The sequence below is a fragment of the Bufo bufo genome, chromosome 8 (genome assembly GCF_905171765.1).
Source record: "Bufo bufo chromosome 8, aBufBuf1.1, whole genome shotgun sequence".
Taxonomy (NCBI): domain Eukaryota; kingdom Metazoa; phylum Chordata; class Amphibia; order Anura; family Bufonidae; genus Bufo; species Bufo bufo.
Window position 1 is genome coordinate 198,985,983 of NC_053396.1, and position 72,089 is coordinate 199,058,071.

General features: G+C 43.7%; 1 protein-coding gene and 1 long non-coding RNA gene across 2 annotated transcripts; both read left to right on the top strand.

Moving 5' to 3' along the window:
- The first annotated feature begins 10,036 nt into the window (after positions 1–10,036).
- LOC120977772 lies at positions 10,037–14,689 on the top strand. Its single transcript, XM_040405872.1, has 3 exons — positions 10,037–10,615; positions 11,980–12,057; positions 14,416–14,689. The coding sequence occupies exons 1-2, from the start codon at positions 10,039–10,041 to the stop codon at positions 12,033–12,035; spliced, it is 633 nt and encodes a 210-aa protein (XP_040261806.1). The 5' UTR covers positions 10,037–10,038; the 3' UTR covers positions 12,036–12,057; positions 14,416–14,689.
- A 14,020-nt stretch (positions 14,690–28,709) lies between these two features.
- Positions 28,710–33,338, top strand: LOC120977637. Its single transcript, XR_005773939.1, has 3 exons — positions 28,710–28,941; positions 30,626–30,710; positions 33,259–33,338. It is a non-coding gene; the product is annotated as an uncharacterized LOC120977637 (long non-coding RNA).
- The last annotated feature ends 38,751 nt before the right edge of the window (positions 33,339–72,089 follow it).

Here is a 72,089-nt window from a genome sequence, read left to right on the forward strand (position 1 = left end):
GGTACCGAGATGAGATCCTCAGACCCCTTGTGAGACCATATGCTGGTGCGGTTGGCCCTGGGTTCCTCCTAATGCAAGACAATGCTAGACCTCATGTGGCTGGAGTGTGTCAGCAGTTCCTGCAAGATGAAGGCATTGATGCTATGGACTGGCCCGCCCGTTCCCCAGACCTGAATCCAATTGAGCACATCTGGGACATCATGTCTCGCTCTATCCACCAACGTCACGTTGCACCACAGACTGTCCAGTAGTTGGCAGATGCTTTAGTCCAGGTCTGGGAGGAGATCCCTCAGGAGACCGTCCGCCTCCTCATCAGGAGCATGCACAGGCGTTGTAGGGAGGTCATACAGGCACGTGGAGGCCACACACACTACTGAGCCTCATTTTGACTTGTTTTAAGGACATTACATCAAAGTTGGATCAGCCTGTTGTGTGTTTTTCCACTTTAATTTTGAGTGTGACTCCAAATCCAGACCTCCATGGGTTGAAAAATTTGATTTCCATTTTTTTATTTTTGTGTGATTTTGTTGTCAGCGCATTCAACTATGTAAAGAACAAAGTATTTCAGAAGAATATTTAATTAACTCAGATCTAGGATGTGTTATTTTTGTGTTCCCTTTATTTTTTTGAGCAGTGTATATAATTTAAGAAAATTTAGATTAGCACATACAAAGTCGCAGGTGCACATCCATGAAGCTAACATGCAGACAGCAAACAGAATATGTATGGAACTAGGGATTAGAGATTATTTGGGATTACAGTGGTACTGTACCTACTATACATGAAAAATGGAAGAGTATAACTATCGCTGGTTCCTACACCGCCCTGAACATTGTAGGCTTAGGTTAGGCCCAGGAGAGGCAGTTCTGTTAGTGTTAGGTACTGCAGAAGCCACCTTGACGTTGGTAGATGGGCCCGACACATGTTTGATTAAAAATCTGCACTAAGAGCTTCCATTTTTCATGTATAATAGGTACAGTACCACTGTAATTCAGAATAATCCCTAATCCCTAGTTCTATTGTTTGCATGTGTAACAGAGTGCTGCCATATGTTTTTTGTTTGAGATATATATATATAGAGAGAGAGAGAGAGAGAGAGAGAGAGAGAGAGAAAGAAGGAATTCGGCGTCACCAGTAAACGGGCTCAGGTGCAAAGTCCAAGGGAATTAGCTTCTCACCCTTAATATACGCATGAAATCGGACAGCACTCCAAGACTTGAATAAACGTGATGTCTTTATTCACCCATGTGGAACAATTGCAACGTTTCAGCTCACAACTGAGCCTTTCTCAAGCCGGCTTGAGAAAGGCTCAGTTGTGAGCTGAAAAGTTGCAATTGTTCCACATGGGTAAATAAAGACATCATGTTTTTTCAAGTCTTGGAGTGCTGTCCGATTTAATGCGTATATATATATATATATATATATATATATATATATAATTGCTATAAGTTTAAACTAAGTTAAGTGAAGCAGTCCCGCTTTCGGAATGTCCATCAATAAACCAGAATGTCTTAAAATGCAACAACACAAGTGCGACTCTTTGAGTGCACATACCAAATTGTACCGTAATGTAATATTATAGATGGAATCCACTCTGTCATCACTGTCTACTGACCATCACCCATTTAACTCCTCTCCAGGTCCATATATGACACAGACTGTACGTTCATTTCAATGCCATGTAATGACACATTTCCCCTGTGATGGCGCTGCAGGGGTATTGAGCAGTTACCAAAAAGGTTCCTTTAGGCTACTTTCACACTAGCGTTTTTGCTGGACCCGGCAGGGTTCAGCACGTTTTGTCCTCATTTGTCCTCACCCTATGACGGATCTCAATACCGGAAAATATTAACGCTAGTGTGAAAGTAGGCTTTTTTTGTCTGGGATTCGGTCATAAGGAAAATGCCAGAAGCCAGCACACAGACTTGGAAATTGTAGAAATGTAAAAGGAGAAATAATAAGCTACTTGGGGTTACGATGAGATTTCCCCATTCTCACATCCCATCTGTATGAGATCTGTATAAGACCTTACAGAGCATTAAAGAGGCTGTCTCAATCAGCAAGTGGCATTTATCATGCAGAGAAAGTTAATACAAGGCACTTACTAATGTATTGTGATTCTCCATATTGCCTCCATTGCTGGCTGGATTCATTTTTCCAGCACATTATACACTGCTCATTTCCAGGGGTTACGACCACCCTGCAATCCATCAGGGGTGGTCGTGCTTGCACACTACAGGAAAAAGCGCCAGGCTCTGGTGGCTGAAACCATGGGAGTGCACATAGACTAGTGCATTTTCCTATAGTGTGCAAGCACGACCACAGCTGCTGGGTTGCAGGGTGGTCATAACCATGGAAACAAGAAGAATATCATGTGATGGAAAAATTAATCCAGCCAGCAAAGGAAGCAATACGAATAATGACAATACATTAGCAAGTGGCTGATCAGCTAATCGGTGGAGGTGCTGGCACTCAAACCTCCTCAATCTGATATTAATGACCTATCCAGAGTATGAATTATCAATATCTGTAGCCTGGAGAAGCCATTTAAGATTACATATATAGAAGTGATTAGCCATTATGACCTTAACTTGCTGTATCTATATGACTAGATGGCGACATGTTAGGCTACTTTCACTCTCGCGTTTTGGGCGGATCCGTCATGGATCTGCCAAAACTGATCCGTTACAATAATACAACCGCATGCATCCATCATGACCGGATCGTTTGTATTATCTGTAACAGCCAAGACGGATCCGTCATGAACTTCATTGAAAGTCAATAGAGGACGGATCCGTTTTCTATTGTGCCAGATTGTGTCAGAGAAAACGGATCCGTCCCCGCTGACTTACATTGTGTGCCAGGACCGATCCGATCCGTTTGGCTCAGTTTCGTCAAGCGGACAGCAAAACGCTGCAGAATGCATTAGGGCAAAACTGATCCGTTTTGGACCGCTTGTGAGAGCCCTGAAACGGATCTGACAAACGGAAAGCCAAAACGCCAGTGTGAAAGTAGCCTTATGTTACCATTTGCCATATTGTGGCAGAAAATTCTTCTGCATTATTTCTAATGGTCGATTCACTAATGTAAGATTTCTTTGTTGTAAGTCATTATAATTGTTACAAGGAAACAGAACAAGGGCTAAAAACAGGAACCGTGCTCGTCTGGCTTAGTTGTGTTGTGTCAATAGACGCAACCAAATATCAAGCTTATTACATAAATACAGCACCAAAACCAACCCCAGTTTATAAATACAGCACCAAAACCAACCCCAGTTTATAAACACAGCACCAGAACCAATTACAATACATAAATACAGCACCAGAACAAAGCTCAAAAACGGCTCAGTATACTGTAGATACCATTTCTATACTCAGTTTAGCCCTTGCCATATAAGTTTGCACAGTTCGAAACTACAGAGCTGTAAAGGTATGCTGGGAGTTGTTGTTTTGCAAAAGAGAATGGTACCACCCATCATTGCTCTGTAGGCTATATGAGGGGCTACAATACCGAACAATACTAAACATTTTCTTTTAATGACTTACAGGTTCTTCTCCATCTGGTTCAGACCACCATGATGACTTCTCCCAGGCACAACTTGTCTCTGCATAGTCTGCCAGCCAGATGTCTTCAACTTCTCGCTTTTCCAATACATCCATACCCTACATAATAACGCAAACTCCTCTTACTGCCACAATGCCACATGCTATGGCCTGAATATAACAGCAGAATACACTGTGTCCCTGAACATAATCATGTCACATACTATATCCCCTGAAAATAGCACTCCTAATAATAGTGCCCCCTATACATAGTGCCCCATGCACTGTGCCCCTATTTGTAGTGCCAGGTTCTGTGCCTCTTGCTCTGTGCTCCCCTTATATTATGTTTCTTGTCCTGTGCCCCATAGTGCTTCTTTCTCTGTGCCCCCAAATTGTATCTTGCTCTTTTCCCCCATAGTGCCGCTTGCTCTGTGCCCCCATACTGTGCTTCTTCTCTGTCCCCTATATTGTGCCTTTTCTCCTTGCACCCATTATGTGCCTCTTGCTCTGTGCGCCCAAAATGTCTGTCTTCTCTGTGTCCCCATACTTTATCTCTTCTCTGTGCCCCCATACTGTGCCTCATCTCTGTGCCCCCTATAGTGCCTCTAGGTCTGTGTCCCTATAGTGCCTCTTGCTCCATGCTACCATACTGTGCCTCATCTCTGTGCCCCCATACTGTGCCTCTTCTTCATGTCCCATACTATTCCTTTTCCCTGTGCCCCCATACTGTCCTTTATATATATATATATACTGTAATAATATGTATGGCAGGCCTATCTATGTATATATATTATAATGTGTTTGTCAGCCTGTTAACTCTGATAGGCTGCCATGTGCATTATAATATGTATAATATTATACTCATAATTCACTACTTGTGTCCCCCAAACTCACTGGCTAAGCAACACAGTGACAACAGGCTCAGACGACACCATAGCAGGCGCTCCAGTCCTGCCACTCCTCCGGTCACTAATGGAGGCACTGGCAGGTCAGTAGTGGCACATTTTCCCTAAAGTGGGGAAAATTGGCTTCTACATCACAGTTTTTTTTTTTGCCTTCCTCTGGATCAACTTGCAGGATAACAGGCAGAACTGGATGGACAAATGTCTTTTTTCGGCCTTATGTACTATGTTACATTAGTGATGGCAGTCGAAACAGGGATAATGGCCAGCACTCTTGACTCCGAAAGACAATGGGGCAGGTGCTGCTCCCCCCCCCACCCCAAGTGTAGCACTTCAGGTTAAGCTGTAGTAGCAATGGCAAAGCGGCAGCACACACTTTATTATGGTGGGGTGATGCACACAATGGCTGTCCCTGGTTATCACAAGTATGTCTCTGAAGAATTTATGACATACAGTCAGGTCCATAAATATTGGGACAGACAATTCTAACATTTTTGGCTCTGCACACCACCACAATGGGTTTGAAATGAAACGAACAAGATGTGCTTTTACTGCAGACTGTCAGCTTTAATTTGAGGGTATTTACATCCAAATCAGGTGAACGGTGTAGGAATTACAACAGTTTGCATATGTGCCTCCTACTTGTTAAGGGACCAAAAGTAATGGGACAATTGGCTTCTCAGCTGTTCCATGGCCAGGTGTGTGTTATTCCCTCATTATCCCAGTTACAATGAGCAGATAAAAGGTCCAGAGTTCATTTCAAGTGTGCTATTTGTATTTGGAATCTGTTGCTGTCAATTCTCAAGATGAGATCCAAAGAGCTGTCACTATCAGTGAAGCAAGTCATCATCAGGCTGAAAAAACACAACAAACCCATCAGAGAGATAGCAAAAACATTAGGCGTGGCCAAAACAACTGTTTGGAACATTCTTAAAAAGAAGGAACGCACCGGTGAGCTCAGCAACACCAAAAGACCCGGAAGACCACGGAAAACAACTGTGGTGGATGACCGAAGAATTCTTACCCTAGTGAAAAAAAAAACCTTCACAACAGTTGGCCAGATCAAGAACACTCTCCAGGAGGTAGGTGTATGTGTGTCAAAGTCAACAATCAAGAGAAGACTTCACCAGAGTGAATACAGAGGGTTCACCACAAGATGTAAACCATTGGTGAGCCTCAAAAACAGGAAGGCCAGATTAGAGTTTGCCAAACGACATCTAAAAAAGCCTTCACACTTCTGGAACAACATCCTATGGACAGATGAGACCAAGATCAACTTGTACCAGAGTGATGGGAAGAGAAGAGTATGGAGGACGAAAGGAACTGCTCATGATCCTAAGCATACCACCTCATCAGTGAAGCATGGTGGTGGTAGTGTCATGGCGTGGGCATGTATGGCTGCCAATGGAACTGGTCCTCTTGTATTTATTCATGATGTGACTGCTGACAAAAGCAGCAGGATGAGTTCTGAAGTGTTTCGGGCAATATTATCTGCTCATATTCAGCCAAATGCTTCATTGGACGGCGCTTCACAGTGCAGATGGACAATGACCCAAAGCATACTACAAAAGCAACCAAAGAGTTTTTTAAGGGAAAGAAGTGGAATGTTATGCAATGGCCAAGTCAATCACCGGACCTGAATCCGATTGAGCTGCATTTCACTTGCTGGAGACAAAACTGAAGGGAAAATGCCCCAAGAACAAGCAGGAACTGAAGACAGTTGCAGTAGAGGCCTGGCAGAGCATCACCAGGGATGAAACCCAGCGTCTGGTGATGTCTATGCGTTCCAGACTTCAGGCTGTAATTGACTGCAAAGTATTTGCAACCAAGTATTAAAAAGTGAAAGTTTGATTTATGATTATTATTCTGTCCCATTACTTTTGGTCTCTTAACAAGTGGGAGGCACATATGCAAACTGTTGTAATTCCTGCACCGTTCACCTGATTTGGATGTAAATACCCTCAAATTAAAGCTTACAGTCTGCAGTTAAGGCCTCATGCACATGACCGTTGTTTGGGTCCGCATCCGAGCCGCAGTTTTGGCAGCTCGGATGCGGACCCATTCACTTCAATGGGGCCGCAAAAGATGCGGACAGCACTCCTTGTGCTGTCCGCATCTGTGGCTCCGTTCCGCGGCCTTGCTAAAAAAAATATAGAGTGTCCTATTCTTGTCCGCGCTTTGCGGACAAGAATAGGCATTTATATTGCCGACGCCCATTCTGTTCCGCAAATTGCGGAAGGCAACACGGGCGGCTTCCGTTTTTTGCTGATCCGCAGTTTGCGGACCGCAAAAAAACGGCACGGTCGTGTGCATGAGGCCTAAAGCACATCTTGTTCGTTTCATTTCAAATCCATTGTGGTGGTGTATAGAGCCAAAAATGTTAGAATTGTGTCGATGTCCCAATATTTATGGACCTGACTGTATTATAGCAATATGCCATAAATGTCACAGATGGGACAACCCACCTAAGCTAGTGCATCAAAGTTCCTGTTTTTACCAGCTTGTGTGTCCGTTGTGTGCCATAACAACTAACACCCTATGCACCTTCCACTCCCTGCCACATTTACTACTATCTGGCTCCATGCTCATGAGGCCTAAGGTTGTGTGAAATCTTAAAAAAAAAAAAACATCCAAACTGAATGTCAAATCAGTACAGAAATGTTTTATTTTTTTTTGCTGCAGTTTCCTGAACAAACAATATGTCTGCAAACAGAACTTATTATCAAGTATACATGTAGTTTGCAATGATAAGACTGTTCCATGACAAGGTCATTGATATAAAATTGTGGAAAGACCCAAAGCAGATTTCATTTACATCAGTCTTGCTGTTCTGCAAGAAGCAATCTTCGACAAAAGGCAAAATAATGAGTCGTAGACTGAATGGCTTCATGGTGCTGGCCCTCTGTGCACTTGGTAAGATGCAAGGTTTTGTAAATTGGTGTGGTTGAAGGTTAAATGTGGAGATTAGATCAATGGAACTTCTCAGGCCATTGGTTTTGGTAGCATCATGTTTTTTATACTTGGCCCTACTCCATAAGTCAAGGATTTGTAAATCATCATGATGTTGATGAGTTGAGATGCTCCACCAGGCAATGAAATTGGTCAGTTGGTTGGTGGATCTTGAATGTGTATGTAGACACTTGTATTGCATGCAAAGATGTCAAGTCTGATCCTCTAAAAAAAATAGGTCCAGTGACCACCATATTGTAGTAGAAGGCAGCCACCTGCAAAAAGGTTACATAGGATGAGATTGTTGTGCACATCTCTCGCCACTTCTGTTTATAGGCCATACAGAAGCAGATAAGAATACCAAAAAGATCAGAGACACACATGCTGGGCATGACAACAGGGGTTCCCTGTCCTCCATCTAAATGAAGCGGTGGTCACACATAGATCCTGTGGGTCCATTCAACGTTTATAGGACTGATGACAATAGCCTAATTCTCCATCAGCTCCATAGAGTTGCAGTGATTGTAGTTTAGCCTTTTCGTGATTGGTGGCGGACGGGTCCCTCTATGGTGGAAATCTCAATGATTAGGCACAGATTGCCAATCCTGTGGAAAGATGATAAGTTAGGATTCTGGCCATATGCATCCTTCGACCTCCCCACGAGCATGCACTCACAGTTATTAGACTGCATGAGTAATTGCCACTCTATTTCAAAGAGGAGACAAGACCTCCATTTTTGTGATTGGTGGGGGTCTTGCCAGGATGGAAATCCCACAGGTTACACTTATCATCTGTGGATAGACGATACGTTAGGATTCTGCACATATCCATCCTTCGACCTCTCCGTGAGCGTGCATTCCAATTTGGTCAAGCATGTCTAATTATTAAATAGAGAAAAACAAAGAATCAGACCTGTTGAAATAAAAAAAGAAAAGCCAAGAAGCCGATCTGACAAATCCAATGTGTATGGGCAACTAAAGTCTATATCTTGTGTTAGGGCATTGGACAGATGAGCAGTGGATACATCTTGAAAAGTGCGAAGAAGTTTTCGAAGCATTTTTTTTAACTTTTTTTTTAAGAGGTAGCATTCCTTATATTGTGGACAATCATCTCTATAGAATATATCCACAGTATGAGGATGAGTGATCACTATTGCTATTTCTCATCCCCATACAGAATCATTGTGTCTGGGCGGCAAACCGCTGTTTAGACCACACGATCTGCTGCCCGGAAACGATGATTGGTGTGCCTGTATGAATGACAGGATCACCCGATGAATGAACGTTTCGCTCATTCATCGGGTGATTGACTGCACACTTACACATGCAGATTGTCGGAAACGAGCATTCACAGCAACGGTCGTTCCCGATAATCTGCCCGATAACTGACTTGTGCAAATCCACTTTAAGTGTATCTCATAAGTGATTTACTTGTAGACAGTTAATGAATAACTACATAAATCTCTCTATTGTGCAGTTTTGGGCTTTTCTGGTGGTAGGAGGTGGTAGGAAGCCAAATTGCAAGAAGCTGTTTCCTCTTACAAGACTAGACTAAATGGAGTTTCAATGATATGCCACATTGGCGCCATGTTGGAAGCGTCAGTAGCACCACTAGGGGGAGCTCGGAAGCTTACTGCAGACTGTTTAGATGTTGAACACAATAACAAAACAGTATACAAGAAGCTTTTGAGCTCCCCCTAGTGGTGGCTTCAGGCATACAGAATGTTATTGAAATGTATGTCTCTGTAGAAGATTTGAAGTTCTGTATCAGAAAAACAGTTTCCCAACTGGTAGCTGCTGGCATCCAGATATATATAATCTGTCTCTGTATCCATGGCACAGAGGTTTGGAGTTCTGCACTAGAATAACATAGGGTCCGGTCACAAAAAAGACATAGTAAATCAGATCAGAATGTTGGACCTAAAATAGTGTTTAAGGGTAGATATGAATATTTAGAATGGAGATTAGAATGCGGAGCCTCTTCTGATGAAGATTCAAGCCATTGCTGGAGAGAACATCCATTTTATGTCTATGTGGTGTCTTTGTTAATTGACTAGTTTCACAAGTTCCAAGAGCCATAGCCTCTTCTCTATAGGGGCTGCCCCTATGGTCCATAACTCTTCATGTAATACTATATAAAGATGACAATGATCCTTTAGGCTACTTTCACACTGGCGTTTTGGCTTTCCATCTCTGAGCTCCGTTCAGGGCTCTCACAAGCGGTCCAAAACGGATCAGTTTTGCCCTAATGCATTCTGAATGGAAAATGATCCGCTCAGAATGCATCAGTTTGCCTCCGTTCAGACACCAAAATGCTGCCTGCAGCGGGTTTCTGTCTGCGATGTGGTGCGGAGCAAGACAGATCCGTCCTGGCACACAATGTAAGTCAATGGGGACGGATCCGTTTTCTCTGACACAATAGAAAACGGATCCGTCCCCCATTGACTTTCAATGGTGTTCATGACGGATCCGTCATGGCTATAGAAGACATAATACAACCGGATTCGTTCATGATGGATATATATGGTTGTATTATAGTAGCAGAAGCGTTTTTGCAGATCCATGACGGATCTGCAAAAAACGCTAATGTGAAAGTAGCCTTATTAAACCACAAATCTGTTAAATTTTTTCCCCACAGCTCAATCTATGTCCAGTAAGCTGGTCAAAAATGACCTGTTAGATCTAAACTCTCCAGATGAAGCCGGAGGGCGCGAGCTGTCTGCTATCAAGGAAGCCATTGATGTCAAGGTGACTGTTCTAGTCTCCATACCTCCATCTGAGAACGGGAGTGCACAGATAGTGTCCTCAGAGCTGACCATGTTTGGAGAGAACCCATGCCTCTTCGTCATTAGAGCTGAAGAGATATGTAACAAACCTTCCAACACCAGTGACCCCGACACATTACTGAACAAGGAGCCAGAACTGATGGTGAAGCTGGCTGGTACAGTAAACTATGGAACACCTCACATCTATAGAACCAGTGTAACCGGCGGAGCGCTAGTGCTGACGATAGACATGAAAGAAGACCTTGTCGTTACGCACAACTATTATCCTGAGCTGAAAAACACAACAATTTATCTCAATTTCATGTTTGAAAGCTATCAAAGCATAGAGAAAAATGCCAACTCTACTGATGTTTTTGTTAATGTACAGACTTTGTTCACTCCTGTCACTCCTACATTACCTCCAACCACCACCTTGCACAGTGAACAGTCTGGTCTAAGTAAGTATGAAAGATCTTCCCAAATCTTATATGTGAGAGTTGGCCTACATACGTAATTGGATATAACATACGTCATTAGAAATTGTAGCATTGTTAAAGGGAGAATAAAAATTTGCCAATGATTACAAGAACATTTCCTTATTTTCACTTCCCATTTGTATATGATCTCCAGAGAATTCAATAAAACATTTCCCTAATTTATAAGAGGAAGTACTAAGGTTCATAGAGTATTAACTGGCTGTCCTTTTCCTTGCAGCTTGGCTAGTGGAGACTCCTGTTCATCCGCGTCTGGGATGAACAGGTCGTCTCCTGCTCTTAACCTTATTTCAGGGATCCTCAGGGCTACTCAGGGTCCCAGGTTCCTGTGTATGATCCCACTGACCATCTGGGTCTGCTCATACGGTTAAGAGTCAGGGCCAGGATTAGGGCGGTTTAGGAGGTGAGTTGCTCCCTTTTCCTGATGTCCAGGCATGGTTGCTTCCCGTTTACCCACGCTATACGGTGGGGAGTTTTCCCCCACTCCAGGGGCTGAGCGCATTACCAAGCACAGCCACTTTACAATGTACGAAGCTGTGTTTGGAAAGCCGTGAGGAGCACAGCTACCTTCTCATAACAGCTGATCGGCGGAGGTCCGAGGTGTCCGACCCCCACCAATCAGATACTGATGACCTATGCTGAGGATAGTGTCAATAACATTTGTAGAGCAGCACTTACGGACCTCGTGACCACACTGGAATGCAATAGCCAAGCCACGACCGCAGATCCTCAGCAGTCCAACGAATAATGTACAAAAAGAGGCAACGGCAACATCTTCAGTGAATTCTTTATTGGACGAGCTTCATAGAAAGTGTGCCATAAAACCAGACAGCAAGGTTTCGGCTATGTGGTAGCCTCTATCAAGCCTGATAAAGGCTACCACGTAGCCGAAACCTTGCTGTCTGGTTTTATGGCACACTTTCTATGACGCTCGTCCAATAAAGAATTCACTGAAGATGCTGCTGTTGCCTCCTTTTGTACACTATGCTGAGGATAGGTCATCAGTATCAAAATCCTGGAAAACCCCTTTACGTTTCTGCATCCACTGTATATGACTAGATGGCGACATGCGATGATACCATGTACCATAAGGTGGCAGGGAATTCTCCTGCATTATTTCTAATGTCTTGACTGGAAGGTGAGCTGTAAACTGACAACTGGATCAGTTTGCCCTGCAGGCAGAGCAAATATGATAACCCCACCAGGAAGACCCCCATGTAAAGCTGGGAGCGAGAACACAGCAGTAATATGAGCGTGCATGAGGCCAACCTGAAACGATAGGAGTAGTTGGTGCAAACTGTAGAATATAATATTATTTTTCTCCCCAGGTCCCCTGTATGGAACCACATTGTTGCTGCTTCTCGTAGTTTTTCTCTTCAACTGAATCACAAACAGAAGATTTCTCTGTAAGTTATGATTTAATACTCCTATCACTGAGAGCAAGTATCTAAAACATAACTTTTATTTATATATTTATATTAATAAAATAATAACACCCATGGATCCAAAGGATATTTTTGAGAAATATAACGAGCTATCAACTACAAAAGGGCTGAAAAAGTGATAATACAGCTTATATCACGATACAAGGGCATTAATACAAGAGGACTGAAGGCAATTGACATACCGGGCTGCCGTAGTCAGTGACAATATACTCACATGACCGGCGTATTGTCGAGTCGCTTACCTCTTAAACTCCACTCCCCCCCCCCCCCCCAATAATGACAGACTCAGCAAGTGGATTATATGGCCACAGCAGCCTTTTATAATAACATAAATACAAATAAATATCATAAATACATAACTTAACCCTTGGCCTTCCCACCTGAAGGCCCCGCCCTTAAACCTTACCAAGAACCCATGAATGCCAACACGGGGAGGGTCCTTGGAGCCCCATAAATGACGGATAACTGGCCTCGCCCTGAGTTAAATTACCTCTAGCCGATAAACGCCAGCTCAGAGGCAGGAACCGGTAACCAAGGGCAACCAACTTGGGCCGCTACCCGCCATATCACACCTTAAACCAGTACCTGGGGAGTCCAGAGCCTCCTTTGGCTCCCTCCCCACCACGCCAGAGCCACCATAACCACCAACTTCAAGGACCCACCACCGCCCCAGACCGCTATGACAAAGCTTACCCTCCAATCACTGCCGGACCACCCGCAATCCACTCACAACCCCCCGGCCTAACACCAACACTAAGAAACACTCGAGGACCCCCACCTAACCCAGGCAAACAGCAGCCAAAATAAAAAACAAAAGGGTGGGTGGCCGGGGGCTGCTGCCACACTGCTGTCCTCACAAAATGGCCCCTTTTCCCGCCCTTGCTATCCCTTTTATGCCCTTAGCCACACCTCCATCCCTTCCGTCACTAGCCTTCCTCCTTAACCCTTCGTAACCCCGAATCCTCTCCCTCCAAGCCCCAGTCATGCCAGGCCTCCATCCAGCCTTGCAGCCCTGATTCCGGCCTGCACTAGACCAGCACTATGAATGATGACTGGAGCAGATGGTAGCTGTCCATCTGCTCCAGTCTGCAGCGGACATCATTCATAGTGCTGGTCTTGTGAGTATAGTGTCACTGACTACGGCAGCCCGGTATGTAAATTGCCTTCAGTCCTCTTGTATTAATGCCCTTGTATCGTGATGGGATACTGGTACAACTTGCTTTTATATATATAAGCTGTATTATGTCTTGAGACCTGCATTATCATTGTTTTTTGGCTCTCTATATATACTTGGCATCATTTGGTTCCGCTTGCAATTGTTCTGTACGGTGCATATTGTTGCACGTACACTAATACTGTTTATAGTATATTGGTCCCCTGAGGAACCCCAACAATTATCCTCCAATAATAAAGGGGGGGGGGAGTCGGGATATACCACAGTTAGCTTTTTCTTAGTTAGGTTAAGGACAGTTTAAGGACAGTATAGTCCTAGGTACGAGAACAGGGAACACCTACCATCAAGGTGTGTCCCTGGGTTGAGAAGTGTAAGGGATCAGTGAAGGGATAGTCCAAATTTCCCGTATCTCGTCTGGTTGCTGCCCTGGCACCTCACTTTTTCAGCCCTTTTGTAGTTGATAGCTCGTTATATTTGTCAAAAGGATCCTTTGGATCCATGGGTGTTATTTTTTTATTAATATAAATATATAAATAAAAGTTATGTTTTAGATACCTGCTCTCAGTGATAGTTGTTTTGACCTCTTGCAAGTTTTCTCAATAATTAAAATCAGTGACTCTATGATTTAATAATCCATTCATATTCCAAAATACTAGAGGCAGAGACTGTTTGGTATAAAGCGTCCATTAATATCAACATCCTATAATAGTATAAGACAGAGCTAAAAAATGAACAGCACCATGAAATGGCTAAATAATACAGACACACAGTATCACATACAGGGACCTTAAAATAGTGCAGTACAGACCTTAAATACCAGAACTGTGGAGCGGCTAAGTACAGTAATATCATTACCCAGTATCAGATAACGGTACAGTGTCTTCAAATTAATGCAATGCAGAGCCCAAGTAGTAACCACATACAGTGCCTAAATAATACCGTAGCTAGAAATGTAGTTTCAGCCTGCAATGAGCCTCTAGGGATATTATGGTTGGGGCTTGGTGGTGAAGGCCAGAGATATTGCCACTTTTGCCACTGCTGTACTCTAGCACTCCACTGAAATAGCGAGCATGTTCATTACGTCTCAACAAATGCATATTTCACTGGGTTATCTGACGCTTATCTTATGTTTTTTCTCTGTATAGATGAATAATTCTCAGCTCTGCGGGTGCAGCCCTGTGGTCACCTCTGTACATCATGGCACAGGAACTGTGTGCAGTTTATCCGAGGACCGTCCGAGTGCACTTTCTTTGAACCGCCTTAATGGGGTTAAGGATCAGTCAGTGAAAGTCCATGTGTATTCCCGACTCATGGGGATGTTCCCTGAATGTAGGTCAATATAGTTCATAATAAACTTGATAAAAGTAAAAGGATCTCTGCTGCCTTATCTAAAATACCTTTGCTTTTTATTTATCAAGGATTTGCTCTAGGAAAAATATTCTATATGTTCCAATCCAGCACCTGAATCTGAATATTTTTGTAACTTGATGTAATTAAAAATGTTATATCGCCACCGAGTTATTCAATAAAATCTACTTGTATAGTGCCACCTGCTGGTTGTTCTTTCCCTTACTTCTCTGTCCCCTTCAGTAATATTGCATTATCAGTTCCATCCTTCAACTGTTATTGTATTATCCACCGGTAAGTCCTCCAGCGCCGTTCTCCCTCCCTGTTCCCCTCTTTTCTTATCCTCTTGTATTACACCACTTCATGCCTTTCACCCTCAGCTCTCACTTTAACCACTTAACCTTATATGCTTTTCGTTTTTTCTGCAATCATGTGAATCACTACCCGTCTAGGTCCATTCACCCCACTTGACCAACCGCTTAAATTTATACAAGTGACGCTGTAGTGGTAATGCACCTTTTGATCCTGCGTCTTTTCGGACCAATCGAGTTTGCACAATTTAACCATTAATTAAGTATTTAACTACATATAAATTTGTATTGCACATCAATATTTATTTTTACACGCGCCCTACAAAATAGCCATTTATCACCAGCTATTTATTATCAGCCACGGAATCATTTGATTATAAAATCCTGCTTTTATCTCAATTGGCGCCTTTCTTATAGCTTATATATATATATTTTTACAATTTATATTTATTTACTATTCATTATTTATTTATTTCATTGTATTTACGTATTTCTGTACTCTTTTATCCATTCATATCTACATCAAAATCTAAGTTTGAATGACCCTCCTCGTGACGGTCATACAGTCCTGATCAAAAGTTTAAGACCACTTGAAAAATGGCAAAAAATCATATTTAACATGGCTGGATCTTAACAAGGTTCCAAGTAGAGCTTCAACATGCAGCAAGAAGAAATGAGAGTGAGACAAAACATTTTTTTGAGCATTCAAATTAATGAAAACAACGAATAAACTGAAACAGGCTGTTTTTCAGCTGATCAAAAGTTTAGGACCACATGCCTTTAAAAGGCCAAATCTGTGCAAAGATGTGGGTTCATTGTCATTTTCTGTCAGGTAGTCACACGTTGTGATGGCAAAGGCAAAAAACTCTTCCTTTTTGAACGTGGTCGGGTTGTTGAACTGCATAAGCAGGGTCTCTCACAGCGCGCCATCGCTGCTGAGGTGGGACGCAGTAAGACAGTCATTTGGAATTTCTTAAATTCTTAAATGATCCTGAGGGTTATGGAACAAAAAAGTCAAGTGGAAGACCCAAAAAATGTCATCAGTACTGAGCCGGAGGATCCAATTGGCTGTCCGTCAAGACACTGAACGATCCTCGACCCAAATTAAGGTCCTTACTGGTGCTGACTGCAGCCTCATAACCATCAGACGGCATCTGAGACTGAAGGGCTTCAAAAACAAAAAACTTCTTCAAAGACCTCGTCTCCTTGAACACCACAGAACTGCTCGTTTGGACTTTGCAAGAGAGCACCAAACATGGGACATTCAAAGGTGGAAGAAAGTTTTATTCTCTGATGAGAAAAAATGTAACCTTGATGGTCCTGATGGTTTCCAACGTTACTGGCATGACAAGCAGATCCCACTTGAGATGTTTTCTACGCGCCACAGTGGAGGGGGTGCCATAATGGTCTGGGTGCTTTTTCCTTCAGTGGAACAATGGAGCTTCAGGAAGTGCAGGGGCGTCAAACGGCCGCTGGCTATGTCCAGATGTTGCAGAGAGCATTCCTCATGACTGAGGGCCCTCGTCTGTGTGGTAACGACTGGGTTTTCAACAGAACAACGCTACAGTACACAATGCCTGCAGGACAAGGGACTTCTTCCAGGAGAATAACATCACTCTTTTGGCCCATCCTGCGTGTTCCCCTGATCTTAATCCAATTGAGAACCTTTGGGGATGGATGGCAAGGGAAGTTTACAAAAATGGACAACAGTTCCAGACAGTAGATGGCCTTCGTGCAGCCGTCTTCACCACTTGGAGAAATGTTCCCACTCACCTCATGGAAACGCTTGCATCAAGCATGCCGAAACAATTTTTTTAAGTGATAAACTACAAACCGGATTCCAAAAAAGTTGGGACACTAAACAAATTGTGAATAAAAACTGAATGCAATGATGTGGAGATGGCAAATGTCAATATTTTATTTGTAATAGAACGTAGATGACAGATCAAACGTTTAATCCGAAAAAATGTATCATTTTAAAGGATAAATACGTTGATTCAAAATTTCACGGTTTCAACAAATCCCAAAAAAGTTGGGACAAGTAGCAATAAGAGGCTGGAAAAAGTAAATTTGAGCATAACGAAGAGCTGGAAGACCAATTAACACTAATTAGGTCAATTGGCAACATGATTGGGTATAAAAAGAGCTTCTCAGAGTGGCAGTGTCTCTCAGAAGCCAAGATGGGTAGAGGATCACCAATTCCCACAATGTTGCGCAGAAAGATAGTGGAGCAATATCAGAAAGGTGTTACCCAGCGAAAAATTGCAAAGACTTTGCATCTATCATCATCAACTGTGCATAACATCATCCGAAGATTCAGAGAATCTGGAACAATCTCTGTACGTAAGGGTCAAGGCCGTAAAACCATACTGGATGCCCGTGATCTCCGGGCCCTTAAACGACACTGCACCACAAACAGGAATGCTACTGTAAAGGAAATCACAGAATGGGCTCAGGAATACTTCCAGAAACCATTGTCAGTGAACACAATCCACTGTGCCATCCGCCGTTGGCAGCTGAAACTCTACAGTGCAAAGAAGAAGCCATTTCTAAGCAAGATCCACAAGCTCAGGCGTTTTCACTGGGCCAGGGATCATTTAAAATGGAGTGTGGCAAAATGGAAGACTGTTCTGTGGTCAGACGAGTCACGATTCGAAGTTCTTTTTGGAAATCTGTGACGCCATGTCATCCGGACCAAAGAGGACAAGGACAACCCAAGTTGTTATCAACGCTCAGCCTGCATCTCTGATGGTATGGGGTTGCATGAGTGCGTGTGGCATGGGCAGCTTGCATGCCTGGAAAGGCACCATCAATGCAGAAAAATATATTCAGGTTCTAGAACAACATATGCTCCCATCCTTACGTCATCTCTTTCAGGGAAGACCCTGCATTTTTCAACAAGATAATGCCAGACCACATTCTGCATCAATCACAACATCATGGCTGCGTAGGAGAAGGATGCGGGTACTGAAATGGCCAGTCTGCAGTCCAGATCTTTCACCTATAGAGAACATTTGGCGCATCATAAAGAGTAAGGTGCAACAAAGAAGGCCCAAGACGATTGAACAGTTAGAGGCCTGTATTAGACAAGAATGGGAGAGCATTCCTATTTCTAAACTTGAGAAACTAGTCTCCTCGGTCCCCAGACGTCTGTTGAGTGTTGTAAGAAGAAGGGGAGATGCCACACAGTGGTGAAAATGGCCTTGTCCCAACTTTTTTGGAATTTGTTGACACCATGAAATTCTGATTCAACATATTTTTCCCTTAAAATGGTACATTTTCTCAGTTTAAACTTTTGTTCCGTGATTTATGTTCTATTCTGAATAAAATATTTAAAGTTGGCACCTCCACATCATTGCATTCAGTTTTTATTCACGATTTGTATAGTGTCCCAACTTTTTTGGAATCCGGTTTGTATAATGGCGGAGCTACTCATTACTGAGTTCATGTTTGGGAGTTGGATTTCTGTTTTGGGGGGGTTTAGGTTGCATGTTGAAGCTCTACTTGGAACCTTGTTAAGATCCAGCCATGCTAAATATGATTTTTTGCCATTTTTCAAGTGGTCTTAAACTTTTGATCAGGACTGTATTATTACTATTATTACTATTATTATCCCTTTTATCATACATTTTGTAACCTTACGCCCATCAGTGTGTTCTTAATTTGTGTGATTGTATGTATATGTTTTTTAGACTTGAAAAAGGGGTCCGCAGAACCCCGAAACGCGTTGTCAAGATAACAATAAAAAAAACTATTGGTTTGTAAAAACTTTGGTTGCGTTTTGCACCTATGGTCCACCCCTCCACTCGACCCCCGAGTCCAGTGGAAACATACCTCATTCACTGACCCAGACGGCGGCTTGGCCCCCGCCAAAGGTGAATGCGGACGAAATCGGCAGCACCAACCAGCGATACTTAATCACTCTTATTCGCCTTTATTTCAGTTGCACAGAACAACAGGTGAGCAGTACCACTCTTCTTGTATTTGGAGGCTTGTTTTGAACTTACTTACCCTATGAGCGCCTTTTTCCTCCTGTGGCCACATTTTACCATCCTTCAACTGTTGCAAGCTCTGTAGATCTACTTGTAGTATCTCACATATGTGTGTAAGGGCCACTCCAAAATGTTTATATGCCATTCTATGTAATTTTTTTTACTGTTGAATGTATTTTTCCTTCGTCACAGCTGCTAAGTTCCTATTACAGACTGGTGGATGCTCTACACACATCCAACACCATATATATAGGTTAGCAGACAGGAAGAGACAGGAGATTAGAAATGGGAGTTTAGGAGTAAGGAGTTAGGAGTAGATGAGCCAGGCTTGGCTCTGTCCTCTGGGCCTTGCCCCAGAAACTGGTAGTGTCTGATAGAGCAAAATGAGAGGGTCAAGAAAGTATGGGAAGTAGGGAAAAGGAGAAAGGGAAGGAAGAACAATAATCAACAATTTAACTCTTGTGTGGTAACTGAGTTAGAAACTAGTGCTACACCATATGTGGAAGTCAGAATGGTAAATATACACTTCCCGGTGTTAAGCTAGAGACTCTTTTTTCTGCCAGCGATAGCTCTAATCTGCAGGCACTGAGACATTTTCGCATATCACAACCCCCATAACTTTACACTGATTATAAGAACAAAGAACTTATGAAATACCCCCGTAAACTAGCTTAAAGAGGACCTTTCACTTGTAAAAACTATGTGAACTAAGTATGCTGACATATAGAGCGGCGCCCAGGGATAATAGTAAGTGCAGTGAGATCCCCGGGCGCCGCTCTATATGTCAGCATACTTAGTTCACATTGTTTTTACAAGAGAAAGGTCCTCTTTAAGGCACATGAAAGTCCTGGGCTGCGGAGGTCTCACTGTGCAGGACTTCAGGTGAGTTAGAGTTACAATCATCCTTCTATGGGGTCTGATGGTTAGCACCTATCCATATCTTCCCAGCGACTGTGGGGTCAGTCACCTGATGCTTCTTGATCTCCCTGCCGATCGTCTTTCTGAGCGATCTCTGTGCTAGCGTCCGGTTTTCTTTCCTTGCGAATGTCCGTATAAACGTGGCGAAGAGGATACAGGAGTAGAGGCATTCCTGGAGATGATGGGGTCCAAGGCTGTCTCCACTTCCGCAGAGGACTCATAGGTAAGAACCTCTTCCTGATGAAAGACCTTTAAAGTAGACGGGTACAGGAGATGGAACCAAATATTTTCACGGTATAGCTTGGTACAGATGGGGCTGAAAGCTTTGCGCTTTTTTGCTACCTCAGCTGAAAAATCTTCGAACAACATGACTGTGTGTCCTCGGATAGATATCGGGCGATGTCTCCTCCGGAAGGCCCGCATCATGGCTGTTTTGTCATTAAAGTCCAACAGGCGCATTATAAGGCTACTTTCACACCTGCGTTAGGTGCGGATCCGTCTGGTATCGGCACAGACGGATCCGCACCTATAATGCAAACGCTTAGATCCGTTCAGAATGGATCCGTTTGCATTACCATGAACAAAAAAAAATAAATTTTTTTTTTTTTTTTGTTCATGATAATGCAAACGGATCCGTTTTGACTTTACATTGAAAGTCAATGGGGGACGGATCCGTTTGAAAATTGAGCCATATTGTGTCAACTTCAAACGGATCCGTCCCCATTGACTTACATTGTAAGTCTGGACGGATCCGTTTGCCTCCGCACGGCCAGGCGGACACCCGAATGCTGCAAGCTGCGTTCAGGGGTCCGCCTGCTGAGTGGAGCGGAGGACAAACGGTGCCAAACTGATGCATTCTGAGCGGATCCGCATCCACTCAGAATGCATTAGGGCTGGACGGATCCGTTCGGGGCCGCTTGTGAGAGCCTTCAAACGGAACTCACAAGCGGAGCCCCGAACGCTAGTGTGAAAGTGGCCTAACTTGGCGAGGTCTCTCTCGGAGGGGGGAGGGGCAGAGCAGGAATTGTGCCTCGTCGCGGTATCTGGCCCCACTCTGTGTGCTCTTTCCACCTGACAGAAAAAGTTGAGGCCCAAAGCCTTCGGCAGCTCCTTCTCGCATATATCTAGCAGTTCTGGAGGCCGAATACTCTCTGGCAATCCCACCATCCGCAGGTTGTTGCGGCGGGACCTGTTTTCAAGGTCCTCCATTCTGTTGCGCATTTGATTAATGACCCGCTGCTGGGTTCGAATAGTGGTCGCTACTTCGGCCGAGGTGGTGTGGAGCGAATATACCTCTTGTTCAAGTTCCCCCACCTTGTGGCTAGTTTGACCTACCTCCTCCTGCAATGCGTTCAGGGAGGACTGGATGGTGATTTCCAGGGTCTTTTTAATGTTCGGGGTTTTGCGCAGCGCCACTTCAATGGCCAATCGTTTGTAGTCCAGCACATCTGGGTCCCCCCGTTAAAAGGTACAGGATCCTGAGAGCAGTCCTCCTGGAGCAAAAGGGGTGAAGTCGCCGCCATATTGGTAGGCTGTGAGGTGAGTGGGAAAGCAGAGCTTTGGGATCCCGCCGATTTCTGGCCGCTGCGTAGCAAGTATCGATCCATGTGCAGTGAGTGAGATCTCCCGTTGTTGCGTCCCGATGTCGGGGGAGAGAATGCTATGCAGGCTCACGTTAAAGTCGCTTGTCAGATCAGTGCCGCAGAGGAGCTCTTGCCGATGCGTTCACACATGGCAGCGCCGGGACCGGAAGTCTTAAATGTTGTTTTGAGGTTGTGTTCTTTTTTATGTTCATACTGTACATTGGAGACACAGTGATGGGAGGAAAGGGTCGCTTATAACGTTAGTGCACGGGGTCCACCATTGTGGTACAACTTTATGCATTCAGAACTGAATAGGAAATTGCTCTTGTGTGATCACTTCCAATAAATGTGCTCAGATTTCTTGTCCTACTGGTATCAATGTTTCTCAATATCATCCCCTGATGTACCTATACACTGTGGGGAGGAGCAGACAAAAGTATGCAAATACTGTGAGGAGGAAGGACTCTGGGCAACAGATTTATAAGGACTAGAGATCACGTAGTCATCATTAGACTACATCCGGACATCAAGGTAATGCTCTGTGTGTGAGAGGTAGTCACTGAATATCTCATAGATGTCACTTATTGCTCTTCATAGCACTGAGGCTGTACTTGTCTCCATCTCTTATGGACAGACTTGTACAGCGTTTATCCAAAATTTGATAATTTAAATATAAATGTTGAACTACTTTAAGGCAGACATTTATGGAATATCCGCAGGTAACGGTACAAATGTCTAGTAAGCCAGCAGTTATATATAAAGTATAGTCTCTTCTGCTCTAGGTGTTCTCATAACATATGGAAATATGATATGATATAGTGCATTATAATGAGTAGAGATGAGCAAATTTCATATTTTGAAATTCGTTCGCACTTCGTTTGGGTGTAAAAGGTGAATTGCGTTATGGATTCCGTTACCACGGACCATAACGCAATTCTATGACTGAATGCATAACGGAATGCCTTTAGAGGCATTCCGTTATTCATTCCGTCATAATAGAAGTCTATGGACTGCATAACGGATCCGTTCCGTTTCCGTTATGCAGGGGAGTCCTCCCTTGGTCCAGACCTTGGTCTTTTCAATGCAACATCTTTCAAGTGCAACTCTTTAAGTGCACATACCAAATTATACCAGAATGTAATATTATGGATATGGGATCCACTTTGTCATCACTGCCTACTGACTATCACTGACTATCACCTAATTCTCTCCTCTCCAGGTATGTCTACATTGAAGCTCACTGCTGCACCCAGCTTTTCCACAGTCTGATATTGTCCACACCTCTCATCTTTCCTTCTCATCCCTGGTATGTCTACATTGAAGCTAACTGCTGCACCCATCTTTTCCAGAGTCTGTTATTGTCCACACCTCTCATCTTTCCTTCTCATCCCTGGTATGTCTACATTGAACTTTAATGTCTCTTTCCCTGCTGGATTTATTGAGTATTTGTTTACATTGACTATTTCACCCTGTATCTGGTCCTCCCTTGATTAGGCCATATGTAGTCCCCTCCCCTCTTGGTCACACCTGATTGAACACTGAGTGGTATAAATCTAAGTCCTTAGGTATTTTCAGACCTTGGTCTTTTGTATGCAACAACTTTCAAGTACAACTGTTTAAGTGCACATACCGAATTATACCAGAATTGAACCAGAAGGAGACCACAGGTAATTACAGAAATAGTTAATGCAAACAATGTTTCACTTTTTCATCTTACTCTTCTCACTTTTCCAAAATCTCCTGAAATACCACCACATCCATTCACCCAGCAAGGAACTATTCATCTCTTCATCCATCTTACCTTCTCATCTGACCGCTTGCACAAACCTGTTTGGCAACGTAAAACACTTTCTTCCCAAACACACATAGATACCTCCTGCCCTCTCTTATTCTAATCTTTTAACACTTTCTCTGCTTCTCCTTACTGCTGGTGATATCTCTCCAAATCCAGGCCCCCCTCAGCAAATCCCCACTATCACCTGCATGTCCCAGTACAAATTTCCTTCTACAAATTTCTGCAACCCCTTAAACCTAATAACCATTCCTCTGACCCCTGCTCCTTTGGTTCCTCTTGCAGGAGCATTACAGAATGCACGCTCTGTCTGTAACAAACTGCCCTACATTCATGATCTTTTCATCTCTCAAAACGTTCCTTTCTGGGTCTCACAGAAACATGGCTGACACCCTCTGACACCTCCTCCCCTGCTGCACTCTCATATAGTGGATTTAATTTCACTCACACCCCCCCGCCCCGGCTGCAAACATAGTGGAGCAGTTGGTCTTCTCCTATCAGACATCTGCTCCTACAGCCCAACTCCATTACCACCCTCCATTACGCTCACCTCATTTGAAGTACACTCTGTTCGCATCTAGTCTCCCTCCAACCTTCAAGTAGCTGTCATTTACCGTCCCCCAGTCCCAGCCACCATCTTTCTTGGCCACTTTAACACCTGGCTACTACACTTTCTTTCTGCCGACATCCCCACTATCATCATGGGTGACTTCAACATCCCTATTGACACCTGTCACTCAGCTGCCTCTAAACTCCTATCACTCTCTTCCTCCTTCGGCCTCTCACAGTGATCTTCAGCTCCCACCCACAGAGATGGTCACACTCTTATCTTTACCCACCCCTGCTTCCTATCTAACCTTTCTAATTCGCCTCTCCCCCTATCCGACCACAACCTACTCACCTTCTCTTCATTGGTCTCTTCTGCTGCTCCCCCGGTCCATACACTAGCACACCCCCGCAGGAACCGGTACGTCATGGGTTCAGAACGCGATTGCGGCGCGGCGGGGGTTAATCGGAACAGGATGCCCGCTGAAATCATTCAGCGGGCATCCTGTCACAACGTCGGGGTGGGTCATGTGACCCCCCCGTATTGGCGATCGCCGCAAACCGCAGGTCAATTCAGACCTGCGGTTTGCGGCTTTACCTGCTGTTGCGGCAGCCGTTCGGCGGTGCCATCGGGTCCCCATGCGACTGTAGGGGGGACCCGATGTCATGGAAGGCAGCACGATGTCTAAGGAAGGCATCGCGCTGCCTTTCCGGTGAAGAGCCTGTGAGATCCAGCCCCCTGGATCTCACAGGCCCCGGAAGCTGTATGAGTAATTCACTTTTATGGAGTTTCTACTCTAGGGTTGCATCAGGGGGGCTTCAAATGGGACATGGTGTAAAAAAAAACTGTCTAGCAAAACCTGCCTTCCAAAAACCGTATGGCAATCCTTTCCTTCTGCGCCCTGCCGTGTGCCCGTACAGCGGTTTACGACCACATATGGGGTGTTTCTGTAAACTACAGAATCAGGGCCATAAAAATTGAGTTTGGTTTGGCTGTTAACCCTTGATTTGTAACTGGAAAAAAATTATTAAAATGAAAAATCTGCCAAAAAAGTGAAATTTTTAAATTGTATTTTCCATTAATTCTTGTGGAACACCTAAAGGGTTAACAAAGTTTGTAAAATCAGTTTTGAATACCTTGAGGGGTGTAGTTTATAGCATGGGGTCATTTTTGGGTGGTTTCTATTATGTAAGCCTCGCAAAGTGACTTCAGACCTGAACTGGTCCCTAAAAATTGGGTTTTTGAAAATTTCTGAAAAATTTACAGATTTTCTTAAACTTCTAAGCCTTGTAACATCCCCAAAAAATAAAATATAATTCCCAAAATGATCCAAACATAAAGTAGACATATGGGGAATGTAAAGTAATAACTATTTTCGTAGGTATTACTATGTATTATAGAAGTAGAGAAATTGAAACTTGGAAATTTGCAATTTTTAAAAATTTTGGTATTTTTTTATAAATAAAAATGTTTTTTTTTTTACTTCATTTTACCAGTGTCATGAAGTACAATATGTGACGAAAAAACAATCTCAGAATGGCCTGGATAAGTCAAAGCATTTTGAAGTTATCAGTACTTAAAGTGACACTGGTCAGATTTGCAAAAAATGGCCTGGTCCTTAAGGTGAAATAGGGCTGAGTCCTTAAGGGGTTAACTTTGAATCTGCGAAAATGCTTGTACATGCCCTCATCATCTCCCGCCTAGACTACTGCAACACTCTCCTATGTGATCTTCCATCTAGCACTCTCGCACCCCTCCAATCTATCCTTAACTCTGCTGCCCAACTAATCCACCTCTCACCCTGTTACTCCTCTGCCTCTCCCCTCTGCCAATCCCTTCACTGCCCAGCGAATTCAATGCCCAGCTAATTCAGTTCAAAATACTAACAAATACATACAACCCCTTTTCATATGTACAGCGCTATGGAATGAATGGCGCTTTAATAATGAATAATAATAATAATGAGCCAATGTATCTAAGCAAGGACACGTAGAGCCACAACACTACATGAAGGGGGCAGAGCTGGAATGAGTAGTGATGAGCGGCATAGGCAATGTTGGAATTTGCGATATTTCGCGAATTTTTGGCCGAATATTCATCATAAATGCGCAAATTTGAGAATTTGTGATCTCCTGTCATTATTTACTTGATTAAAAAAAATCGGCAAAGTAATATATTCGCGATAGAAAATAGCGATTAGAATATTCGCGATCAACACTAAGGGGTAGGCAACTTTCCTATTGGTTGCTAGGGGTGTTGATAAGTGCCGATATTCGTGATAAATTTGCGATAAATTTGCAATAATATAGCACTATATTGTAAATATTCGCGAATTCTCAAAGTGGCGATATTCGCGATTAAAATTTGCGATTCTAATATTTGTGCTCAACACTAGTAATGAGGAGCATAAGGCAGAAGAAGACTCAGGCAGTCAACGACTAGGAGCAGCCATGACATCTGAAGACATATGTACAAGGGTTGTACAGGATTAGAAAAACATGGCTGCTTTCTTCCAGAACCAGCGCCACACCGGACTGTGGTTTGAGTCGGGTATTGCAGCTCAAGTCCATTAAAGTTACCAGGGCTGAGCTGCAATATCTCACATCACCTATGATCAGATGTGGCGCTGTTTCTGGAAGAAAGCAGTCATGTCTTAGAGATAAGAGGCTATTATTACCGCCACTAGAAAAGGGGCCATAATATACCTTTCAATTTCCTGAACACTATAAATATACTTACCGCTTGCTATACAGTAAAGAGTCTGCTGGGTTCTTCTGCCAGTAGATCCCATTCTGGACCAGATCACCAAGTCAGATCCGACGAAGGCCAAATGATGGACTGTGGAAAGACAACCCTGATTTTCCTTACTCTCAGCGCACTTGGTAAGAGAAAATTAATGATGATGAGATGATGATGAGAGTGATGTTGGGAGGCACTATAGGGGTCATTTACCAAGTGATATATGCCAGTTTTTAGCATATATCTGTCGCAGATTGCGGCGCAAAGTTTATTTGCACTGCAATTAGCGACTTTTTCCTGCTCACGCCAGGTCTAAAAAAGGGGGAGTGGTTTTCATTTAGACTGGCGGTGGATGCGACGATACATAACTTCAACAGATCCATCACCATGGCAAGGGGTTATTAAGACCGGTGTCTAAAACAATGGTCTTAATAAATGACCCCCTATGTCTCCAAGATGTGCCTACAGGGCAAACACTCTTACCTTACACTATGTTTACACTGTGGATTTTGCTGTGGTTTTGCATGCTGCAAACCGCTCGCGGTTTAGCCCCATCGAGGGGAACCAAACTGCAAGCAGACCCCTGCCACAGCTGCCAGGAATATTCATACCGACATATCCCTTCTTGGAACAGTTGAGGCTTTAAACCATTGACCACGCCAAGCTGCAGTGTTGCTTCCCATTGAAAGCAATAGGATGCGGACATCACGTGGCTGCTGCAGAAATTGTGGCGCTAAATACAAAAATTCCGGAGGCATAAACCGACATGTGAACATGCCCTAAGAGGAAAAGCTTTAGTTAGATGACCTTTTTAATAGCTCTTGAGACATCTCCTACCAAGTGCTATAAGTAACATAGAGAAGGTCCAAAAACAGGGGCCAAAATGATGCCAGGAGTATGGGCCGTCTTGACTTAAAGTTTTTTTTAATAGCATGTAAATAAAAATTCAGTATAAGTTGTGAGTTATCTATTAAAATGTATCTGTATAGCGCCACCTGCTGTAGTTTTTTTTCCCTTATATCTCTGTCCACCTCAGTAACATCACTGACACGGACGCACATGCTCAGTTCCATCCTTCAAATGCCACCTGCCGTATCTACTGTTAGACGTTGTTACAGTTAGGGTTCATTCATTTTTTTTCCATGTCTGTGCCATTTTTTTTTTGCGGCCTGTATGCGGAACCACTTCAATAGTGCCTCAAAAAATGGAAATTACTCCGCATGGCCGCGCAGCAAAAAATATATTGTCATATTATTGTCCGGATAGGACTTCTCTATTAGGGGCCGGCCGTTCCGCAAAATGCGTAATGCACACGGCCGGTATCAGTAATTTGCGGACCGCAAAACATCAAATGATCGTGTGCATGAGCCCTTACAGGGAGAGAGCTGCAGCAGAAAGGACATGCCCCTAGACCTGTGATAGAGTGACATATGCAGCAGAAACAACATGCCCCTGACAAAGGACATGCCCACTGAGATAGACTATACATCCTGAGAAAAGACACACTCCTTGAGAAAGGACACGACCCTGAGCTGCCAACCTGAAATAAATCTAGCAGAGAAACTGACGCCATGAATAGGGGGATCTCTGGATCCAGGTGAGGTACAGGGATGGTTCTCGCTATTGCCATGTACTATAGGATGTCTAATATTTATTTTTTTACATTAAGGAAACCACATTTATGATATGTGCTCTTCTCTCCACTTTAACATTATGGAATATTGAAGTTCATAGGCAGTTATGATACTTTGATGGGCACAGTACTCTTGATGGTTGCAGAACTTGCAATTAAGTTTTGTCCTAAACAGTCCCCTACCAGGATTGGAGACCTGCCATACTCCATGAGTCCCCCAACAATGAGGTCCTTCATCTGAAATATGGTTTAAGAGGTTCTTGTTCCTTTATACAACTCATATTCTTTTGTTATTTCTTCTGCAGTCGGATCCCAAAATGTTCAAAGAATCACAAACAATCTAGAAATTTTAGTTTCTGTCCCATCGACCCACATCGGAGACACAGAAATTGGGTCAGCAGTCCTCACTTTATCAGCCGGCCACCCACTCCTGTACAAAGTTGTAGCCCAGAAGAATGAAACCAAATGCATCAACTCCACCGATCCCCTCTGCACCTCCATGATCAAAGAGCCAAAAGTTGATATATCAGTGTCCTCAAGTGGAAGCAATGGAAAGAGCTTAACCTATTCCAATACCACAAATAGGTCACAGCAGCTCGTAATCCGTGTTGGCTCTGAAGTCACTCTCACCCCCCAGATAGTCATTGATGGAAGTGACAAAATCACGATTTATCTAGATATTTTGTATGACACAGTCATTACACGTTATAGCTCATTGAGGTCAAGCAGAAAACCAACTACATTTAGCCTTAATGTTGAATTTGCCACTACTACCACCATAGATGAAGGAAATGGACAATCTACCCTCTGTGAGTAAAAAAATAAATATATGAATGTGTATGTCTGTAATGCAGAGGGGGAAATGGATGATTATATAAGAAGTTCACAAATACTTTAAAAAGCAGCTGTCAGCATGATCAACTCGATAAAACCAGGCATGCTGCCTGACAGAGTTGATCCTGCTGAGTAAAATGATACCTGTCTTATTAAAATCAGATGCAGCGTTCCTGAGAAAATAGACTTTTACTCTTTAGGCAAGTGAGGGCTTCAGTGCACTGAGGGGCGGGGCCTGGCTTCTGTGCACCTCAGCTCCTCAGTAATGGCCACACCCCCTCGGAGCACTGAAGCCTTTACTTACATAAGAAATAAAAGTCTATTTCGTCAGGAACGCTGCAACTGATTTTCACAAGGCAGGTATCATTTCACTCAGCAGGTTCAACCTTATTAGGCAGTGTATCTGGTTTAATAGGGTTGATCATTGTGACAAATGTTTTTTAAGGGCTTTTAAAGGACTACAAGTCTGTCTTTTGGAATCCTGCTCCTGCAACCCCACCGATTAGCAGATTGAAGGGTCTGTGGTGCTGCGCCCCCTTCATTACATTTGGTATTGGCTGCTCCTGTTATTACAGCTCAGTCACGTTAACTTGAAGGGGGCCGAGCAGCAGAGATGTCTAAGGGTACTTTCACACTTGCGTTGTTGGATTCCGGCATGCAGATCCGGCAATCTGTATGCAAACAGATACCATTTGTAGACAGATCCGGATGCGCAGACCGCAAAACCAGATCCGTTTTTCCGGAACACTTGGGGCATTAATGCATTTCAATGGAAAATAATGCCGGATATGGCATTCCGGCAAGTGTTCCGGAATTTTTGACGGAGAAACTACCGCAGCATGCTGCGGTATTTTCTCTGTCCAAAAAACGTACAGTGACTGAACTGAAGACATCCTGATGCATACTGAATGGATTGCTCTCCATTCAGAATGCATTAGGATAAAACTGACTTTTTTCCGGTATTGAGCCCCTAGGACGGAATTCAATACCGGAAAAGTTTAACGCAAGTGTGAAAGTACCCTAAGGCTGTGGTTACACAGCGACTGGGGTCACAACACACGCTGATTAGCAAAGATCGCAGTGTAGAGCAGTCTGAATGGTATTGAATGGAAGTGAATAGAATGCATTGTGACCCCCAACTAAACCAGTTTTCCTTTACACCATTATGTACCATATTTTTCTGCCTATAAGACTCTCCTCTGTTTACAAAAAAAAAACAGGAAAGAGTTACAGTAATTTAATGTCAGTACAAGCTTTGTAAAGTTGTACTGTAAAGCTTCTGTTTCCTATAAAATAACAATTCTTGAGTCTGCATTATGAATTCCTCTGTAATTCCTCCTGGAAATGTATGAATAAACTGAGTCTTACCATTCTCCTTGTCTATCAGGTGTGCCTTTACACATTTTCACATTGCCCAATCACCGCTGATAGCATCAGATTGTGTACGGACACACCCTATTGACAGGGGAAATGGGTAAAAAAAAGGGTAACGCCCAGTTGACAATTCAGTCAAGCTTTTCCAGTAGTAATAAAATAGAGACAGCATGGAACAGATTAAAAAGTACATTTTAAGGAGGACACTTTGGCACCCAGGTAACAATGGCAGAGATTACAGAGTGCAGCTCGGATTGTAAGGAGTATTATGTGATTTCTCCCCAGATTCTGGTCCATTGAGCGCTCTCATTCTCCTGGCTCTGCTTCCGATTTTGCTTCTCAAGTGATTGATAAGAGACTGATGACCGAGGTAAGTTCTAAGAATGACACCGACAGTCACACATCTCCACCTCTTCTCCACTGGATAGGATTGAGGAAGGCCAATCCTGAAGAACCTGAAGCTTATTGCTCCCACAGTATGCAGATACAGTGAGGCAAAAAAGTATTTAGTCAGCCACCAATTGTGCAAGTTCTCCCACTTAAAAAGATGAGAGAGGCCTGTAGTTTTCATCATAGGTATACCTCAACTATGAGAGACAGAATGTGATCATTTTGACCCGACAGGGTGAGATCTTGCGTGGAGCCCCAGATCGAGAGAGATTATCAGTGGTCTTGTATGTCTTCCATTTTCTAATAATTGCTCCCACAGTTGATTTCTTCACACCAAGCTGCTTGCCTATAGCAGATTCAGTCTTCCCAGCCTGGAGCAGATCTACAATTTTGTTTCTGGTGTCCTTCGACAGCTCTTTGGTCTTGGCCATAGTGGTGTTTGGAGTGTGAATGTTTGAGGTTGAGGACAGGTGTCTTTTATACTAATAACAAGTTCAAACAGGGGCCATTAATACAGGTAACGAGTGGAGGACAGAGGAGCCTCTTAAAGAAGAAGTTACAGGTCTGTGAGAGCCAGAAATCTTGCTTGTTTGTAGGTGACCAAATACTTATTTTACCGAGGAATTTACCAATTAATTCATTAGAAATCCTACAATGTGATTTACTGTATTGTATCCTGTAACGGACCGTTTCAGCAGACAAGGGGTTAAAATCCGTTTAGCCTCCCTCTCATAAAAAATGTCCTGAAGTCTGGACTGTGCAGGGCTCCCGAAGTCAGGCTCTGCAAAGGACTCCCATAATAAGCCAGGACCATAAAACTCCTCTCCCTCTGGCTTGTCATGTTCGGCTGTCCAGGGTATATACTGTGCCATATACCACCAAAGCGCCTGGTAGGCATCCTCCAGCCATAGCTCCTGCCATACCCGGTGCTCTAGATCCTTCACCCATTCCTCCAGGGGCTGCTCTCCCAGGAAGGGCATCCGCAGGGCCACTTGCTTCTGCAACCGCTGCTCTTCACTGGGGAGACTCTCACCCCGCTGGTATTGTAGATTATCCAGGGCCTGGTACCAGATGCCTTTCCTTAATGCATCCCGGCCATCCAGGTCCTCCTCCTCGTATAACACTGCTGGTTCCATCCTGCTGCTGTCAGGGACGCTGTACTGGGACATGCGTTGTCCTTAAATTGTAGAATCCACAGAAATGGTGTCTCCTGTAGCTGTCCTTCTGGCTGTAGGAACGATCCCACTGCTGCCACCAATGTAACGGACCGTTTCAGCAGACAAGGGGTTAAAATCCGTTTAGGCGATATGCCCCTTTTCTGAGAGACAGGCACAGCTACTGCAGACACCAACCTTCCGAACTGGATACAAAATAGCACTCCAAACTGGAACCTCACGAATAGCTGCTAGCAGACGAACAGGAATCAGCTTACACTTCTGGCAATCGGTCTTCTAACAGCATACAGCGGATCCCCCCAATAACGAGACAAGGCTCCGTGTTGAGGGTCAAGCAGTGGTCTGACTGTACTTCACGTACAGCCTCTTTTATTCATAAACCACAAACATAGTACTGCCCACAGGGGTTTGAAATACAACCAATCAGTAATTTACAACACATACAATGTAACTACAGCAACCAATCGTTCACGCCCTCAGAGGACCAGAATGAAGACTGTGACATAGGACAACATATCCCCACAATGCATCATGGTTTCCTCCTCTCTGTCCCGGAGACAACCTGAGGAGCAATCCAATTATCTCTTAGGACAAAGGGAGATCACCAATACACATGTGAGGACAACAGAACAGACATCACCATTTAAACACACAATAGGACAATGGCACAATAGAAACACACCCAGCATTTTCCTCCCAAGCTGACAAGTTACAATTATTATAGATTGTTACAACTTTGTGAGTTTACATTGGCCATACATATAACTTACATCAATTTAAACAGTATAACTTGGGGACAAACCTATCCAAAATTCACTTGAATTGGTCCAGGGGTTTAAAAGTTAGTATATGGCCCATAATCCAGGGGCAAGAGGCCAGCAGCCAGTCCTCTCCAAAATCCAGTGGCGAGGTTGGTTTCGCCACATATCCCCCCATTCTGTCTCTCATAGTTGAGGTATACCTATGATGAAAATGACAGGCCTCTCTCCTCTTTTTAAGTGGGAGAACTTGCACAATTGGTGGCTGACTAAATACTTTTTTGCCCCACTGTAAGTCTGCAGCCACTATATAGATGCTATGCGCTTGTGACTTTTAAAATATGAAATAGATAGACAGATAGATAGATAGATAGATAGATAGATAGATAGACAGATAGATAGATAGATAGATAGATAGACAGACAAATAGATAGATAGATAGATAGATAGATAGATAGATAGATAGATAGATAGATAGATAGATAGATAGATAGATAGATAAATAAAAGATAGATTGATAGATCTTAAAGTGTGAAGAACTGTAACCCTTTAATAATATTTTCTGACCAAGTGGCTATGTCTATTTTATTTTTAGGCTATTAAATGGCATTTCCTTCATTTTTATGACAATACTGTATTGTCTCTTCTCAGATCACCTCGTCACTTCAATCAAATCCCATCCAAAGTAATAAAGACACAGATATGAGGAGGATCAAACTGCTACAAGCCCTTAAAGGGGTTGTCCACCTTTTTTTCAGACCTCCTAAAGAGGATAGACCCACAGAGGTGATCATACTTACCTGATCCCCACCTCTGGGTTCTGGAACCATTGCTCCACCGCCGGTTCTGCAACCCCCGGGTGTACCCGCATCATCATCCTGTTTGAGTTGGGTCACGTGACCGCCCCAGCCAATGATTGACCTCTGTAGTGATGTAACACCTATGTGTCACGTGACCAAGTGAAACATGGGTGAAACATCACTGCTGCTTTAAAGAGGCTGCAGCGTTCCGGTTAGCACTGCGGCCTCCTTACAGCTCACCGAGCACAGCGGCGTTCATTGTATAGTGGCTGTGCTTGGTATTGCAGCTCAGGACCATTCACTTGAATGGAACTGAGCTGCACATAGCCCTTGTGGTCGATGAATGTGATATCACCGGCCTAAGAAGAAGCCTCTTCAAACAGCTGATCGGTGGGCCCCCACAAATCAGGCACTCATGACCTATCCTGAGAATAGGCCATCAATAAAAAAATCTCGGACAACCCCTTAAAATTTCATACAAAGCATTAACCTTTGCACACATCATTACTCTAGACCTCAAATCACCCATCTGGCACTTAAATAAAGACAAAGCTGCTTATAACAGCAAAGGATTCTGGGACGTAGTATATACCCGCCTGGCAGTAGTGTCTACAAATCAATATATTTTCTAATATCAAGATAGATCTTGCTCGGCTTAGCTATGTCATGATATAGGTATTCCATGGAGTCAGTGTTTTGTACAAAACCCACACAAGCATGAAGAGAGCGGTAAAACGCCACAAAGACAGAAAACCATAAAAAATAATGCTCATAAATATGCAAAAACAATAAAGAAAATAGAGAACGGCTGGAATATGACAGCCGTTCCATGGTGACAACCACTCCATAATCTGTCATTTTGAAACGATGCCCTGATCTGTGTGCGGACGCTTAAAAAAGCAAAATGATCATTAAAATTGTCAAAGCAGATTTTATCTCACCGTGTACTGGTTTTTTTTATTTTTATTTTTTTTCTTACAAATACCTTGTGCTTGTGAAAAATGCTGTTACAATTATGTATATAACGAGGAATAGCCGCAGGTTGTGTCTTAATAAATATAATATGCTCTTCTCAAGAGCAACCCACCGTAAACCAAGGAACATCAAATCTACAAACACATTCAAAAACTTACAGCGGGACAGATCGTAGATTTCCAGGCTTCCGTTGACGTGGGGGATAAAATCATGGCTCATGACTGCTTTTGTGATCTGAACAGGGCTCGAAATGTCTCCCCAATGGGCTCTTAGATGACTTCTTTATATGGGGTGGAGATGCATGTGCCACAGGTGTTGGGGCCAGTCAAACAACAAGCCACTCTGCCCTGGTCAGTGTATTTATATGAAGGTCAGCAAACTGAGGGCTGTATTACACCAACAGATTATCTGACCAATATCTGTCCAATCAGACCAATAGTTGGGCAGCACGGTAGCTCAGTGGTTAGACTGGTGTCTTGCAGTGCTGGGGTCCTAGGCTTGAATCCGACCAAGGACAACATCTGCATGGAGTTTGTATGTTCTCCCCATGTTTGTGTGGGTTTCCTCCGGGTTCTCCAGTTTCCTTCCACACTCCAAAGACATACTGATAGGGACCTTAGATTGTGAGCACCATTGGGGACAGTGTGATGATAAAGTGCTGCAGAATATGTCAGCGCCATATAAGTGTGTAAAATAAATAAATAGTTGGTGTGTGTGTAGATGGCCATCTGACCAATGTTTGGTCAGAAAATCTGTTGGTTAATACAGCCCTGAATGTTTGCCCCATGGTACCTGAGGCCCAGACCTGCTCAAATAACATTGCAGGACCTGAGCGACCCTAGTGAACATCTACTTCATGGAAATATAGATGCAAAGTTGTCTATATATTGGTATCACTTGCCCTTATGGTCTAGTGGCAGAAGGCCCAATGGACATTGTAATCTCAAGGGTCCCAGAGGCCACAAGACGTTATAATAGCAGCTGTTCTTCACCTTTTAGGTCCTATTTTAAGTACCATCCGAGTGCACTGTCTAAGTATCACCTGGATTTTCCGGGATTATCGGCGGGTATCCAACTCCCAGTACCCCCGCCTATCAGCTGTTTGATTGTTCTTAGTATCTCAGCTCAGCCCTATTCACTTGAATGGGATTGAACCATAGGACTGATGAATGTGACGTCACATGGCCTAGGAAAGGGCCTAAGCATTTACCGACGGCCTCTTCATACTCAACGAGGGCCCCGGTAGTCGGATCACCAATACTGTGGATAGGTGATAAGTTAGGATTGTGGCCATATCTATCCTTCGACCTCTCCGTGAGCATACATTCCCAGCTGGTAGCCTGCATGTACAAATATCACTCCGTCTCAAAGGGGGTGCACAAGACCATTTGCGTGATTGGTGGGGGTCCCACCAGGGTAGAAATCCTCGAGATCAGACTCTGATTACCAATCTCATAGATAGGTGATAAGTTAGGATTCTGGCCATAGCCATCCTTCGACCTGCCATTGAGTATATATTCCCAGCTTGGCCACTCCTGCAGAATTATTCATTAGAGAAAAACAAAGAATCAGACCTACCGTATTTTTCGCTTTATAAGACGCACATGATGCTCAGACACACCCAGGTTTTAGAGGAGGAAAATAATAAAAATATATTTTTCATCAGACCTCATATCAGATCCTTAGATCAGACCCCATATTAGATCCTCAGATCAGACCCACAAATCAGGACCTCATATCAGACCTTCATATCAGGAACTCAGTTCAGATCCCCATATCAGGAACTCACATAAGACTACCATATCAGGACCTCACATCAGACCTCCATGCCAGACCACCATCAGACCTCCATGTCAGACCCCATCAGACCTCAGATCAGACTTCCATGCCAGAACCCTATCAGACCTCCACGTCAGACACCCAGCAGACCTCAGATCAGAGATAAAATAAAGAACTTCTCTTGCTCCTTTCCAGTTCCGGAGATCCTTCCTCCAGTCACATTCCCTTGTTTTCTCCGGCCCGCACTGCACTGTCAACTGTCTGTGTGCAGCGTCAGGTCATAGTGTGCGTACTGATGCTGTATGCAGTCAGGACCTGCAGGGCAGCACGGCTCCATAGAAGAAGAGAAGGGAGAGTGAGTACAGGAAGCACTCACAGCGCTTCACCCACTCCCTGCACCTGATGCATACTATTGCTCAGTAGTATTCGCTTTATAAGGTGCACTGACATTTTTCCCTCACTTTTGGGAGACAAAAAGTGCGTCTAATAAAACGAAAAATACAGTAAATGCAAAAAATTCACTCAATGTGTATGGGCAGCGGAAGTCTAGTTGCACTTGGAGTCTATTTTCGTGGTGGGGTATTGGACAGATCAGCAGTGGGTACATCTTGATTCGTGTTAAGTTTTCATGGTTCTCCTTTTGTTATATTTTTTAGGCCTTCCTTATATTGTTGACAATCATTTCCATAGAATACAGAGATTATTTGTGAACACTTTGCAATCTCTCTTCCTGGGCTTGCTGTACTAAGTGGGCTTGTGAGTAAGTGGAGTTCAAGACAAGGAGCTAGAAACTAAGGTTTGATAGATTTTCCTTGTGTGATGTTGGCTTGATTCTAGCTAGTCCTCCAACTACAGCAGACAGGATCTAATTCTAACTCATATTTACTGTTTTCCTTCTTTACTGTTCATCCCCATTTAAACATGTGCTCCATGGACAATGCTACTAAGTGTGTGTCCTATGCAGTGTGTCCGTGCCTTGAAGAGCCATTCGAGGGTGAATACATTTGCACTAGATGCAATCATGTTGCATATTTGGAAGCCCAGATCTTGGATCTAAATGAGCAGCTTGAAATACTTAGGGGCATTGCCAAAACTGGAAAAAGGCTTAGACCTTACTGTGCAGGCACTGACTGGGGTCAGTGAAATGGAGGTGGGAAGAGGAGGGCAAGATCAGGACTATCAGGTCAGCAGTTGGGTTAATGTAGGAATAAGGGGTAGAGGGAAAAGTGCCAGGGAGGCTAGTCCTGAGCTGGAACGACCTAGTAAATATGCCTGTTTGGCTGATATTAGGGATGAAAGCCCAGGGCCAGCAACACTGCAGCAGGGCGTTTCTCCTAGCAACCAGGAGGGTGCCCCCTGCAGGAAGGATGGGAAAATGAGTGCAGCAAAGGTCAGACAGATGCTGATGGTAGGGGACTCTATTATTAGGACAGACAGGGTCATCTGTCGCCGAGACCGTGAATGACGAACAGTGTGTTGTCTTCTGGGTGCTCGGGTTCGGCATATTGTGTATCGAATTGACAGAGTGCTGGGTGGGGCTGGGGAAGACCCGGCAGTCATGGTACACATTGGCACCAATGGCAAATTCAGGGGGAGATGGAAGGTCCTTAAAAATGATTTTAGGGAACTAGGAGAGAAGCTCAAGTCCAGGACCTCCAAGGTAGTGTTTTCAGAAATATTACCAGTGCCACGAGCCTCACCAGAGAGACAACGGGAGCTTAGGGAGTTAAATAAGTGGCTCAGGGCTCAGAAGCCAGTGCAAGAAGGAACGGTTTGGGTTCATGGAGAACTGGGCCGACTTCTCTGTCAGTTACAGGCTCTACAGTAGGGACGGACTGCACCTTAATGGGGAGGGTGCAACTGCCCTGGGGGAAAAAATGGTAAGATGGCTGGAGGAGCTTTTAAACTAGGATCTGGGGGAGGGTGGGGTCATACTAATAAGGGGGTAGATAGTGTAGATAGAAAGTGGGATATAGCAGGGGACAGTGGGGATTTAGTGGGGTCTGGGATTGGTGAGGAAAGTAGGGAGAAGACTGGGCATAACTATGCACCGATGAAAAATAGAAAATCAGTTATTCACTTTACAGGTAATAGTAATTTAAAATGTATTTTCACAAATGCCAGAAGTCTAACTAGAAAAGTGGGGGAGCTGGAGGCTATGGTACTAGAAGAACACATAGATGTAGTTGGTGTGACTGAGACATGGTTGGACTCTTCGCATGACTGGGCTGTAAATATTATTAATATTAATACTATTTAGGAAAGACAGGGTCAATAGAAAAGGCGGTGGTGTGTGCCTGTATGTGAGGAGTGATCTGAAGACAAGTGTGAAAGAGGCAATTGTGGGTGAGAATGGTGAGGATGTGGAAACCTTATGGGTGGAAGTTCAAAGGGATATAGACACTGAAAAAAATATAATACTTGGTGTAATCTATAGACCCCCTAACATCACAGAGGAGATAGAAACGCAACTGTATAACCAAATAGAGCGGGCTGCACTAGCTGGTACAGTGGTCATAATGGGAGATTTTAATTTCCCAGACATTGACTGGGGTCATGATTCTGCCTCAACCGCAAAAGGGAGAAGATTCCCCAACTTGCTGCAGAACCACTTTATGGGGCAGTTTGTAGAAGCTCCCACTAGGGGCGATGCTCTGTTGGATCTGGTAATTTCTAATGATGCAGAGCTTGTTAAAAATGTTACTGTTCAAGAAACACTAGGTAATAGTGACCATAATATAATTATATTCCCCCTAAACTATAAGAAGCAAACTCTGTCAGGCAGAGAAAAAACACAGAATTTTAAAAAAGCTAATGTCACGAGGGTGTCAAGAGCCACGTCTGACTCCGTTATACCCGGGGTCAGGAAGTCGCAGCGGGTGGCTGCGCGTTTGTTGTACAAAGACAGTGCTGTTTCGTAATGGTAGCTTTCTGGGTTTGCCTTGCAATCCTTTTTGGCTCACTCAGGGATCCGTAGCTTCTCCTCCTCAGCTGTTTGTTGTCCAGCAATCCCAACCTCCTTATATTCCCATCTCCCACTTCTCTGGTTGCCAGATATAGAGCTTCCTGCCTGGACTTCTATACTGACCCACTGGAGCTGAGTAGCTGAGATCCCTGGTTGTTGTTCCAGAGTGTTACCCTCCGGATCCCTGTTGGGCCTTGGTGGTCTGCTGTTGTCGCCCACCTGGGATTATATGTTTGTCTGTATTGTCTGTCCTCTCCTTGGTGTTTTCCTCTTAGTGTCAGTGGTGCGGACTAGTGATCCCACCGCCCTGTTCACTACACAGGGCTCATCTTAGGGAAAGCCAGGGTTTAGGCACGTGATCGGCGTACGGGTGAACCCGTCTAGGGACGTCAGGGCAGTCAGGTGCCAGCCGCAAGGTGAGTCAGGGGTCACCACCTTTCCCTCTCCCTTGGACAGGGCCTTCCCATTTCCCTCCCTTTGTGTGACGCCGGTCATTACATTATATCTGGCCCTTATTTTGTGTAGGAAAAAAAAAATCTTTCTATCTACTTAGAATCCAGTATGGATCCAATTGCTGCTTTGTCAAAGCAATTTCATGGCCTGTTTTTGGAGGTGGCAGGATTGAGGGCGTCAGTCCTCCAGCAACAGCAGCAATTGCAACAGACCGCAAGCCCAGCGGTTGCTACAGGTAACCAGGTTGTTGCAGAACCCAAGGTTGTTCTTCCTGACAGATTTTCTGGGGGAAGGGACAAATTTGTGATGTTCCGTGAGGCCTGTAAATTATATTTTAAGCTGCGCCCTTACTCCTCTGGTAATGAAGAACAGCGGGTGGGGATTGTTATTTCCCTGCTTCAGGGGGACTCGCAATCCTGGGCGTTCTCTTTACCCACTGATTCCCAGGCTCTCCGGTCAGTGGATGAATTTTTTGGGGCCTTGGGTCTTATATATGACGACCCTGACCGAGTCGCACTGGCTGAATCAAAATTACGGAGACTCCTACAGGGAGAGCGGCCAGTAGAGGAGTATTGCGCAGAGTTCCGTAGGTGGGCTACGGATACCCAGTGGAACGACCCGGCTCTCAGGATTCAGTTCTGCTCTGGGTTATCCGAAAGGATTAAGGATGCGCTTGCGCTGTATGAGACTCCCTTTTCCCTTGATGCGGTGATGTCCCTTTCTATCAGAATAGATAGACGTCTTAGGGACAGATTGAAAAAAACAGAGCAATTGGTAACCCCTCTCAAGCAGCAGTTAGTCTGTACGGACTTAGACGAGCCTATGCAGCTAGGAGGAACTACTCGTCAGGTCCATCCTCCTGAGGCTCGCCGTAGGCGTGGGGTTTATTTTTTCTGTGGGGAGAGGGGTCATTTTATTAATGTCTGTCCTTCCTTCCTCAAAAACAAAAGACCGTCGGAAAACTACTAACCCCAGGCTGTGTGGAGGATGTCAGCCGGGGGGTATACGTTTCCTCCATACGAACATCGCAATTTGTGTTGCCAGCGGTTGTTGTTTTTGGCGTTAAGACGGAGACTATTTCTTTTTTTCTAGACAGTGGAGTAGGAGTAAATTTGATAGATGCCCATTTTGCCCACACTATGGGTTTGTCTCTCTGTACGCTACAGAGACCTATTCCCATATTCGCTATTGATTCTGCTCCTCTGTCTCAGAGAAACCTCACTCACATTGTCCATAACTTACACCTTCGGGTAGGGGACCACCATAACGAGTTGCTTTCATGTTATGTTCTGGAGGGGCTTCCCACTCCGGTGGTGTTGGGTCTTCCCTGGTTGGTAGCGCACAATCCAGTGGTGGATTGGCAGGCCAGGGAGATATTGGAGTGGAGTGAGCAGTGCAGAGAAAATTGCTTAAATAGCAATTGCTTGGTCGCCTCCATAGCTACCCTACCCACATTTGTTTCGGACTTTGAGGACGTTTTTTCTGAAAAGGGTTGTCAGAAGTTACCACCTCACCGTCCTTATGATTGCCCGGTTAACCTGATTCCCGGTGCAAAATTACCCAAGACCAGGTTATATAATCTTTTGGGTCCAGAGAGACAAGCCATGAAAGATTATATGTCCGAGAGATTGGCTAAGGGACACATCAGACCCTCTTCTTCACCCGTGGCTGCAGGGTTTTTCTTCGTTAAAAAGAAAGATGGGGGCCTGCGTCCTTGCCTAGATTTTCGCGAATTAAACCAGATAACCATGCGAGACCCATACCCTCTTCCTCTCATTCCTGACCTGTTTAATCAGATTGCGGGTGCTAGGTGGTTCTCCAAACTTGATCTTAGGGGGGCCTACAATCTGATTCGTATCAAGGAAGGGGATGAGTGAAAGACAGCCTTTAACACCCCTGAGGGGCATTATGAAAATCTAGTCATGCCTTTTTCGGTCTGACCAATGCTCCTGCTGTCTTCCAACATTTCGTTAATGACATTTTTAGTCATCTTATCGGCAGGTTTGTGGTGATATACCTAGATGATATTTTAATTTATTCGTCGGATCTGAAAAAACATGAGGTGCATGTCAGACAGGTACTGCAGGTCCTACGGACGAATAAATTATATGCTAAAATTGAAAAGTGTGTTTTCGCCGTTCAGGAGATACAGTTCCTAGGGTATTTATTATCTGCTTCAGGTTTCCGTATGGATCCTAGGAAGGTCCAGGCAATTTTAGATTGGGATCTTCCTGAGAACCTCAAAGCACTGCAACGGTTCTTGGGCTTCGCAAATTTCTATAGAAAATTCATTAAAAATTATTCGGTGATTGTAAAACCCCTTACTGACATGACTAGGAAGGGGACTGATTTTTCTAAATGGTCTGACGCCGCTAAAATTGCTTTTTCCTCTCTAAAAGAGAGGTTTACCTCGGCACCAGTACTAATCCAACCTGATGTCTCCCAGCCTTTTATTGTTGAAGTCGATGCGTCAGAGGTGGGAGTGGGGGCTGTGCTGTCTCAGGGTCCGTCTCCTGGCAAATGGCGTCCTTGTGCTTTCTTTTCTAAAAAACTATCTGCAGCAGAGAAGAACTATGATATCGGCAATAGGGAACTATTAGCTATTAAACTAGCGTTTGAAGAATGGCGTCACTTTTTAGAGGGGGCAATCCACCTCGTCACTGTGATTACGGACCACAAAAACCTTTTGTACCTCGAATCAGCTAAGCATCTCACCACTAGACAAGCTAGGTGGTCGCTATTTTTTACCAGGTTTAACTTTGTTATTACCTATCGTCCTGGGGCAAAAAATACCAAGGCAGATGCATTATCTCGTTGTTTCCCTGGAGGGGGTAATGTGAGTGATCCGGTACCTATTCTACAAAGAGGAGTGGTTGTCTCTGCGGTACACTCTGTTCTGGAGGGGAAGGTGTTAGAGGCCCAGGGGGACGGTCTCTTTGCCCCTCAGAGAAATTGTTTGTACCGTTGAACCTGCGTCTCGAATTATTAAAGGAACATCATAATTCGGCACTTGCTGGGCACCCGGGTAGTAAAGCAACCTTGGAGCTATTGTCTCGTCGTTTTTGGTGGCCAAGGTTGCGTCAGGATGTAATGGATTTTGTGTCTTCTTGCGCGTGCGAAAGTCTCTCATACACGTCCTGCAGGGTCTTTATTGCCACTTGTCATTCCCAATAGGCCATGGACACATCTGTCAATGGATTTTATCATTGACTTACCTTTGTCTGCGGGTAAAACAGTTATCTTGGTAGTAGTGGATAGGTTTAGCAAAATGGTTCACTTCATTGCGTTACCCGCACTACCTAATGCTAAGACTCTTGCTCAGGTATTCATCAGTGAAATCGTGAAGCTTCACGGGGTCCCTTCCGATGTTGTTTCGGATTGGGGAACCCAGTAAATTTCTAAATTTTGGAAAGCTTTTTGTTCCCGTTTGGGGGTACACTTGTCTTTTTCCTCAGCTTTCCAGCCTCAGTCGAATGGACAGACTGAGCGTACCAACCAAAACCTTGAGACATATCTAAGATGTTTTGTGTCTGAAAACCAAGAGGTGTGGTCATCATATTTACCGTTAGCCGAGTTTGCCATAAATAATCGCTGTCAGGAATCTACTGGCAAGTCACCATTTCTTGGTGCATATGGTTTTCATCCCCAATTCTGTACTTTCAAAGAGGGGGGGTCTTCTGGGGTTCCCGAAGAGGAACGGTTTTCGTCGTCTCTTTCATCTGTATGGCAGAAAGTGCAAGCTAATTTGAAAAATATGGGAGGTAAATATAAATGCATGGCTGATAAGAGACGGTCGCCAGGTCCGGACCTTGGAGTGAATGACTATGTGTGGTTATCTACTAGGAATATTAAATTAAAGGTTCCCTCTTGGAAACTGGGTCCTAGGTTTATTGGTCCTTACAAAATAGTAGCCATCATTAACCCCGTGGCTTTTCGCCTGGAGCTACCTCAGACTTTTAAAATTTATAACGTCTTCCATAAATCGTTACTCAAAAAGTATGTTCCACCTCTAGAACCATCACCGCTGCCACCCCCTCCTGTTATTGTGGATGGTAATCTAGAGTTTCAAATATCCCAAATTGTTGATTCTCGTCGGGTCCGCCGTTCTCTTCAGTATCTGGTGCATTGGAGGGGTTACGGTCCCGAGGAAAGAATGTGGGTTCCAGCGTCTGAGGTAAACGCCGACAGGTTAGTTCAGGTTTTTCATGCCTCTCATCCTGAGAGACCTAGTCCTGAGTGTCCGGAGGCCCCTCGTAGAGAGGGGGGTACTGTCACGAGGGTGTCAAGAGCCACGTCTGACTCCGTTATACCCGGGGTCAGGAAGTCGCAGCGGGTGGCTGCGCGTTCGTTGTACAAAGACAGTGCTGTTTCGTAATGGTAGCTTTCTGGGTTTGCCTTGCAATCCTTTTTGGCTCACTCAGGGATCCGTAGCTTCTCCTCCTCAGCTGTTTGTTGTCCAGCAATCCCAACCTCCTTATATTCCCATCTCCCACTTCTCTGGTTGCCAGATATAGAGCTTCCTGCCTGGACTTCTATACTGACCCACTGGAGCTGAGTAGCTGAGATCCCTGGTTGTTGTTCCAGAGTGTTACCCCCCGGATCCCTGTTGGGCCTTGGTGGTATGCTGTTGTCGCCCACCTGGGATTATATGTTTGTCTGTATTGTCTGTCCTCTCCTTGGTGTTTTCCTCTTAGTGTCAGTGGTGCGGACTAGTGATCCCACCGCCCTGTTCACTACACAGGCCTCATCTTAGGGAAAGCCAGGGTTTAGGCACGTGATCGGCGTACGGGTGAGGAATCCGTCTAGGGACGTCAGGGCAGTCAGGTGCTAGCCGCAAGGTGAGTCAGGGGTCACCACCTTTCCCTTGGACAGGGCCATCCCATTTCCCTCCCTTTGTGTGATGCCGGTCATTACAGCTAATTTCCCTAGGTTGAGGGCAGCATTTCAGGGCATAGACTGGGAGCAGCTACTGTCACATAATAATACTGAGGATAAATGGGAGAGCTTTAAATCCACATTGAGTAATTGCAAAAAAAAATGTTTTCCTTTAGGTAACACGTGTGGGGACTTGCTCTGGTAGACAGGATTAGCGGAAACAGTATATAGGCAACAACAAGTTCTTTGTATCAAACAGTTCAGTGTTTCATTCACACTTTAGGCAAGTGACAAAACAAGCAGTCATAATCAAACAAAAAGTCACCTTGCAGTGTTGGTGGTAATTCACACCATGCGGCAATTCTGCCTCAAAGAGTCCTTGACCATAGCAGCACCAACCTGTTTTCATTCCAAACAGGTAGCAAGCCTTCATCCAGACACAAGGCTCCCAGATCCCAACACAGAGACCTGGCTTCTGAGCCCAGCTGCCTATTTAAGGACAGCCAGGAGCTGCCAAAATCCGCAGCCTGGTGATTGACCACTCCCCTCTCATCCACTTGAGAGGGGAGTGGTCAGTCACCAGGCGGAGTTTTCTCCCCAATAAATAATTGCGGAGATTCTAGTGCCTACTTGATAGCCAGGCACTCTCTCTCCACTATACTATACCGGTTCTCGGCTGGGGTGAGCTTACGGCTGAGGAAGACAATAGAATGCTCCTCCCCGTTGACTTCCTGAGACAGTACAGCACCAAGGCCTACTTTGGAGGCATCAGTCTGTACTATAAACTCCCATTTGAAGTCAAGAGTCACCAAAACCAGGGACCCACACAGGGCCGACTTCAAAGTGGATAAAGCCTCTTCCACCCGATCATCCCAGCGAACCATCATTGACTTGTATCCCTTCAAGAGTCCTGTCAAGGGCAAAGTCCTTCAAGAGTAGCAAAGTGGGGAACAAACCTCAGGTAATAGCCCACTATTCCCAGGAATGACTTTATTTGTCTAGTGGAGACAGGTCGGGGCCAATTCTATATTGCCTCTATTTAATTCACTTGGGGTTTGATGACTCCGCGCCCAATGACATACCCCAGGTACTCTTCTAACCCTATCGCACATTTTTTGGGGTTAGCGGTTAGGCCAGCTTTCCGAAGGGAGTCCACTGCAGCCTGCATTTTGGGTAGGTGACTTTCTAAGTCGGTACTGTTGCTAATAATATCGTCCAGGTAAGTCGAAGCGTACCGATGATGTGGATGAAGCACGATGTCCATTAGTTGCAGAAAGGTGCTGGGGGCACCATGCAGAGATGGAGAGCTGAACGCTTCCGTGGGACATTGTGGAGATGCTTGGTGACCCAGGTGGTGGTGTTGCTGGCAGATCCTCTGTTTGCGGGGTGGCAGGTGCCACTGTCACTCCAGAGGTGGATGAAGAGGCCGAGACTGCAGCAGAAGAGGAAGCAGGAGGAGCCAGAAACCTTTCTTGGTTTTTGAGGTGTCTACTCCACTGCAGCTCGTGCTTTGCACTTAGATGCCTGGTAATGCAGGTTGTGCTCAGGGTGAGAACGTTTATGCCTCGCTTCAGGCTCTGATTGCACAGCGTGCAAACTACTCATGTCTTGTCAACAGCACATTGTCTGAAGAACTGCCACGCCAGGGAACTCCTTGGAGCTGGCTTTGGTGTGCTCGGTCCCTTGCTGCGTTGGGCAGTAGCTGACGTACTGTCTAGAGAACGACCGCTCCGCTTTTGCACCCTGCTCCCTCTTCTGCTGTGCTGGTGGCTCTGTGCGACCACCGCCTCTTCCTCCGAACTAGACAGGTCACTCGCATGCCCTTGATTCCATGTGGGGTCGAGGACCTCATCGTCCTCCACATCATCTTCCACCCAGTCTTCACCCCTGCCCTCCTTGTCAGTCTGCACACTGCAGAAAGTCACAGCAGTTGGCACCTGTGTTTCGTCATCATCCGAGACGTGCTGCGGTGGTCCTCCCATGTACTCATCTTGAAACATAAGTGGTTGGGCATCGGTGCACTCAATCTCTTCCACTTCTGGGGTAGGCCTATGTGGATGGCCCTGGGAAACCCTGCTAGCAGAGTCATCAAAAAGCAGACGAGACTGCTGCATGACTTGGGGCTCAGACTGCTTGGCTGATTTGCAAGGGGGTGAGGTGAAAGACTGATGGACATCGGCTGCGGTGCCAACTCTGATCTTTCAGCAGGAGACTGGGTAAGAGACAATGTGAAGGAACTGGAGGCACTGTCAGCAACCCAATCTACTATCGCCTGTACTTGTTCTGGCCTCACCATTCGTAGAGCCACATTAGGCCCGACCAAACGCTGAAGGTTCTGTCGCTTACTCGCACCTGATGAAGGTGTCTCACTTGTGCGTGTAGCTGGCACAGATCGACCACGTCCTCTCCCTGCAACAGGACCTCCACCAGTAGCACCACAACCGGGGCCACGTCCATTATTTGACGCTCTTCTCATTCTCCGCAAATTTAGGATCTTGCCCAAAATGGGTGTTATTTTAATAACCGAATATGACAGCACTATCTAACACGTGTTTTTCACACTGACAGATGCAGCAAAGGCCGCAAATTTAGTATTTTGCCCAAAATGGGTGTTTTTTTTTATAACAGAATATAACAGCAGTATCTAACGCGTGTATTTCACACTGGCAGATGCAGCAAAGGCCGCAAATGTAGTATTTTGCCTAAAATGGGTGTTTTTTTAATAACAGAATATAACAGCAGTATCTAACGTGTGTATTTCACGCTGACAGATGCCGCAAAGGCCGCAAACTTAGTATTTTGCCAAAAATGGGTGTTTTTTTTATAACAGAATATTGTGGCAGTATTTCAAGCTTGTATTTCACACTAACAAATGTAGCATAGGCCCCAGATGTAGGGTATTGCCAAAAATGGGTGTTTTTTTAAACCCAGAATATTATTGCAGTATTTCAAGCTTGTATTTCACACTGACAAATGCTGAAAAAACCCTGATGTAGCGTATTGCCAAGAATGGGTGTTTTTTGAAACCCAGAATATTATTGCAGTATTTCAAGCTTGTATTTCACACTGACAGATGCAGCAAAGACCGCAAACTTAGTATTTTGCCCAAAATGGGTGTTTTTTTAATAACAGAATATAACAGCACTATCTAACGCGTGTATTTCACACTGACAGATGCAGCAAAGGCCGCAAATTTAGTATTTTGCCAAAAATGGGTGTTTTTTAAAACCCAGAAAATTATTGCAGTATTTCAAGCTTGTATTTCACACTAACAAATGCAGCATAGGCCCCAGATATAGGGTATTGCCAAAAATGGGTGTTTTTTTAAACCCAGAATATTATCGCAGTATTTCAAGCTTGTATTTCACACTAACAAATGCAGCATAGGCCCCAGATGTAGGGTATTGCCAAAAATGGGTGTTTTTTTAAACCCAGAATATTATTGCAGTATTTCAAGCTTGTATTTCACACTGACAAATGCTGAAAAACCCCTGATGTAGCGTATTGCCAAGAATGGGTGTTTTTTGAAACCCAGAATATTATTAGCTATGAGTTTGGCCAAGGTATGTCACAGTGGCACCGCCTCTGGGTACCGAGTGGCATAGTCTAGAATGACTAAGATTTGTTGATGTCCTCTGGCGTACTTTGGTACTGGGCCTATGAGGTCCATAGCTATTCGGTCAAACGGTACTTCGATAATCGGGAGAGGTACTAGGGGACTACGGAAATGTGGCTGGGGGCTAGTTATATGGCAGGTCGGGCAAGACTTATAAAACTCTTCCACTTCTTTGAATATGCTGGGCCAGTAAAACCGCTGTAGAATACGATCCTGGGTTTTCTGCAGCCCCACAAGAACGTGTTAATGGGCTAGATCTAACACAAGTAAAATAGTAGAAGACTGGCACTCTCAACACAGGGGTCATTAGGTTGCAAATCACAAAATTTAATGTAGGTACATAAAAGGTTAAAATTAATATTGATAAAATGCGTAATTACATACACTGTTAATAAATAATCAACAACAACATCACAAACAGTATCCTCCAAAACCACAAAGACACGAAGAGGAAAAAAGAAAATTCGAGCACAGAAGACACTATTGAATATGGATTCAAATAATATAATTAATCTTAGCACCATTAATCTTAGTTCACAACAGATCACGTTATTAAACAAAGGTTTGAAATTTGCCCCTACCACTAAATTGAATAAATTTAATACCTATATAGGTATTCAAAAATTTATTAGAAAATTATGTTTAAAAAAATATTTTTTTAAAAATCCGGTAACTATTAATAATGAACGGAGTGACCCATTTACACATACTCAACTAAAGTGTAAATCAAAAAAATTTCCCAGAGCCGAAATAAGTCCTGAAATGATGGCTTTTCAAAAAAATGTGGAAACAGATCTAGAACGGATGAAAGAAAGAAATTACAATAGTAATAATTTAACTAGAGGAGAGTTTAAAGCCTTACAGGAACTCCAGAAAGAACATAATATAATTATTTGACCGGCTGATAAGGGCGGCGCTATAGTTATCTGGGGACAAGAACAATACCATAATGAATGTATGAGACAACTTACGGATCAATCTACATATAGATTGATTAAAGCAGATCCTCTGACAACATTTAGAGCCTCCTTACTAGAATACTGCGACAGAGGATTACAGCAGGGGATCCTCCAAGAACATGAACACAGATTTATCATGGGCACACCGGGGAGATTGCCAATATTTTACTGTTTACCAAAAGTACATAAGGACTTGACCAATCCCCCCGGTCGCCCTATTATATCAGGAATAGGTTCCCTGACATCCAATCTGTCGCAGTATTTGGACACTTTACTTCAGCCCTTTGTTAAAAAATCTATGTCTCATATTAGAGACACTACACAAATAATAAAAGAATTAGAAGGTTTGGACGTCCAACCAGAATGGATCATAAATACATTGGACGTCCAATCACTATATACGGTGATAGATCATGAGCAGGGAGTGGAGGCTCTTAAGAAGCAATTAAAGGGGGATAATACCCTCAAAATAGAACAGATAGACTTCATTGTGGAGGGAGTTGACCATATTTTACGCCACAATTACTTCATGTTTGAGGAAGATTTTTATTTACAGTTGAGGGGCACCGCCATGGGAACCAGGTTCGCCCCCAGTTATGCCAATTTGTTCCTGGCCCAGTGGGAACAGGAGACCATTGGTTCTAGACTGGGGGGGGACCTGGTCCTATGGCGGCGTTATATAGATGATATTATTTTCATTTGGCGCAAAGATGAGATTAGCTTATCCAAATTTTTGGAAGATCTGAATGTCAATAAATATAATCTGTGCTTTACGGTTGGACCGGACACAGAAAAAACTGATTTTTTGGATATTCAGATCATGAGAAAAGAAAACAAATATATTTGTAATACTCATCACAAACCGACAGCAAAAAATGGGTTCATCCTTTTTTCAAGTTGTCATTTGCCAACCTGGCTTATGAATATTCCTTTTGGACAGTTTCGACGTATTAGAAGAAACTGTACAGAAGAAACTCAGTTTGAAAGAGAAGCCTCCATAATGAATATACAGTTTAAGGAAAAGCTCTATCCAGATAAATTATTAGATGAGGCACTAGACAAAGTGAGAAAGTTGGAGAGAGCCACTTTCTTTGATGAAAATAAAATACAGAAATCAAACCAAAATTCAGAATTCAGGATGATCCTGCCGTATAACGCTTGCTCCAAACAGATAACGGGAATCATAAAACGTCACTGGCATCATTTCCTCCATGACAAAATTATTGGTCCATTACTCCCAGTAAATCCCCTCATAACCTATACTAAAGCGCCCAATTTAGGTATTCAGATAGCGCCGACTGTTAAAAGAAAGCAGAAGAAAATAAACCAAAACTGGCTAAAACCAGATGGCTTCTTTAGATGCGGGTCCTGTATAGGATGCAAAAAAACTAAATTTCCTAAAAAAACAGAAAAAATCTCCTCAACTCAGAATGCATTCTCGATGGATATTAAAGGCTTTTTGACATGCAACTCCTCCAGCGTGGTCTATCTGATCCAGTGCCCATGCAATAAACAATATGTTGGGAGGACTAAACGACAGTTAAAGGTACGCATGTCTGAACATTTAAACAATATAGCCAAAGGCTGTGAAAATAATGCTCTATCAAGGCATTTTAAAGAAATCCACAATAAAGATGGCAGAGGCCTTTCCTTCGTAGCACTGGAGCAGATAGATCATGACTGGAGGGGTGGCAACCACATTGAAAAAATGTCAAGGGCAGAATCGAAACGAATTTATGATTTTGGAAGTCTTATACCTAGAGGATTAAATGCAGATTTGGAGATTTTTGGCTTTCTTTAATATTATGGGACATATGTTTCTCTCTGTTAGGGAATCGCATGCTTGACTGTTTATCAGTGCTGCGGCTCTCTCTCGGAGACAGACATGTGTACCCTTTTCCCTGCCTAATATTGTATATCCGGAAAATGATCTATAATCCCAAAAGAACTTCTGCCATATCTTTAAAATACAAAATCGACTCACTCTCTATATCTTGTTGACATTGGATGAATATTTTGATAAATATCCATTGTACTTTGAACAATCCGAATAGGATGTTATATTGAATGGGAATTATAATAATGCAGCTCACATTTTTATCATTTTTAATAATAAAAGTTTTATAATTTTTTATATGTATTTATGATGCTGATTGGTATACAGTATATGAGGAAAGATGGCAAATGAATTAATGAGATATAATTGAAATATGATTTTTAAAAAAATTGGCTGATAAAAATCACTATAAAAGTTTAAGTAGAGTTGTTGCAACAAAATCCTTGGAGGATTTTTGTATCCTGAGAAGATCTACAGCTTTTGTCAAAAAAAACGCATGTGCCAAACAAAAACGCACCTAAAACGCAATAAAAACGCAAGTAGAAAAATTGAAAAATAATGCGATTTATGAAATAGTAGATGAGAAAAAATGTGTAGGATATACATGAAAAAAGAAAAAATGATATCCAATGCATCTAAAAAGAGAAAAAATGTTGTTGAAAAATATTCCATTTCTGACTTTTGGAATTTCCAACCAGGAGTATAAAAATCAATCCAATATGGAGTAGGGTCATTACCACTGAGGAAGAGGAGAGGTGTCCTCGAAACGCGTTTGGTTTCTAGGGATCTGGACAAAGATCTATATATGACCCAGCTATAAGAAGATTTTCCTTATATTGCGGGATAACAGTGCACTGTATCCCTGATCGGACGAAAACGAAGCTTGTGCCCTATACAACTGGCCGCTACGTCACTTCCGGAGTGACGATCTTGTCTCCGACTCCACGTGGAACGCTGACCAAGGAACAGCCGGGACGCCGGCTCTCAGCAGCGCTTAGATCACTTGGAGGATTGTCCGACACAAAGGAGAAGGTAAGCCCACATAGTGGGTTGTCATCTGTACACCGTCCCGGAGTGCCGGACTGATATAGAGACATACCCGTATAGCGGGCTGATATTATATATGTCTTGAAATACCGGAGGGATTGATTATTATTGAAGCATACTAATAGAGTGGGCGTTATCAGATATACTCTGAGCTGTTAAAATATACAGCCTGCTTGAAAAGGAACATTATACCTAAAGTTCAACATAACTGAAGTATCTCAATACTGGATCTTTCTCCATTAGGAACAAAAAAGAAGTTTTATCCCTTTATTGCTAATTTCTCAAGGACTTGCAACATTGATAAAATTTATCACCTTGATTTATTTGTTACCATTGACACCAGACTGTGTTTATTTATTAACAGTGTATGTAATTACGCATTTTATCAATATTAATTTTAACCTTTTATGTACCTACATTAAATTTTGTGATTTGCAACCTAATGACCCCTGTGTTGAGAGTGCCAGTCTTCTACTATTTTACTATTTTTGCCGTGAAGGGTGTTTCACATTTAGACTAGAGCACCTCGTAGTGGATGCGAGTGGGTGAGCTATTTCCTATATTTCCTTTATTTTGACTAGATCTAACACAAGCTTGTGATAAGCCTTGGGGACCACCCACTGTTCAATAGGCTCACGCCGTAGTTGGTTTACCCGATACAACATATCCTGATGAACCACAAAACGGGAAAACACTGACTTTGTCCCAGGTTGTTGTGGTTCAGCATCTACTATTAACACATTTTCCCAGGCGCGCTATAGGGTTGGGTCCCAACGTTGGGCGGTACCAATATTATCCCCGGAGACATTGAGGTCTGCCAATTCAGGACCCAGCAGCAAGTCCTCCACGTCTCCCACCATCACACTTAGCAGGGTTGTCTCACCCTCTTCCACCAAAGTGGCGGTCACCCCTACCACTGACCCTTCGGTCTCAGGTTCCCAGAGTTCTGATCTTCCCTCTGAGCCGAGCCACTCTGCTAGGGTTACCCCTTTCTCATGGGTATCAGTCACTCTCATAGCAGGCCACAGTGCCGGGAAGTCTCTTCCTATTATTAGTTCATAATGTAGATTTCTGGTGACAGCCACCTCGTGGGTCCATCTACCAGCCACCATAGTTAGAGACACCAGCGTGGTGGGGTAGTCTTTTAAGTCTCCATGGATGCACATCACCCCGACTTTCCGGCCAGTCTACTCAGGGGACCGCACCAGGGTAGCCCTTACTAGGGTCACCAGACTCCCTGAGTCCAGCAAAGCCTCCGCCGGAGTGTCTCCCACTTCCACCTGGCACAAGTGATCTAGAGACTCTGGGGTACCTGTTGCACACAGCCTCATGGAATATAGCGACTGACGGTAGCCATAGTTAGTGTCCATGGGCTCAACCCGATGGGGACAGTCAGCCCTTACATGGCTCGGCTCCTGACACCGCCAGCAGACTATCGGAGCCAGGTCTGCCGTTGGTACATTCCGGGTGGTTTTTATCGGCTCAAATCTCCGGGCCTGGGGTGGAGATTTCTGGGGTTTGCCGACCCCCCTCCCGACAGAACCCTCCTTTAGATTCCTGGTAGCTTCATAGCGTTCCACCAGGTCCACCATCTCAAGGGCAATGCCAGGAGACACCTGACCGATCCAGTGCAGTAGAGAGGGTATGGCAAAGCCCTCCAGAACATATCGGCTAACAGACGATCCAGCATAGCAGTGGGACTCAGCACGTCAGGCTGTAGCCATTTTTTGCAAGAGGTGAAGTAAGTTATAATACTGGGGTCTTGCAGGCTCAGCCGGGTTGAACCCCCACTGATGCACCCGCTGGGCCCGGACCAACACATTCACCCCCAGTCTTGCCAGAATCTCACCCTTGACTTTCTGGTAGTCGGCCGCTTGATCATCCGGCAAGTCGAAATACACCTGCTGGGAATCGGATGCCAGGAACGAATCGACGACCTCAGCCCACTAGTCACGGAGTAGCTTTTCCCTGATGGCCACTTTCTCGTACATAACCAGGTAGGTTTCGATGTCGTCTGCGGGGGTCATCTTAGGAATCGCGCCACGAACTGCTTTCCGGGCATCGTGAATGCTCTGGGTTGCTCCTGCTGTCTGCAAAGCCATCACGTGTTGTAGCAGCAACTGGTTAGTCTCCTGCTGCTTATTAGCCTCCTGTTGCTGCAGGTTTGTCTCTCGCTGCCTCCATGAGGGCCTTCATAACAGCCTCCATTTTGTCGTGGGGCACTGGTTGTAATATAGCTGGTTTAATGTACGACATACAACCGTGCCTGAAAAATGAAGAAACCCCAAAAAATTGGTGTTCACGCCATTCTCACTGCTACTGCGCGCATCCTCCACCAATTGTGGGGTTTCGCTCTGGTAGACAGGATTAGCGGACACAGTATAGAGGCAACAAAAAATTCTTTGGATCAAACAGTTCAGTGTTTTATTCATACTTTAGGCAAGTGACAAAACAAGCAGTCATAAATAGTGTTGAGCGCGAATATTCTAATTACGAACATTTATCGCAAATATTGAAACTTATTACGAATATAGTGCTATATATAAATTTTTTTATATTCAACCTTTTTTTTTGGCAAGGTAATGATTGCGTAATATGAGAATATTACACAATCAATACAGGCATGGGTCAAAAACAAATATATAGCACTAAAGAATATAGTGCTATATATTAGTTTTTTAGAATATTCGTAATTTTTTTCCATCTGAAGTCACGATTTCTCCCTGCTTAAGTTGCTTGACAAGCAACTTAAGCAGGGAGGAATCATAACTTCAAATGGAAAAAAATGACGAATATTCTAAAAAACGAATATATAGCACTATATTCTTTAGTGCTATATATTTGTTTTGGACCCATGCCTGTATTGATTGTGTAATATTCTCATATTACGTGATCATTACCTTGCCGATTTTTCGAGTAAAAAAAAATTAAGACTATAACGAATATTCGAATTCGCAAATATTCGACGAATATTCTACAAAATATTAGCAAAATATCGCAAATTCAAATATATGATCCCTGCCGCTCATCACTAGTCATAATCAAACAAAAAGCCACCTTGCGGTGTTGGTGGTAATTCACACCATGCGGCAATTCTCTGCCTCAAAGAGTCCTTGACCATAGCAGCACCAACCTGTTTTCACGCCAAACAACTAGCAAGCCTTCATCTACACACAAGGCTCCCAGATCCCAACACAGAGACCTGGCTTCTGAGCCCAGCTGCCTATCTAAGGACAGCTAGGTGCTGCCAAAACCCGGACCGGCACTTAAAATCCAGTCCGGTATTTGACCTCACCTGGCTGGAAACCAGCCCAGCAGCACATGCTAGGAGGAAAATACCTGTTTTCCCAGAGAAAACCTCTTACTGTGTCATACAAGTATAAACGGCTAAAATTCAACCCCCCCCCCCCCCCCCCCCATGGCTTATAGCTACTGTAAAAAGGGCAATAAAAGACAAAAAAAAGGCATTTAAAAATACAAATCTGAGGGGTCAGCTGTAGCGTTTGAAGATTACAAAGGGCTTAATAAAATCTGTGAAAAAGAGATAAAATTATCAAAAATACAAAACAAACAGCAGGTGGGAAAAGAGAGCAAAACAAATCCCCAAAAAATTATTTAAATACAAACCGGATTCCAAAAAAGTTGGGACACTAAACAAATTGTGAATAAAAACTGAATGCAATGATGTGGAGATGGCAAATGTCAATATTTTATTTGTAATAGAACGTAGATAACAGATCAAACGTTTAATCCGAGTAAATGTATCATTTTAAAGGAAAAATACGTTGATTCCAATTTTCACAGTGTCAACAAATCCCAAGAAAGTTGGGACAAGTAGCAATAAGAGGCTGGAAAAAGTAAATTTGAGCATAACGAAGAGCTGGAAGACCAATTAACACTAATTAGGTCAATTGGCAACATGTTTGGGTATAAAAAGAGCTTCTCAGAGTGGCAGTGTCTCTCAGAAGCCAAGATGGGTAGAGGATCACCAATTCCCACAATGTTGCGCAGAAAGATAGTGGAGCAATATCAGAAAGGTGTTACCCAGCGAAAAATTGCAAAGAATTTGCATCTATCATCATCAACTGTGCATAACATCATCCGAAGATTCAGAGAATCTGGAACAATCTCTGTGCGTAAGGGTCAAGGCCGTAAAACCATACTGGATGCCCGTGATCTCCAGGCCCTTAAACGACACTGCACCACAAACAGGAATGCTACTGTAAAGGAAATCACAGAATGGGCTCAGGAATACTTCCAGAAACCATTGTCAGTGAACACAATCCACCGTGCCATCCGCCGTTGCCAGCTGAAACTCTACAGTGCAAAGAAGAAGCCATTTCTAAGCAAGATCCACAAGCTCAGGCGTTTTCACTGGGCCAGGGGAGTGTGGCAAAATGGAAGACTGTTCTGTGGTCAGACGAGTCACGATTCGAAGTTCTTTTTGGAAATCTGGGACGCCATGTCATCCGGACCAAAGAGGACAAGGACAACCCAAGTTGTTATCAGCGCTCAGTTCAGAAGCCTGCATCTCTGATGGTATGGGGTTGCATGAGTGCGTGTGGCATGGGCAGCTTGCATGTCTGGAAAGGCACCATCAATGCAGAAAAATATATTCAGGTTCTAGAACAACATATGCTCCCATCCAGACGTCATCTCTTTCAGGGAAGACCCTGCATTTTTCAACAAGATAATGCCAGACCACATTCTGCATCAATCACAACATCATGGCTGCGTAGGAGAAGGATCCGGGTACTGAAATGGCCAGTCTGCAGTCCAGATCTTTCACCTATAGAGAAAATTTGGCGCATCATAAAGAGGAAGGTGCAACAAAGAAGGCCCAAGACGATTGAACAGTTAGAGGCCTGTATTAGACAAGAATGGGAGAGCATTCCTATTTCTAAACTTGAGAAACTGGTCTCCTCGGTCCCCAGACGTTTGTTGAGTGTTGTAAGAAGAAGGGGAGATGCCACACAGTGGTGAAAATGGCCTTGTCCCAACTTTTGTGATTTATGTTCTATTCTGAATAAAATATTAGAAGTTGGCACCTCCACATCATTGCATTCAGTTTTTATTCACGATTTGTATAGTGTCCCAACTTTTTTGGAATCCGGTTTGTATATAAATGCTAAAAAAAAACAAGGTCCGAGCAGGTAGGGCCCCTAAATAATGGTAAAAGGGGGGGGGATAGTCACTGAAGATAAGGTAAAGGCAGAGTTACTAAATGTTTTTTTATAGCTCTCTATATACAAAAAAAGAAAAATGAGATGATAACTCTGGTGCTGGGGCTGTTAGTACATCCTGTAATATACTCAATTAGCTACCTGTAGATATGGTCCAAGATAAGTTAAATATGGTAAATGTGAACAAGGCTTGCTTGAAGAGCTCAGTTCTGTCATTGCTGTGCTCCTGTTTATAATTTTTAAAGATTCTCTAGGTACTGGTACAATGCCAAGTGATTGGTGCAAGGCAAATATGGTGCCCATATTCAAAAAAGGATCTAGGTCCTTCACAGGTAATTATAGACCAGTTAGTTTAACTTCTGTTGTGGGAAAAATGTTTGAAGGACTCTTAACCCCTTATGGACCAGGCTCATTTTCACCTTAAGGACCAGGCCATTTTTTGCAAATCTGACCAGTGTAACTTTGTGTGAATAACTTTAAAACGCTTTTTTTCATTCTGAGATTGTTTTTTCGTCACATATTGTACTTTATGACACTGGTAAAATGGAGTAAAAAAAAATCATTTTTATTTATAAAAACTAACAAATTTACCAAAAATATGGAAAAATTTTCAAATTTCCAAGTTTCAATTTCTCTACTTCTATAATACATAGTAATACCTCCAAAAATAGTTATTACTTTACATTCCCCATATGTCTACTTCATGTTTGGATCATTTTGGGAATGCCATTTTATTTTTTGGGGACGTTATAAGGCTTAAAAGTTTAGAAGAAAATCTTGAAATTTTTCAGAAATTTTCCAAAACCCACTTTTTAAGGACCAGTTCAGGGTCTGAAGTCACTTTGTGAGGCTTACATAATATAAACCACCCAAAATGACCCCATTTTGAAAACTACACCCCTCAAGGTATTCAAAACTGATTTTACAAACTTTGTTAACCCTTTAGGTGTTCCACAAGAGTTATGGGCAAATGGAAATTAAATTTCAGAATTAAAATTTTTTGGCCAATTTTCCATTTTAATAAATTTTTTTAAACTGCTGTATGACCAAACGGCAGGGCGCACAAGGAAAGGAACGCCATATGGTTTCTGGAAGGCAGATTTTGATGGCTTTTTTTTTGACACCATGTCCCATTTGAAGAACCCCTGATGCACCCCTAGAGTAGAAATTCCATAAAAGTGACCACATCTAAGAAACTACACCCCTCAAGGTATTCAAAACTGATTTTACAAGCTTTATTAACCCTTTATGCGTTCCATAAGATTTAATGGAAAAAGGAGATAAAATCTCAGAATTTCGCTTTTTTGGAAGATTTTCGATTTTAATATTTTTTCCAGTAACAAAGCAAGGGTTAACAGCCAAACAAAACTCAACATTTATTACTCTGATTCTGCAGTTTACAGAAACACCCCATATGTGGTCGTAAACTGCTGTACGGGCACACAGTAGGGCGCAGAAGAAAAGGAACGCCATTTGGTTTTTGGAAGGCAGATTTTGCTGGATTGATTTTTAGACACCATGTCCCATTTGAAGCCCCCTGATGCACCCCTAGAGCAGAAACTCCAAAAAAGTGACCCCATTTTGGAAACTACGGGATAAGGTGGCAGTTTTGTTGGTAATATTTTAAGGTACATATGATTTTTGGTTGCTCTATATTACACTTTTGTGAGGCAAAGCAACAAAAAATAGAAATTCTGAAATTTCATCTCCATTTGCCATTAACTCTTGTGGAACAATTAAAGGGTTAACAAAGTTTGTAAAATCAGTTTTGAATACCTTGAGGGGTGTAGTTTCTTAAATGGGGGTCACTTTTTGGAGTTTCTACTCTAAGGGTGCATCAGGGGGGGCTTCCAATGGGACATGGTGTCAAAAAACCAGTCCAGCAAAAAATGCCTTCCAAAAACCATATGGCATTCCTTTCCTTCTGCGCCCTGCCGTGTGGCCATACAGCAGTTTACAACCACATATGGGGCATTTCTGTAAACTACAGAATCAGGGCAATAAATATTGAGTTTTGTTTGGCTGTTAACCCTTGCTTTGTTACAGGAAAAAATGGATTAAAATAGAAAATTTGCCAAAAAATAGCTGTTTTGGCACCGTTTTTATTTTTTATTATTTACAACATTCATCTGACAGGTTAGATCATGTGCGATTTTTATAGAGCAGGTTGTTACGGACGCAGGGATACCTAATATGTTTACTTTTTTAATTTATTTAAGTTTTACACAATAATATAATTTTTTTTAACAACAAAAAATCATTTTAGTGTCTCTATAATCTGAGAGCCATATTTTTTTTTATTTTTTGGGCAATTATCTTAGTTAGGGGCTCATTTTTTGATCACTTGCTATTACACTTTTTGTGATGTAAGGTGACAAAAAATTTCTTTTTTGACACCGTTTTTATTTTTTATTTTTACGGTGTTCACCTGAGAGGTTAGGTCATGTGCTATTTTTTATAGAGCAGGTTCTTATGGACGCGGCGATACCTAATATTTATACCTTTTTTTTATTTATTTAGGTTTTACACAAAAATATCATTTTTGAAACAAAAAAAAAATCATGTTTTAGTGTCTCCATAGTCGGAGAGCCATAGTTTTTTCAGTTTTTAATGCGATTGTCTCAGGTTGGGTATCATTTTTGCGGGATGAGATTATGGTAAGATCGGCACTATTTTGGGTTGCATATGACTTTTTGATCGCTTGCTATTACACTTTTTGTGATGTAAGGTAACAAAAAATTGCTTTTTTGACACCGTTTTTAGTTTATTATTTTACAGTGTTCACCTGAGGGGTTAGGTCATGTGGTATTTTTATAGAGCAGGTTCTTACAGACGTGGCAATACCTAATATGTATACCTTTTTTATTTATTTAGGTTTTACACAATAATATTATTTTTAAAACAAAATATATATATATTTTAGTGTCTCCATAGTCTGAGAGCCATAGTTTTTTTATTTTTTGGGAGATTGTCTTATATAGGGTATAATTTTTTGCGAGATGAGGTGACGGTTAGATTTGCACCATTGTGGGGGGCATACGCCTTTTTGATCACTTGGTGTTGCACTTTTAGTGACGTAAGGTGACAAAAAAAATGGTTTTTAGCACAGTTTTTATTTTATTTTTTTGACCGTGTTCACCTGAGGGGTTATGTCATATGATATTTTTATAGAGCCGGTCATTATGGACGATGGCGATACCTAATATGTATACTTTCTTTTATTTTTTAAAGTTTTGCACAATAATATCATTTTTGAAACAAAAAGAAAATCATGTTTTAGTGTCTCTATAGTCTGAGAGTCATAATTTTTTCAGTTTTTGGACGATTGCCTTAGGTAGGGTATAATTTTTGTGGGATGAGATGACGGTTAGATTGGCACTATTTTGGGGGGCATACGACTTTTTGATCGCTTGCTATTACACTTTTTGTGATGTAAGGTGACAAAAAATAGCTTTTTTGACACCGTTTTTATTTTTTATTTTTTACGATGTTCACCTCAGGGTTTAGATCATGTGGTATTTTTATAGAGCAGGTTCTTACGGACGCGCAATAACTAATATGTCTACTTTTTTTATTTTTTTACGTTTAACATAAAACACTTTTTTTAAACAAAAAAATCATGTTTTAGTCTGGGAGCTATATTTTTTTTCTTTTTTGGGCCATTGTCTCATGTAGGGGCTCATTTTTTGCGAGATGAGGTGACGGTTTGATTGGTACTATTTTGGCGTACATACGACTTTTTTGATCACTTTTATTACCTTTACCTTTACCTTTAAGTAAGGTAGGCAAAATTTCAATTTCATCATACAGGGAGTGCAGAATTATTAGGCAAGTTGTATTTTTGAGGATTAATTTTATTATTGAACAAGAACCATGTTCTCAATGAACCCAAAAAACTCATTAATATCAAAGCTGAATATTTTTGGAAGTAGTTTTTAGTTTGTTTTTAGTTTTAGCTATTTTAGGGGGATATCTGTGTGTGCAGGTGACTATTACTGTGCATAATTATTACGCAACTTAACAAAAAACAAATATATACCCATTTCAATTATTTATTTTTACCAGTGAAACCAATATAACATCTCAACATTCACAAATATACATTTCTGACATTCAAAAACAAAACAAAAACAAATCAGTGACCAATATAGCCACCTTTCTTTGCAAGGACACTCAAAAGCCTACCATCCATGGATTCTGTCAGTGTTTTGATCTGTTCACCATCAACATTGCGTGCAGCAGCAACCACAGCCTCCCAGACACTGTTCAGAGAGGTGTACTGTTTTCCCTCCTTGTAAATCTCACATTTGATGATGGACCACAGGTTCTCAATGGGGTTCAGATCAGGTGAACAAGGAGGCCATGTCATTAGATTTTCTTCTTTTATACCCTTTCTTGCCAGCCACGCTGTGGAGTACTTGGACGCGTGTGATGGAGCATTGTCCTGCATGAAAATCATGTTTTTCTTGAAGGATGCAGACTTCTTCCTGTACCACTGCTTGAAGAAGGTGTCTTCCAGAAACTGGCAGTAGGACTGGGAGTTGAGCTTGACTCCATCCTCAACCCGAAAAGGCCCCACAAGGTCATCTTTGATGATACCAGCCCAAACCAGTACTCCACCTCCACCTTGCTGGCGTCTGAGTCGGACTGGAGCTCTCTGCCCTTTACCAATCCAGCCATGGGCCCATCAAGACTCACTCTCATTTCATCAGTCCATAAAACCTTAGAAAAATCAGTCTTGAGATATTTCTTGGCCCAGTCTTGACGTTTCAGCTTGTGTGTCTTGTTCAGTGGTGGTCATCTTTCAGCCTTTCTTACCTTGGCCATGTCTCTGAGTATTGCACACCTTGTGCTTTTGGGCACTCCAGTGATGTTGCAGCTCTGAAATATGGCCAAACTGGTGGCAAGTGGCATCTTGGCAGCTGCACGCTTGACTTTTCTCAGTTCATGGGCAGTTATTTTGCGCCTTGGTTTTTCCACACGCTTCTTGCGACCCTGTTGACTATTTTGAATGAAACGCTTGATTGTTCGATGATCACGCTTCAGAAGCTTTGCAATTTTAAGAGTGCTGCATCCCTCTGCAAGATATCTCACTATTTTTGACTTTTCTGAGCCTGTCAAGTCCTTCTTTTGACCCATTTTGCCAAAGGAAAGGAAGTTGCCTAATAATTATGTACACCTGATATAGGGTGTTGATGTCATTAGACCACACCCCTTCTCATTACAGAGATGCACATCACCTAATATGCTTAATTGGTAGTAGGCTTTCGAGCCTATACAGCTTGGAGTAAGACAACATGCATAAAGAGGATGATGTGGTCTAAATACTCATTTGCCTAATAATTCTGTACAGGGTGTAGTTTTTATTTTTATTTTTTTATGGCGTTCACCGTGCGGGGAAAGTAACATGACTGTTTTATACATCAGGTCGTTACGGACGCGGTCATATCAAACATGTGTAGGGAATTATTTTTTATTTTTTTTAATCAGTGATAAATGTGTTTTTTTTATTTATTTTTTATTTTTTACTTTTTTAACTTTTTTTTGACCCAGACCCACTTGGTTCTTGAATATCCAGTGGGTCTGATGTCTGTATAATACAATACAGTACACTATATAGTAGTGATGGTTAACCTTTTAACCACCTCAGCCCCCCTAGCTTAAACACCCTTAATGACCAGGCCACTTTTTACACTTCTGCACTACACTACTTTCACCGTTTATTGCTCGGTCATGCAACTTACCATCCAAATGATTTTTACTTCCTTTTCTTCTCACTAATAGAGCTTTCATATGGTGGTATTTCATTGCTGCTGACATTTTTACTTTTTTTGTTATTAATCGAAATTTAACGAAATTTTTGCAAAAATTTTTGCACAAGTTAGCGGAAAATTATGATTTTTTTTATTTTTATTTTTTCTTACAAAGTCTCATATTCCACTAACTTGTGACAAAAAATAAAAACTTCCATGAACTCACTATGCCCATCACGAAATACCTTGGGGTGTCTTCTTTCCAAAATGGGGTCACTTGTGGGGTAGTTATACTGCCCTGGCATTCTAGGGGCCCTAATGTGTGGTAAGTAGTTTGAAATCAAAATGTGTAAAAAATGACCTGTGAAATCCTAAAGGTGCTCTTTGGAATGTGGGCCCCTTTGCCCACCTAGGCTGCAAAAAAGTGTCACACATCTGGTATCGTCGTACTCAGGAGAAGTTGGGCAATGTGTTTTGGGGTGTCATTTTACATATACCCATGCTGGGTGAGATAAATATCTCGGCAAAAGACAACTTTTCCCTTTTTTTTATACAAAGTTGGCATTTGACCGAGATATTTCTCTCACCATACACATACAGACGTCTGAATGGAGCCTTACAGGGGGGCGATCATCCCATATAGACTCCCTGATCACCCCCCTGTCATTGATCACCCCCCTGTAAGGCTCCATTCAGACGTCCGTATGTTTTTTACGGATCCACGGATCGGATCCGCAAAACACATACGGACGTCTGAATGGAGCCTTACAGGGGGGTGATCAATGACGGGGGTGATCACCCCATATAGACTCCCTGATCACCCCCCTGTCATTGATCACCCCCCTGTCATTGATCACCCCCCTGTAAGGCTCCATTCAGATGTCCGTATGTTTTTTACGGATCCTCGGATACATGGATTGGATCCGCAAAACACATACGGACGTCTGAATGGAGCCTTACAGAGGGGTGATCAATGACAGGGGCGTGATCAATGACTGTGGTGATCACCCCATATAGACTCCCTGATCACCCCCCTGTCATTGATCACCCCCCTGTAAGGCTCCATTCAGACGTCCGTATGTTTTTTACGGATCCACGGATACATGGATCGGATCCGCAAAACACATACGGACATCTGAATGGAGCCTTACAGGGGGGTGATCAATGACAGGGGGGTGATCACCCCATATAGACTCCCTGATCACCCCCCTGTCATTGATCACCCCCCTGTCATTGATCACCCCCTTGTAAGGCTCCATTCAGACATCCGTGTGTTTTTTACAGATCCACGGATACATGGATCGGATCCGCAAAACACATACGGACGTCTGAATGGAGCCTTACAGGGGGGTGATCAATGACAGGGGGGTGATCACTCCATATAGACTCCCTGATCACCCCCCTGTCATTGATCACCCCCCTGTCATTGATCACCCCCCTGTAAGGCTCTATTCAGACGTCCGTATGTTTTTTACAGATCCACGGATACATGGATCGGATCCGCAAAACACATCTGAATGGAGCCTTACAAGGGGGTGATCAATGACAGGGGGGTGATCAATGACAGGGGGCTGATCAGGGAGTCTATATGGGGTGATCAGGCGTTAATAAGGGGTTAATAAGTGACGGGGGGTGTAGTGTAGTGGTGTTTGGTGCTACTTATTACTGAGCTGCCTGTGTCCTCTGGTGGTCAATGACAGGGTGGTGATCAATGACAGGGGGGTGATCAGGGAGTCTATATGGGGTGATCACCCCCCTGTCATTGATCATCCCCTGTAAGGCTCTATTCAGACGTACGTATGTGTTTTGCGGATCCGATCCATGTATCCGTGGATCCGTAAAAAACATACGGACGTCTGAATGGAGCCTTACAAATGGGTGATCAATGACAGGGGGGTGATCAATGACAGGGGGGTGATCAGGGAGTCTATATGGGGTGATCAGGGGTTAATAAGGGGTTAATAAGTGACAGGGGGGGGGTGTAGTGTAGTGGTGTTTGGTGCTACTTATTACTGAGCTGCCTGTGTCCTCTGGTGGTCGATCCAAGCAAAAGGGACCACCAGAGGACCAGGTAGCAGGTATATTAGACGCAGTTATCAAAACAGCGTCTAATATACCTGTTAGGGGTTAAAAAATCGCATCTCCAGCCTGCCAGCGAACGATCGTCGCTGGCAGGCTGGAGATCCACTCGCTTACCTTCCGATCCTGTGAACGCGCGCGCCTGTGTGCGCGCGTTCACAGGAAATCTCGCGTCTCGCGAGATGACGCATAGATGCGTGACTCTGCCTGGAGCTGCCGCCTCCGGAACGCGATCCTGCGTTGGGCGGTCTGGAGGCGGTTAAAGACCAAGTGCCCAAACTGCAAACCAAAACCCACATATTTATCGTAAAAGTGGCAAAACGGCAATTTAACCTGAATACTACAGTCCACTATAGTATAACTTCCATGTACTTTATCATTTAGCTATAATAAGCCTGCTCGCATTCAATGCGCTGCCTGCTCTGTTCATAGTGCACCCTGCTCTGATGAATGGCAGGAAAAGTCTAAGGCATATTGGTACACCATATACTTTTTCCAGGGAGAGGGCTCTGAGTGCCGCCTCTGGCACCCGTGCCATAGGTTCGCCACCACTGCTATATAGTGTACTGTACTGTATGTTTACTTTATACTTAGTCTGATCAGACTTCTGCCTTTAGCAGAAGTCTGATCATCACCATGGGAAGCCAGAAGCCTGTAAAGGCGTCCGGTTGGCATGGTAACCATCACCCGCTGCCACAACAGAGCAGCGGGTGATGGGGAGAGAGGGGGCCCCCTCCCTCTGTGATCCCTTCAAGAATCGGGGGCTGAAAAGGCACAGCAGCCCCCAATGGGAGAGGGAGGGAGCTCCCTCCCTGTTAACCCCTTCCATAAAGCGGTCCCTACGGACCGCGGCATGGAAGGGGTTAAACGGCTGACATCTGTGTGATGATGTCAGCCGTTTCAAGCAGAGTGTCAGCAATGTGCTGACACTCTGCTTTCCAAGCTCAGCCATCCTGAAAATGAGAGGGAGGGAGGGCGGGCGGATGATCGCGCGCGCGCCCTCCCACCCTGGTCTATAGGCTTGGAAAGTATAGTTTGTAATTGGATTGAAAACTGGCTGAAGGACCGTGTCCAGAGAGTTGTGGTCAATGATTCCTAATCTGAATCTTCCTGGGCTATAAGTGCTGTACCCCAAGGTTCAGTGCTGGGTCCTCTATTATTTAATTTATTTATTAATGATATCGAGGACGAGATTAATAGCACCATTTCTATTTTTGACACTAAGCTATGTAGTACTGTACAGTCTATGGAAGATGTCCACAAACTACAAGCTGACTTGAACACTCTGAGTGATTGGGCATCAACTTGGCAAATGAGGTTCAATGTGGATAAATGTAAAGTTAAAGTTGTGCTTCATATGTCCTAGGGGATGTAACACTGAGAGAGTCACTTATAGAGAAGGATTTGGGTGTAAATGGTAGATTAAATAACAGTATACAATGTCAATCACCTGCTTCTAAAGCCACCAGGATATTGTCATGCATTAAACGAGGCATGGACTCGCGGGGCAGGGATGTAAGGCTACTTTCACTTTTGGGCGGATACGTCATGGATCTGCAAAAACGGATCCGTTACAATAATACAATAATACAACCGCATGCATCCATCATGAACGTATCCATTTGAATTATCTGCAACATAGCCAAGACGGATCCATCATTAACTCCATTGAAAGTCAATAGGAGATGGATCTGTTTTCTATTGTGCCAGATTGTGTCAGAGAAAATAGATCCATTCCCATTGACTTACATTGTGTGCCAGAAAGGATCAGTTTGGCTCAGCTTCGTCAAGCCGCCTCCAGAGCTGAATGGAGACTGATCAGAGGCAAACAGATGCATTCTGAGCGGATCCTTTTCCATTCAGAATGCATTAGGGCAAAACTGATCTGTTTTGGACCGCTTGTGAGAGCCCATGATGGATCTCACAAATGGAAATCCAAAACCCGCTGGTGCGGCCTCATCTGGAATATGCAGTTCAGTTCTGGGCACCAGTCCATAGAAAGGATGCTCTGCAGCTGGAAAAAGTATAGAGGAGAGCGACTAGACTGATAAGGGGCATGGAGGCAGGGCCGTTTTTAACAAGGGGCAAAAGGGGGCAGCTGCCCCGAGCCCAGTTGCTCCTGGGGGGCCCAAGGCAGCTCCCTCTTGAGCCCTGCTAGCCACTGCCCCGGGTGTCATGCTGACAGCTACACAGGGGGGTGCTGCCATGCCATGCCTGCCGGCACTCCAGACAGCGAACTGTGAGAGCTGTGATTCTTTAAGGTGAAAGAACCTTACATGACATCATCACCATGTGACCAGTAACCTAGCAATATTACTGGTCACATGGCTATGAGGTCATCAAAGTTCCTGTCTACCAGGAGTGTTGCTGCAGGAGAAGTTTGCCTGAACTGTGGAGCTTTTTTTGTGAAGATTACATCAGGAAAAGGTGACAGGGGCTGTTATACTAATATACTGTAAGCAAATGTATACTGTGGGGTGCTGTATACTGTGGGGTGCTGTATATACTGTGGGGTCTGTGGGGTGCTGTATACTGTGGTGTGCTATACTGCGCTACTGTATACTGTGGGGTGCTGTATACTGTGGGGTGCTGTATATTTTGGTGTGCTATACTGCTCTACTATATACTGTGGGGGGCTGTATACTGTGGGGTGCTATACTGCTCTACTGTATACTGTGGGGTGCTGTATACTGTATACTGTGAGGTGCTGTATACTGTATACTGTGGGGTGCTGTATACTGTGAGGTGCTGTATTCTGTATAGTTTGGGGTGTTGTATACTGTATACCGTGAGGTGCTGTATATTGTGGGGTGCTATACTGCTCTACTGTATACTGTGGGGTGCTGTATATTGTGGGGTGCAGTATTCTGTATAGTTTGGGGTGCTGTATACTGTATATTGTGAGGTGCTGTATACTGTGGGTGCTGTATATTGTGAAGTGCTATACTGCTGTACTGTATAGTGTGGGGTGCTGTATAGTGTATAGTTTGGGGTGCTGTATACTGTATACTGTGAGGTGCTGTATATTGTGGGGTGCTATACTGCTCTACTGTATAATGTGGGCTGCTGTATACTGTGGGGTGCTATACTGCTCTACTATATACTTTGGGGTGCTGTATACTGTATAGTGTGGGGTGCTGTATAGTGTGGGGTGCTATACTGCATACTGTGGGGTGTTGTATACTATAGGGTGCTATACTGCATACTGTGGGTTGCTGTATAAATAGGATGCTATACTGCATACTGTGTGGTGCTGTATACTATAGGGTGCTATACTGCATACTGTGTGGTGCTGTATACTATAGGGTGCTATACTGCATACTGTGTGGTGCTGTATACTATAGGGTGCTATACTGCATACTGTGTGGTGCTGTATACTATAGGGTGCTATACTGCATACTGTGTGGTGCTGTATACTATAGGGTGCTATACTGCATACTGTGTGGTGCTGTATACTATAGGGTGCTTTACTGCATACTGTGGGGTGCTGGGGTGCACTGTAACACTAGGGTGAGCCGAGCCCCGGTCTCCTTCCTGCAGAGCGGTGCCCACTTCCAGCTCTGAGCCCAGCTGCCCAGAGCACTGATCCTGAGCCGCTGCAGTCTTCAGAACTGGAAGTATTTACAGTCATTCACTGTACTCTACCAGATGTGTGGATTTATTTGTGTGTGTGTTGTGGTGGAGGCCGTGATTGCATGCAAGGGTGTGGGAAGGTGGGATCCAGGGGGCCCAAGTAAATTTTTGCCCAGGGTCCAATCAATATTAAAGACAGCCCTGCATGGAGGGTCTTAGTTATGAAGGAAATATTAAAATAATTTAATTTATTTAGTCTTGAGAAAAGAAGTCTAAGGGGGGACATGATTAACCTATACAAATATATAAATGGGCCATACAAAAAATAAGGTGAAAAACTGTTCCATGTAAAATGCCATCAAAAGACAAGGGGGCGCTGCCTCCGACTGGAGAAGAAAAAGTTCATTCTCCAGAAGCGTCAAAGCTTCTTTACTGTAAGAACTGTGAATCTGTGGAATAGACTTCCTCAGGACGTGGTCACAGCAGGAACAATGGGCAGTTTTAAAAAGGGTTTAGATGAATTCTTAAACGTAATCAACATTAATGCTTATGAAAGAGTGTAGAAATCTGAGTCTCACTTCCTTCTGGGATTTGCGTCCCCACCTATCCCTTGGTTGAACTTGATGGTCTTTTTTGTACCGTATTAACTATGTAATTATGTAAACGACTGAAAACTGAAGCTCCATTTATCTTGGCAAGTGATTTACGTATAGACGGATAACAGACAACTTTAGCCAATGTACATAATCTACCTATAATCTCCCTATTGTGTTGTCACAATTGGTTTACTGTATTTCTGCCACCATTTCCTGGTCGCCACATTTTATACTAATGCTTGGAGGAAACAAAATTGCAGGGAGCGTGCCAGGGGTCTGCAGCATTTACCGTATTTTTTGCCCCCTAAGACGCATTTTTTCCCCCAAAAGTGGGGGGGGGGGAAATGCCCCTGCGTCTTTTGGGGCAAATACTAATGAGCGCTTCCATTATAGAAACGCGCATTAGTACTGGAGGACCAGGAAGCGGTAAAGGCTTTGTACTCACCGCTTCCTTGTCCTCAGCTGTCGGCTGTGCAGGGCTGTGCACAGCGTGAGGGCGCACTGTGACCTCACGCTGTGCGCGCCAGTTCAGGGCACAGCCGGGGGCACAAGGAAGAGGATCGCACTGGAGGAGAGGGGCGGCGGCGTCCGGAGCGGGAAAGGTAAGTGCTTTTATATTTTATTACATATGAGGCTGATGGGGGCTAATATAAGGATACTGGTGGTTGATATAACACTGCTGGGGGCTAATAAAACACTGCTGGGGGCATGGTGACAGGCATTGGTGGCTAATATAACGCTGCTGGGGGCATGGTGACAGGCAATGGGGGCTAATATAACGCTACTGGGGCATGGTGATAGGCATTGGTGGCTAATATAACGCTGCTGGAGGCATGGTAACAGGCAATAGGGGCTAATATAACGCTGCTGGGGGCATGGTGACAGGCAATGGGGGATAATATAATGCTGCTGGGGCTGGTGACAGGCAATGAGGGCTGATATGAGGCTGCTGGGGGCTAATGAGAGGTAATGGGGGCTGAAGAGAGGCTGCTGGAGGCTGGTGAGAGGCATATGGGGGCTGATATGAGGCATAGGGCTCTTATCTGAGGTCTGATTGGAGGTCATTCACATTGGGAAGCTGATCTGAGCTCTTATTAACATTGGGGGTCTTATTGGGGCTGTCAGCTCAGGTCTGATTAACATTGGGGCGTCTGATTGGTTGTCTGACCAGAGGTCTAATGAACTTTTTTTTTCTTATTGTCCTCCTCTAAAACCTAGGTGCGTCTTATGGGCAGGTGCATCTTATAGGGTGAAAAATACGGTGTTTCCATATTCATTGAAATGGCATCTGTCCCTATTGAGATGGTCTAAGGGGACTGGTGGGGCTGACCTCTGTGCCATATGTATGGCCTGTATGGTTGGTTGGTATGGGCTGGTCTGAGGCAGCACTGCTCTGGTCATGTTGTCTGGGACAGTGCAGCTTGGTCCTTTTCTGGGGCTAAGAGGTCAAAGAAAATAATAGCTGAAATACTGTGGAGCCTCATTTAAGAGTCTCAATGTAAGCTCTGTGCCGGGGTGGGCTCCCCAGGATACAGCAAAGTCACGAACGAGGAAAACAACTCCACCACCAGCTTTTGCCAAAACCGAATTTTACTTAAACATGGTAATGAACACAAACACATTGGCTGGGAACATACAATAAATTTACATACACCCAGCCCGAAGCCTGGATGCGGAGCCCTCCGATGGATGCAGGAGGAAAGCATGGTAATGTACCTACTGGCAGGCACAACTAAACTGCCACACCTTACCTGTTATTGCCCTAAAACAGTGGTTCTCAACCTTTCTAGAGCCGTGACCCCTTAATACAGTTCCTCATGTTGTGGTGACCCCTTAATACAGTTCCTCATGTTGTGGTGACCCCCAACCATTACATTTTCCCATATGAGCCGCTGACGCGGCTGGGTATGACATAGTTATGGGGGATCTCATGTGTCCTAAACTGAGCACATAACTTTCTTTGCGTGTATGTTACTCCTGTGTGAAACAATCTCTCTCCTATTTGTAGCGTTATACTACCCTACCTCGTGAGATTTCCCTACCTCCTGACTTCCTGTCGCAATGCTAATGATGTGAGGAGGCGTTCCTGAGTTTTGACGATCTGCGCATGCGCAAACCGACAGTTTATGGAAAATCTCAGCGGAGTTCAGCTTCACACCGGGACACTGTGCATGCGCAGGAGAGCCTTAGTAGGGAAATATTACGGCCCAGTACGCAAGCGCGGCTAACTCCGGCCGGTGCAAGCGCAGTGTCCCGGTGTGAAGCTGAACTCCGCTGAGATTTTCCATAAACTGTCGGTTTGCGCATGCGCAGATCGTCAAAACTCAGGAACGCCTCCTCACGGGAAATCTCACGAAGTAGGGTAATGTAACGCTACAATCGTGCAGCCCTAATAGGAAGCCTCAGGCGACCCCCCGGAAAGGGCCGATCGACCCCCAAAGGGGTCGCGACCCCTAGGTTGAGAACCGCTGCCCTAAAAAAACAAGAATAACAGCTTACAATCTTACAGTGCTCTACAGGATCCCCCCTCCCAAAACTGGTGTTGTAGCACGTGCCTTAGTATTCCCCCTGAGCAAAACGCCAGCCTGGTTTGAGTTTGTGGGAATTTTACCAGCTCTCTGGTGTGAAATGTCCCTTTAAATTATGGAGTCCTTGCAAAGAACAATAGCTACACTTGAGGCCTGACACAAACAGAGACCCTATCTAACTAATTACAGGTCTGGTCTCAGTCTCTAGGCGTCAACACTGTAATGAGGTGCGTGCACGATCTTACTGACCCGGGTCTGCTCTGCATCCGCTGGTGAACTGAACAAATGCCTCTCCCACAAGTATGCGGTCCCGCAGTGTATGTCGCTTTGCTCCTCAGCTCTCATCTTCTAGGAAAACTAGAAGAATGGTCAGAACTCTGGCAACTGAAATTTAATGTGGATAAGTGC

Excerpts from the sequence above, each read along its gene's own strand:
- LOC120977772 (XM_040405872.1), top strand. The coding sequence starts at position 10,039 with ATGTCCAGTAAGCTGGTCAAAAATGACCTGTTAGATCTAAACTCTCCA. Across the intron at positions 10,616-11,979 it reads CAGTGAACAGTCTGGTCTAA|GTCCCCTGTATGGAACCACA; the intron begins GTAAGTATGAAA and ends TTTTCTCCCCAG.